Source organism: Dendropsophus ebraccatus, chromosome 10 (assembly GCF_027789765.1).
Source record: "Dendropsophus ebraccatus isolate aDenEbr1 chromosome 10, aDenEbr1.pat, whole genome shotgun sequence".
In the NCBI taxonomy this organism is placed as follows: domain Eukaryota; kingdom Metazoa; phylum Chordata; class Amphibia; order Anura; family Hylidae; genus Dendropsophus; species Dendropsophus ebraccatus.
The window spans coordinates 82,577,410-82,649,498 of record NC_091463.1 but is presented as its reverse complement, the minus strand read 5'-3'; the positions used below and the strand labels follow the sequence as shown (position 1 = coordinate 82,649,498).

At 41.7% G+C, this 72,089-nt stretch overlaps 1 protein-coding gene and 1 long non-coding RNA gene across 2 annotated transcripts; one reads left to right on the top strand and one right to left on the bottom strand.

The window, feature by feature from the left end:
- Positions 1-18,854: 18,854 nt before the first annotated feature.
- On the bottom strand, positions 18,855-39,668 carry CYSLTR1 (cysteinyl leukotriene receptor 1). Its single transcript, XM_069986893.1, has 3 exons — positions 39,560-39,668; positions 23,929-24,058; positions 18,855-20,223 (listed from the first exon to the last, which is right to left on the bottom strand). The coding sequence occupies exons 2-3, from the start codon at positions 23,947-23,949 to the stop codon at positions 19,186-19,188; spliced, it is 1,059 nt and encodes a 352-aa protein (XP_069842994.1). The 5' UTR covers positions 23,950-24,058; positions 39,560-39,668; the 3' UTR covers positions 18,855-19,185.
- LOC138803062 (uncharacterized) lies at positions 30,643-64,930 on the top strand. The gene is made up of 3 exons (XR_011364853.1): positions 30,643-30,784; positions 37,773-37,874; positions 64,848-64,930. It is a non-coding gene; the product is annotated as an uncharacterized lncRNA (long non-coding RNA).
- Positions 64,931-72,089: the final 7,159 nt, after the last annotated feature.

Here is a 72,089-nt window from a genome sequence, read left to right as displayed (position 1 = left end):
CTGGGTTAAATCACCTGTCTAGAGACCAGCACCAGTTTGTTTTCTTTGGTTTGAATCCCCTAATGGAAATGAAATATTGTTATTTACTAACTACTACTAAACTAAACTTATTTGGATTTGATTGGGAATTCTTTGCACTTTTAAAGATGATTCAATAATGTGAAAAGAGAAAAATAAATAACTATTTTTCATTTCTATCAGAGAATGCAAACCAAAGAAAACAAACTGGTGCTGGTCTCTAGACAGATAAATTAATCCCTAGATCACAGCTCTAACACAGGCTGAGAAATTCAACTATATCTGATTGCAGGTCAGTCCTCTGTTGGCAGATACTGGCTGACAATGGAACGAGCAGGAGTCCAGGCAGCACTGATTATTCATGAAGGAAAGGGAGGAGGAAGGAGTGGTGAGGAGTGCACAAATTCTGAGTCACAACTCCTCTTTGACTCTTCATTACAGTAGGAGACCTGAGATTGTGCATAATACACCACACTGACAAATCACCAAAAGCAACCATGCTAAAAAGGGGACTGCCAGCTACAGCACACTCTCAGCCCGGGTGCTGACAGTATACCTTTAAAATAATGGTCATTCTGGGTCCCTTGCATGCCCAACATTGACAGCACCCATCGGACATAATTAACTATAATAGGGTATGCAGGTTTTCAGTATTTTTCCATGCAAAACTAAGCAGTATGCTACTACTATTTTGTCCAGAATTTTTGGTATAATCTACCTTTGGCTCAGATGTGAAGCTAGCTTTACACTAGTTTTACTCCCCACATTTGCATGCTACAAAAAACAAAAGGTAGTTTTTCTTCTTTAAACAGCAGCCTATTTTCAAATGTCTGTTTGGATGAAGAATTATAATACAGAAAATACATATAATATTGTACATGTCTCTAAGCAAAATCTACTTAGTATAGTCATTTATACCATAATGAAATGTAACAACATAAACCTCCCATTTGCCTATTCCATTTTCTGGACCACTTTTTCCAATATATTACCTCTCTGCCAGATTTATGTCTTTGGATATACTGTATATAGATTTCAACCAGTAGATGTCAGCACCAAACTGAAAATATAAATGTGGTTGGCAAATGGGAAAATCTTAGCTTCTCCTCTCAGACAGATGAGATGAGTGGCAGGAGCGCGGGCATAGCTGTGATCCAAACATGTTACCTATTATACAGCAAAAATATGTAGATAGAAAAAAACTGAGCTTATATATAATAGATGCTCTACATGCTACACACACTCATGTCACCTGTTTGGTTCACATATTCCAGCTGAGGGGCTGCATTCTGCATGGAAGAGAACTGTGCAGCAAAACCTCACATGGTTACCGTGAACTGGTTATTCTGCCTTGACCCTTGACATGGTAAACCACATAAGGGTTTGCTGCACTGTCCTCAGCTGGGCTTCACATGACCGTGGCCGCAATGTGTGAACCCATCCTTACTGGATTTACTCCCTTTGCAGAGGCAGGCTATGTTCACACTACGTAAGTACCATAGTAATCACAGGCGTTGTTGCCGTTTCGCAACAATGGCAGTAATTACTACGGTACTTACGTAGTGCTGCACCTGAGGGAATCCCGGCTGGAGTGTAAACACATATTATGTACTCCGGCCGGAATCCCTAGTGGCGCCGTAGAAAACTGACATGCCAGTGTTCTGCGGCCGCTATTCATTGAATAGCGGCCACAGATAACCTGTCAGTGCACACAAATTCTTTTTGTTAGAATGTTCAGGAATATTATATCTTACTGGTAAAAGCTTTTCATCTATAGGCTAGATTCACGATGTAAAAATGACGGCCGTCTTTCATAACAATGGCCGTCATTGCGCTAATAATTTTCGTTATTTTTGCAATAATTAACTTTATTTACACTATGGCGGCCGTTGTTATGATCAACGGATGTCATTTTTACATATTGTAAACCTAGCCATATACTGGAAATGAATCTTAGGTATTTAGCTGAGATTTTCACCTGCCTTCATGAGTGAGAACATTTTATTTATTCCTCCTCACTGTTCCCACCCTGGCGAGGAAGAGATGGCACCAGGATGCATTATGGGAAGAAGACAAGGCAGCGGGATGCTCTGTGTATTGTTCTGCTAAGAAACCTTGGGTTTTGGCATTGTGTGGATGTTACTGTGATTGACTACCTAAATGCGATACAGACCAAGTAGACCCCAGAAGGCAGTGATATTCCCTAAGGCAAAGACCTCCTCCAGCAGCACAATGTCCTGGTCACACTGCAGACAGTGTTCAGAAATAGGGAAGATCTAGGTGGTGCCTCGGCCTTCAGATTCCCTAGATTTGTGGTAGGTGCTAAAACCAGTGGGATCCATGAAGGCTGCACCCCACACCTTAGGGTCCTATTCCAAGGGTCGATGGGGGCCCGATCAATAATGTAAACAATCGCCGATCTGCTAGATCTGCTCGTTTACTCGGCCTATTCCATGGCCCGATAATTGTTTAGCGATGTCCTTGCAGCCCTTGTTTCAAACACCATACTTACCTAAACAGGGCTTCTCCTGCGCTCCTTCTTCCTCCTGGTCCTGCATGCAGCAGCAGCTTCGAAGCGCCTTGCCTGAGCTGACAGACCGCTCAGCCAATCACTGGCTGCGGCAGTCCTTGCCAGTGATTGGCTGAGCGGTCTGTCAGCTAAGATAGGCCGCTCCAAAGCTGCTGCTGCGCATAGGACTAGAAGGAGCACAGGAGAAGCCCTGAAACATCCTGGCCAGTGATTGGCTGAGTGGTCTGTCAGCTAAGATAGGCTGCTCCGAAGCTGTTGCTGTGCGCAGGACTAGAAGGAGCACAGGAGAAGCCCTGCAACATGCAACATGGTACTTTTGAGATCATCGGACACCGACAGCGCATGCATGGTCGGTGCCCGATGATTTTAGCTTTGAACCTAAATAAACAATCAGCCGATGACACGATCATCGGCTGATCGTTGTCTCTATTCCACGGAGCGATAATCAGCCGAATCGGGCTGATTCGGCCGATTATCGCTCCATGGAATAGGCCCCTTACAGGACTTTCAGCATCGGCTGCTAATATCTTGTCAGGTACCACAAAACGCATCAGAAGTCTTGTGGAGTCCACGTCTCTACGGGTCAGAGCTGGTCCAGCCTGAGGAGATGGACCTACACAGGAATAGGCAAGTAGTTTTAAAATATACCAGTCACCATGGCCCAATACCACATCAGCGACGGGATCCTCTGTTAATTTGGTTTGGGTCACCATGGATACAGAGATACAATGAGACCATAATGCGTGCAAATCCTTGGATACAATGGGGGTCGCATGCATTATGGTATCCATGGAGACCCAAACTTTTGGAATAACAGAGGATCCCATCACTGATCTGGAATAAAAGCTGCCGTGACATGTTTCATGTTACGGCTCCATGATGTATACGAGCAAAGTATTGTATTTAGGGTTAATGATTAGTGTTTCATAACTGTGTTACTTCCTGCTGGAGGTTTATTTAAGAGGTGTAAGCACTTTATTAGTATGTGTACGTGATGACTGACCGCACAATAGAATGACAATGCTCTGAGAAAGTTTTTTGAAAAAAATCTTGTTATCCTTCTATTACTACCAAGAGAAGTGTATATGGGGATATCAATTTTATATGGGCTGAAACAGGAATCTGAATGTCAGGTTGATCAAAGTCAAGGTAAAAGGGACTTTTTTTTTTTTTAACTATCTTTGTTGTCGAATTTTTAAAGTTTTATATTAAAGGGGTATTCCAGGGAAAAATAACGTTTCCCCTTTGCACAGGATAGGGGAAAAATAGGAGATTGTGGGGGTCCGACCTCTGTATATTAAAATGGGCACACAAACAATACAGTGGTTATTCATTAATTGTGCCTTCTGAAGTCAGTGCAAACAAGTGCCAGTCTCACTTGTGTCCATGCACGGCCCCATATTATACATGGGCCAACAGGCTGCAGCAAGCAAGCCCCAATCTCTGTGATCGGCACTTATTTGCTTTGATCAATTATGCAGCCGGTCCACATGAACAATTGCTGGATTGTTTGGGCAGCCCATTCAATGCACCATTGTTGGTCAGACAAAACCTGTTTATAGAGGGCGATCACAACCAACAATTATGCCTTGAATGGGCCGCACAAAAGATCTAGTTGATAAACGAGTATTTTCTAGACATTTTCAGTAACTTTTGGCTGTACGTTCAGTTGGCCTACAATTGTCTTGAACTGTATACATGAACATTTATTCTCTATGACGGGGAAGGGGGGAGGGGCGGAATTAGGCACACCCACCACAGTCTGACAGCTCTTTGGTGCCAGCCCTCAGAGAACAATAGGATTGAGCTTTAAAAATCCATTACACCAAACCTTCTTTTTACTGTACATCAACCGTCGGGGGAATCGGTGGGGCTACCATACACCTTAGAGAGTTGACCAAGTGGTGGCTTTGGCCCGTTTTAATATAAGTTGTATTGCCACCTTTAGTACATTACTATAGAAAAAGATGTTGTGTGAAGCCAGGATCAGGGATTCTGCGCCACCTGAGGTGAGATACTCAACTCTCCTCATAGCAGATACAACCCTGTCCGGATATTCCAGATGCAATCATGGCTGCTTCCACTATGGTTCCTATAGCTACACCACTTTCTGGCTTGCAGCTTATTCCCATATCTCCAGGAAGATGGTTGTTATGTGAACTGAATGCATTTGAGAGGTGTGCATTGGCAATGGATAGAGTAGTACCTTGGCTAGAACACACACTAAATTTAGCATACTTACTTTATAGTGAAGGTTTGCAGTAGTAGTAAGATCAGTGAGGATGGTGTGTATATGAATAATAATATATTATTAATCCTTTTAATTGTTAGCATATACAGCTTTATTACAGAGTCATATAATTCACATATGTCATTTGCCATGATAAATGTAATCTCATCTGTCAGTACCATAGAATAGGCAGAAACAATATGGCGTGTAGAGACTAAGTCATTCTTCACCAGGGAGAAAAATATGCAAATTAGCTTTCAGGAAGGAAAAACGCTGCTCTTTGGTGACACCTATTGAAGGTATTTTTTACTGCATGTCAATACCTGACCCCTTTAAGAGCCTTGAAACATGACTGGGGAATAGTAGGTAAGCCAGAATCTTCTCTGAATGGGTGTGGTGGTTGCAGACACTGTTCCAGTTCTCACATGAGGAGCCCAGAAAACTGTGTTACTCCTCTGACTAGACTCCTGTGAGCATATCTGCTGTATTGTCAGGAGTACTTATTCTTTACCAGTATACGAAGTTGGCAAAAATTCGCTTTGTTAACTAAGCAAGTTTTTGCAAGCTTGGTTTTGTTCATTCAAGATGGCGGCCACACAAAAAAACAAAACAAAAACAAAAATAGTATACTCACATGTCAATACTCCCCTAGTGTCTTCCTCTGTGTCTCTGGTGTCTCCAGGTGTCTCCAGCCTGTTCAGCCAATTACTGACTGAGACAGGACAAGAGTGACAGCCTGCTCAGCCAATCACTGGCTGTGGTGCTGTTTCCTTCTTAATCAGTCACTGATTGGCTGAGCTGGCTGTAACTCTCATTTCTGAAGTGATATCGTACTCAACCAATCACTGACTGTCTGAGACAGGATGACACCAGGGTCAGTGATTGGCTAAGCAGGCTATCACTCTTGTGTTTCCAGAGTTTCAGCCCATTCTGCCAATCACTGTCCCTCAGTCAGTGATTGGCTGAGTAGGGTTTTGGCTGCAGAGAATATCGGAGAGGGGGAGGGGGAGTGCGGACAGGTAAGTATTAATAAGCAAACAGCTGAAAAGCACCAAATATTTCCAAACCTTTTGAAAAGTTTGCTCATCTCTAATAAAGACATTGGACATATACAGAAATGGAAATGTAATGTCACATGGGCACAGACTTTTTCGCCCATTTATTTGCCAAAATACAGTCGTACTTTGGCACATATTTTGGCCATGTAATTACATCTTGTCTGAAAATAGACATTTGGCCATTGAAGTTAATCTGTCAGCTGCAATTTAGGTTCCAAACTGCTGACCCTGTTAGATGCTGTTGGAACAAGGAGACACATGGTACCTTTCATATATCTGTCTGTGCTTCCAGAATGTAGAAAAAAGTTTTTATTCTTTGGTGAAAAGAAGAAAAAGCTTTTCTAAAGCTCCCCCTCCCATCTCTACTTCTGCTTAGGGCTCAGCTTCCAGCTGTCCAATCAGCAGGGTCAGGAATGGGAGGGGGAGCGAGGAGGCATTACAGTCCTCAGCTCCTCAGGAGCTCGGGAAAGCCTCTTCGACATATTGCACCAGAGAGTAAAAGCATTTTTCTATTTTCTGGAAGCACAGACAAATTCATGAAAGGTACCATGTGTCTCCTTGACCTAACAGTGTTAGCAGTTTGGAACCTTTTGAATTTAACTTAATTTAATAGATTCTTTTTGTACCCTAAGTTTATCACTGAAAATATATAAACGAAACAATTTAATTCTTTCATGTATTTTAAGGCCCCTCATATGGAACATCTACAATATATCACTATATAGAGCTGTCACATCATTTGCCATTGAGATAAACACTTACATAATAACGTTACACAGGTTTTCCTTTATTACATTAACAATCGACTCTCTGAATGACTAGTTTAATATCTTTATAACAAAAACTTACAAAAATAACAACTCAATGATGTTGTGCAATACAAAACTCATAAATTAAGATCACAATATATTTCCTACAGACAAAAAGTAATTGCTATAAAACACAAATATGCATGCAGTATATCACAAAAATATGACAACCCACAACATCGATTCAAGCAATCCTGTTCAGAAATGGGGTAAAACAAAGGAATACAAGATGGCAGTTCGGTCTTGGCAGGATCTCGGCATGGTCTAGACATTTATTATGATAGGCCTATAAAGTTGGGAGGAGTATCTATCTTTTCCATCTTTCCCAATGGCAGCCTGTCGAGGTGCCTTCCCAAAGAAGGCCTACTGTTGTTGGCTGTCTCCTAATTAAGTTGGAGAATGGGTCCGGATCCCCTCTCCCACACCATGCACTTAGAATGAAGACACAGACAACGTATCTTGCAAACAAGTCTGGTGTAAATGGGCCAGTTTTATTATGGTGATCACATTTTATAGACAGATAAAATATAGGGTGGTAACAAATGCTAATAAGACATAGATGAGGCGGTGCTAGTGATTTAGATATTCAGTCATGCGCAATAGCATCTATATTAGTATCCATTATTATTATTCAAAAAGGTTAGAATAACACATTCTGTGCAATGATACTTTCACATTATTCCCACTGTAACAGACAGGCAACTTTCCTCTGAGAATGTCCTTGAACACTGATAAACATGTCTCTGAGGGAAATAGTTCTTGAGACAAAACATTCTTTCTAGTGTCATATCAGAAGTTTTCCAAGGTAAGCAATGTTCCAACTATCTCTGAGAACCCACCTTTGTTTATACAGAAAAAAACCAATGGATATGAATGTAAAATGCAAAGTCATACACTATATACGTCGTCAACTTCAAAAAACTAATAACTACGGATATATTTTGACAGATATGGTATTAAATGTTCAATTAAAATTGTTTACATAAGGATGTTGATACATACATAAGGATGCTAAAAAACATTTGTTATCTGCTTATGAGAATTATAGAATAACATTTATTATCTGCTGGGAACAGGTTCAGTCACATAGGAGAGTTCCATAATCTCGAGACCAGCTGTATATCCTTGAACAAGTTCAGTGAAAGTTCCATGAGAAAAAGTCTTATTGTTTCTTTCAAACTTTGGATGGAAAAGGATTTATTTTTCTTTCAAACTTTGGATGGATTAACTCATTCCTCTCAGTGTCCCCCCTTTTTGGCGATGATGAAGAAATCTGGGTCCTGGACAGGATTAAATCCCAGTATGCACCCTAAACACTCTCTGACCGGCGAGGGTTGTCAGGGTGCGGATGCTTCTGGGTCCAACACCATCACCTAGAGCCACATGGGCATATCCTCCTCCAAGAAATTTCCTCATCATAACGCCAATCTAGAAGGAAAAGAAACAAACATCATTACTTATAGAGTATAAGATTTAGTCTTTGTAACTTTCTGACAACAACAGCATAATCCTTTGATTATACAATAGACCAATAAAAGAAACAACATGATCTGAAAAACTGTTTGTAGTATTCCCATGAACCATCCTCCTATACCATTGAACCAATTTGCAGGATTTAAGCTAGCTAATGCCCCTGACCACCATTTATCCTGGTCTGACAGAATCATCTCATCATGTTTTTTCCTTAGTTGTGCAATTTTATCCAGTCCTGCTGTGATTTGCACTATTCCCTGATCATTTACATAATGACAACATGTAGGGCCAACTACCTGACACATCCCCCCTTGAGCAGCAGTCAGAAAATCAAGCACCACAGTGTGCTGGTTAGTAACTACCATAAGTTGCCTCTGTACTGCTACTGAGGTGTTAAGTATATCCAGTATGTCAAATATCTGATCATCTAAATAGTCTGTGGCTCCAACTAATTTGTCCCAAGTTTGCATCACCATAAGATACAGAAATAAAGTACTAAAAAATTTGTTGAGAGTTATAGATGGCGGAACAAACTTACAGCAGATGAGATAGGTAGGTCTGCAATAACCGAAAGAAAATACTAAACAATGGGTGAGTCTGTACAGTATACATAAATATACAGCTTAGTTACAACAAAACAAATAAAAGCTTATTATCAATACCCAAACTAATATATGTATGTGACAAATACCTCCCTGGATTTTGTCAAAATAACCAAACCTTATTGTCTCATCACTCCTGTCCCTAAGATTTGTCCCTAACCTTGACTACAGATGTAGCCCCCTTCTCTGGGTCCCTTTACCGTAGGACTGCTTTAAAGGTAAGACAATCCTCCGTCCCGAACCTAACCTAGTCTCCTGTCACTCCTACGTCTCCCTGTGACACTGAGTGATCAGACAATAAGTTCTTTATTGTATATAACAGACGTGACTCTATCACAAGGACTCTACCACTTTGGTATCATGTGGGTATTGGAAAGTCACAAAAACTAACTTTAAAAAGTTTCTGAAAAAGGAAAGTTTAGATGTGAGCAAATCTTATCTCATGGCAAAATTAAAATAAAAAGTTGATTGACACATAAACTAAAAACAGCACAACAGGTAAATGCAATAAAATCTCCACAATGTGACCTACTATGTAACCACTAGATTCACTTATAATAACCAGATAGTGAATTCACAATCTTCAGTATGGGATTCTCAAAATTTCCACTTCTTTTTAGTCTTTTTACTTTATTTTGTACCTAGAAAACGTCTTTATGATTAGATCACACAGGACTAATGACTGGTCGCATGGTCACATCTCTTCCTGTACATAATCATATAGTATAATACATACACCAATAATATGAAGTGACTGGGCGCTTATTACCGATATAATATTTGGATCCTACTGAATTGTCTCTTGTCTGACTGAGATCATCATATATTACACATAAAATAACCACCATAGAAATAAAAGCAAAGTGTAAATGATACATCACCTAAGGTTTCAAAGCCTTTTTAGAATAATATATCATATGATCCTTTTTGTAATAGTAGCATTGGTATGGATCCTTTATCCTTAAACCCATCTTTTGACTGACAGGCCTCTTTACAGACACTTGGACTCTTGGCCTCAGTTATATCGCTTCTTTTAAGGCCACTAGTATCACCTCAGACATTGGCTTTGTTGTCTCCCATAGTTTTGGCTGACCTGTAAAGAAGACACCAATACAAACAAGGACATACCTGTATAGGCCACCTGTGGCAGGTGGATGACGTCCACTTACATTCCCTGAAACAGGCAGGAAGATGACAGACTATGCAGACAGGCACTTTACCGTGTTACTTACAGTAGGTTATGGCAGGTGTAGACGATACAGCCGTACACAACCCTCTCTGCTATATTTGTTGTCCCCTGGGCCGCCCAATGTGAGGATACTACACCACATTACACATGGCTTCCTTCTGCTGGTTTTGTCAGACAACTTACAGTGGGATACAAGGCAGGCGGCAAACACAGTTACTTACTTACTGTCTGACTGCCATCTTTACCCTGTACCTCCTCTCCATCCGCTGGTCTCACAGCTTGTTGCTGATTGTTTCTGGAAAAGACTTAAAAACAAACAGATCCACATCTCCCCCTCCACCTGTACACTATGTACGGTTACCTCAGGAAGAGACTGGAAACATCTCCCCATTCTCTTGTACGCTTTGTACGCTGTTACCTTGGGAAGAGCACAGAAACCACCGCATCACCAGCTTCATCCATCACCCTTTGTGGCATCAGGGTTTGTCTGCGTGAACGTTGCGTCAGCCACTCTATGGCAGCTTTTTTTCAAGTGCTTTTGGTAAGCCCAGGGACCAAACAAATCTCTAATTTGCCAATTAACCCATAATGGTGGGCTTCATATAGACATCTGCACAGTTACCTTCAACCATCCTACATGTCTTAGTGATTGTCCTCACCTCCAGCTTATGGCAGGAGCGGTTTCTGCAGTGGAACGTCACTCTGCATGGCGGTAACATATATCCTTGCGTCTTGTGTCATCCATCTTGAAAAGTCTGAGATAATCTACAATGAAAACTTTTAAACTTTCATTAATATTTGGGCTTTCAATTACATTTTCATCTTTCACAATTTAAAATATCAAAATTGGCTACTCCATCAAAATGGGCTGCTATATATATTGGGGGGCATAAGGAGTGCAGACTGGAGCCATGGATATGGGTTTGGCTTTACTAGGGATAAAACAATACATATATATTACAGTAGTAAGTTACTACTCCTTAGAAATATCATACGTTGGGGACACACACTTAAAGAAAATCTGCTTACAATATACCTTTGTCTAACTTTCTTCTCCATCAGGTAATAATATTCATTAATAAATGTGCAAAACAGTTGTTAGACTCTATCGGAGAATCCTGTGCCCGCCCCCTCAGTGACACTAAGCAGTATGGGCGGTGGACAGAAATGCCAGGAGTTAAAATGGCCACCGGACTAGATAACCGGATATAGGGGTGTTGGCTTAGGGCATGGTTTTGAGACGTCACAATTATAATACAGACGTGGATGATATGTGGGAGTGGTTGGCTTTCAGTCGCCATCTTTGAGGGCTGATTACAAAAAAGTGGCGTAGCTAAATAAACAAATGTTCCACGGTCGGGACAACAGAAAATGATCAACATTTTGTAACACGTAACATACTTCCAAAGCGGAACACCAGCTTAGTAAGACTGGCTGAAATACGACAGTATATAATGTAGGAGCGTACATTACATTACACTAACAGCTCTGATTCTTTTTCCTAATGCTGCTTGCATGTGATCTGCAGCCCTCAGAGCTGGTTGATGGCCTTGTACAAAACATAACAAATAACACACAAAAAAAAACTTTGTATGCTGCTTCACTACGCAGCATTAATTAACCTATTCAGCTCTCTCAGTACTGTATCTAGCAATGAGCTGGACTGTTCTCCTTGTCTGAGTACGTGGCTTTGTACTTAGACACTTACATGGCACTATACACTATTTGAGGTTAGGCTTCCCACCTCCACAAAGGCATTGGTCTTACTATCAGGTAAGGGGCACTTTAAATCAAAGTAACTACTTCAACAGCTGACCAAAGGGAAGATTCCTGCAGAACAAAGGGTCGATACGCCACCATTGGAGGTAGGTTGGCTTTTCGCAGGATCTGGAGTTTGTATACAGATATAAACTGGGTACAATGGTGTAACATAATGATGTGGCTTGGGTCTGCCACACACACTACAATATTCTGTCTTATCTAGATATTGCTGGTCACCGGCACATGACATGTCCACCCATTATCAATTATTAATCCTCCCCTTGTTTCTTGGACTTTAGTCCAAGTATTGGGGTTAAAAACAGCATCGTGTTGGATGTTAAAATATTTCAACATTGCTTTTGCCCTTTTTGCTTGTTCTTTGCCATATCGGCAGGTCACTATGTGGGTTGCAGAAACCCCTTTTGATTCTGTGTGTCCCATTTTATATTACTTCGTGATCGTATAACAGGAGGCACCCAGAATGATCAACTGATGATTTTCTTTCTTGTGTCCTGTACACTTGTGACCACGGATCACTACCAAAAGCTGGGACTTAGAATATTCCACGGTTCAGGGCTTCCTTCTCTTATGTTGAAATACACTCTTGCTGCTATGTAGATTGCAAAACAAGTTACCCCAAGTATACAGAGGACAGTAATTAGCATATTACAGATCTTTCCCTTGGAAACAACCAGACCACTGTCCAGCGTCCTTGTATAGTTAGGCTACTAGGCTCATTCCAAGGTGGTTTTAGCACTGGCACTGTTCCCACTGCACAACGCTCCGTGTTTATGAGGATCTGTGTGACAACCACGGCCGGGCCCTGAGTAACAGTTTTAGCCTGAATGAGCAATTCTTCGCCTACTATATACTATCCCTCACAGGTTAGGACAAACAGACATAAAACAGCCAACAAGAGGAGAACAAAGTTCAAATTAACACGCCTATCGTGAGTTCACTTTTGATAACTTACTCTGCAGAGGTAGGTAAGAAAGATGTGAAGGAGGAGAGCACAGAAAAGAGCAAACAAATTTTTACTCTTACCTGGCCAGGTTTTGTGGTCTCCTTGTTCACCCCTCTCTCTCCTGGTACAGCAGTGCAGGTCATCCGATCTCCCGATGTAATGGGCGTGTCCCTGTTCAAAGGGCGCCAATAATGTCGAGGTGCCTTCCCAAAGAAGGCCTACTGTTGTTGGCTGTCTCCTAATTAAGTTGGAGAATGGGTCCGGATCCCCTCTCCCACACCATGCACTTAGAATGAAGACACAGACAACGTATCTTGCAAACAAGTCTGGTGTAAATGGGCCAGTTTTATTATGGTGATCACATTTTATAGACAGATAAAATATAGGGTGGTAACAAATGCTAATAAGACATAGATGAGGCGGTGCTAGTGATTTAGATATTCAGTCATGCGCAATAGCATCTATATTAGTATCCATTATTATTATTCAAAAAGGTTAGAATAACACATTCTGTGCAATGATACTTTCACATTATTCCCACTGTAACAGACAGGCAACTTTCCTCTGAGAATGTCCTTGAACACTGATAAACATGTCTCTGAGGGAAATAGTTCTTGAGACAAAACATTCTTTCTAGTGTCATATCAGAAGTTTTCCAAGGTAAGCAATGTTCCAACTATCTCTGAGAACCCACCTTTGTTTATACAGAAAAAAACCAATGGATATGAATGTAAAATGCAAAGTCATACACTATATACGTCGTCAACTTCAAAAAACTAATAACTACGGATATATTTTGACAGATATGGTATTAAATGTTCAATTAAAATTGTTTACATAAGGATGTTGATACATACATAAGGATGCTAAAAAACATTTGTTATCTGCTTATGAGAATTATAGAATAACATTTATTATCTGCTGGGAACAGGTTCAGTCACATAGGAGAGTTCCATAATCTCGAGACCAGCTGTATATCCTTGAACAAGTTCAGTGAAAGTTCCATGAGAAAAAGTCTTATTGTTTCTTTCAAACTTTGGATGGAAAAGGATTTATTTTTCTTTCAAACTTTGGATGGATTAACTCATTCCTCTCACAGCCAATGCATAAGGCCCTAGTACACAAAGCCATTATCGGCCGTATATGGCCAATTATAGTCCATTGCAGACGATAATCACTTTGTGTAATAAAAGGCAACGATCAGCCGAGATGCACAATGTCGACTGATCATTGTCTTGTAGTGTCTTTCAACATGTTGAAAGACGACAGACAACGATAGCAATGATCTGTCGCTGTCGCTTGGCTTAAAAGACCGGCGGTATCTCCTATAAGCTCCCCGGACAATCTAAGGATCGTCTGGAGGGCCCTCCTGCAGCTCTCCCCCCCCTCCGCACTTACCTGCTTGCTGTAATTATTATTATTATTTTTTATTATAGGGGCTTTAGTTCCAATGCAGCCAATCTTGGTGATTGGTACTCACAATCACTTGTGTGGCCGGGCTGCACCAACGATCACTGGATCGGCAGTTCGGACCATTGAATTCAACACTTGTTTACACAGGATGATGTGCGATAGTTAATCATAATTTAAATGGTGCCAATGGGCCCATTGTACAATGTATGGCGCTGTCTGCTACTGGCTCTGTATATCTTTGTATGCCAAAACACTCGCCCAAGGAAACAGCTCCCTCTCTAACAGACTGAAAAGTATGAACATTTTCTGTGACTATACGGAAGGTAGTCTTGGGTGCAGACAAAGCACAGTTCCTCCTAACTTCTCCAGTGTGTTGCATAAAAGCATTGCCTAATGTGTTCTTTTAACTTTATATGGCTGCTATATTGTAAGACTGAAAATACAAGGAACTGACTATTTTAAAAAGTGACTCATGATGTTGGTGGCCGATGAATGTCCCCATCTCTGTCCGCATCTCTGTCTATGTTTAATAAGAAAAAGCTTATTATCATGACTACTTCTCTCTATATACCCTATAGGAGTTGTTGAAGGGGGGGTCCTCTGAATTTCGTCTATTGACATCTATTTAACAGGCCCAGAAACAAAAGCGATGATCCTAAAGTGAACAGAACCTAGAACCTAGGGCCAATTATAAACAGACATACTACATCTGCATTGTAACCCTTTGGCTATGTTCATTGCAGTACCGGCCGCATGATCTTTAGCGCCGCAGAGTTCTCATGCGGGCACATCCGTGCGTGCCTGCATCAGAACTCTCCACTGCACACAATGGAGTGTGCGGCTGGAGCCGCACGCTCCATAGTTTGCACTGACAGGGTTTTCTGCAGCCACTATTCATTGAATAGAGGCCACAGAAAACTGACATATCAGTTTCGAGCGGTGCCGCTAGGGATCCCAGCCGGGGTGTATAACATGTGTATACATTCCGGACGGGATTCCCTCAGCCTGCAGCACAACGTAAGTACCACAGAAATCACTGTGGAACTTACGTTGTGTGAACATAGCCTTATATTGTATGGCAGTTGACCAATAGTAAGGGCCAAGATGTGAACTTCTCGGAGACCATGGGGGTAGGGAGTAAGGGCCCTGTTACCTGGGACGATTAAAACAATTGTTATATCATTCAGATTTAAACAATAATCGTTTTGTGTAATTACGGGCAACGAATAGACGACTAACGTGAACTCATTAATCGCTTGTTAAGGCCTGGACCTAAAATCATCGTTGCTTGTTTGCAGACTATTCATAAATCGTTCGGTGTAATAACACGTTGTTCGGTCGTTCCCATAGATACAGTCAGGACCGGACAACCACAAGAACGATCGCAAGTAACGATAATCGTTCCGTGTAAATGGGTGAACGATTTTCACTTGAAATTGTTTATCGCTAACCGTCCAAAAAATTGCTTTGTCTAATAGGACCCTAAGACTTCTGTACCAATCTCTGGGCATTGTCATTAGAAAAACAAACAAATACACAGTAGGCTATAAGCTGCTATTTTTCAAAACAATGGGGGAGATTTATTTTTTGGTGTAAAGCAGTGATTTTCAACCTTTTTTGAGCCGCGGCACACTTTTTATACTTAAAAAATCCCGGGGCACACCACCAACCAAAATGGCACAAAATTTCACTAAAACAGTACATATTATACATATAGTTAATAATATAGATTCTAAATGTATTTATACTCACTCAGTGTGAAACCTGGGCCTGTTTTCTTCTCCCCCCTGTGCTTCTCTCCTGTTCTTCTCTCCACCATACTTCTCCCCCCTACTTCTCTCCTGTGCTTCTCTCCTGTTCTTCTCTCCACCATACTTCTCCCCCCTGCTTCTCTCCAGTGCTTCTCTCCACCATACTTCTCCCCCCTACTTCTCTCCTGTGCTTCTCTCCACCATACTTCTCCCCCCTGCTTCTCTCCTTTGCTTCTCTCCTTTGCTTCTCTCCTGTGCTTCTCTCCCCCATACTTCTCCCCCCTGCTTCTCTCCAGTACTTCTCTCCACCATACTTCTCCCCCCTACTTCTCTCCTGTGCTTCTCTCCCCCATACTTCTCCCCCCTGCTTCTCTCCTATGCTTCTCTCCTGTGCTTCTCTCTCCCATGCTTCTCTCCTGTGCTTCTCTCCACCATACTTCTCTCCCCCCTGCTTCTCTCCACCAAACTTCTCTCCCCCCTGCTTCTCTCCACTGTTTCTCTCCCCCATCCCCATATGTCTCTCCCCCCTGCTTCTCTCCCCTGTTTCTCCCCCATCCCCAGGTTTCTCTCCCCCATTGTTTTCTCCTGTTTCACAGGGGCACCATAGTTTGGGGAACTTTCCCCGCGGCACACCCGACCATGTGTCGCGGCACACTAGTGTGCCACGGCACACTGGTTGAAAATCACTGGTGTAAAGTGAAACTGGCTCAGTTGCCCCTAGCAACCAATCAGATTCCATCTTTCATTCCTCACAGGCTCTTTGGAAAATGAAAGGTAGAATCTGATTGGTTGCTAGGGGCAACTGAGCCAGTTTCACTTTACACCAGGTTTGATAAATCTCCTCCATAGGGCGCTACTATAGAACCTTAAAGGGTCATTACAAGTCAATGGGGTTTGTTGAGTATTAAGTGTCTGTCCTATCTATGATGAATCAGGAACTGATTCACTGTAAATGGAACCCCATAGGCAGATATGAATACAGCTGTAGAGCACATGCACACACACACACACACACACACACACACACACACACGCACACCCCAATACAGCAATTTAATAAAAGCAAGACTGCTCTTGAATGAGAACCAAGTAGTCAAAATTGGTCAAAAATAAAAAATGAAAATATTTTGAAACCATATTCTCTTTCTACTGTATTTTTTTTATGTACGTGCTCCAGTGTGAAGACTGGTCTTGCTGTTGTGAAATTTCCTGTTTTGGGAATGGATTACGGCTTTTTGTGATATAATTATTTTTTTTTCATTTACAAAAGGAGAAAAAACAAAAACAATTATCCTTTGTTACTTATTTGATCACATTTACAGTAGTAATGGAACCAGTTACGTACGTGACAGTTGGTTGGTACTTTTCTTTTTAAATCCACTTTTTTTTTAACTTTATTTTTCAATATTTCTAAAAACATCTTGAGGCTACATTAGGACCTAAAAACTGTTCATAAGACCCCCAGCGATCATGAGAACAGGAATCCCCTATCGCCAAAGTGAATAGAGCAGCAGTGTACATGGCTCCAGTCATTCACTATGGGACTGCTAAAGATAGCCAAGTGCCATTCTTAGGACTTACATCGGACAATATTTCGGCCATTAACGATAAACGGTCTCAAACGACCTCTATTACAAATGATCTTAAATCGTTCACCCTATTACACAGGAGGATGATTGTTACTTACGGTCGTTCCTATACTCGTCCTTTCCTGGCTGATAGACCAGGGGACGACCGAACGACCTGTTATTACACCAAGCCATGCTCGAACGATTTGTGAACAATCAACGATGAATATAGGTCCTGATTCTGTAAATCAATGATTTCTCTGTCCTCGTGATCAGTGGGGGACACAAATCCAATACTTACACAGCCGAACACCTGTCCAGCACTCGGACTATAACGAGAAAGGAATAGGACAAAGTTGCCTCTGTTCCCTGTGTAGTGGTAGCACCAGGGTACTCAAGCCTTGTCTCGAATTGAGGTGAATAAAGATGAGGCTGCAGTACACCATCATGGAACAAAGCCAACTGCATCAATTATTTTATCCTGGACAACCCCTTTAACTTCCTCTACAGCACCAACAAGGGAAATTAATTATTACATGAAATTAATGGGGTGTGCAATAAATGTGTGGGCAGTAGTGATGAGCGAATACTGTTCGATCAAATAGATATTCGATCGAATAGTGAGATATTCGAATATTCGATATCCGTACGAATATCCCGCGGATATTCGATAAATATTCGATAAGCGTTTAAATCCCCCAGGTTCCAGTTTTACCCTCCAAATGGTCAAATAGATATTTTTTACTAATCGAATACTTGTTCCCATAGACTTTAATGGGATCAAATATTCGATCAAATATTCGAATATTCGCGGGATATTCATACGAACATCGAATATTCGAATATTTTACTATTCGCTCATCACTAGTGGGCAGCCCGATCCCGATATGGTCCTGTGATAGTGGCTGTAAATAGGGGACCACTTCCTACCGATTGCTCAGAAATCCTTAATGTGCGTTATAAGTTGACTCAACCAGACTATGACATTACAGTCAGTGCTATCAGATTTAGTTTGGTCCATATTTATGATTTTAAAACCTTGTTGATGTCCTTGTAAGAGCTTTAAGAACTAATTTCACAGCTAGAGAGTAGTACTGTAATTACATTGACAGATATGTGAACCAGATTTGTTTCTCAAAGCAATAAACTGAGCTTGTGTAGAACGGCCACAATATGTAAATATTTACCATGTTCTTCATTTCCATTATAAACATAAGAAATAGAACCAACAATACGAGAGACTTTCAACATTTTCTCACAGTCAATGTTTCTTTGAAGTACGTTGACGAATTCAGTGGTGCTTTACGGAGAAACATCCCATAGGAAAGGCACTGCTACTTACACCAAATGTCTCCGCCAAACACGTGTAAAACGGTGCTGTATGGTCTTACAATTGGTCCAGTGGTCAATTATAGCTACTTTGTATAGTGCAACATCTGTATGTTGTACCTGAGTAAAGGTTTATTATGGAACCTTAAAAAAAAAAAAAAAGTCAACGATGCTCTTTAGCAACAAAACATTCATTGTGGAAGTTAGTGGCGTACATTATCCACAAAAATAGCATTGAGCTTATCCATAGGGTACTAGTCTACCAAGAAATGCTTATGTTCTTCAACAAGAAGATAATCTATAGCATACATGTAGAAAAGCTTGAAGCAAAGAAGGTTCCTTCGTCTCTTGGCCAAAAACACTCCAGTCTTCTCGTGGATGACACTTTGGGCATGACCTCTAATAAATGCATGCACCACAAGCCCATCTAGCTCAGTTGCAGCATTGACATGGGTCGTCAGACCTTCCAATCTATACCTGACCATAGAACCTAACTTTCATCACTGTCTTGCTTCTCTAAATTAGCAAAGACTTCAGACTTGTCATGTAAGCTCCCGGACTTTTTCCTTCGTTTCTCCGGTACCATGCTCGAGACAGAGTGCTTCCTGAAGGTCGAGAGTCTCCTTCGAAAGTTTTCGCCAGAGAAAAAGTAGAGCATAGGGTCAAAGCAGCAATTTGCGGCTGCAAGAGCCAAGGTTATCACTACCTTCTTCTGCTCCCATAAGGTTTCTTCACTACAGTGCTTACTTTGGTGGAGGTGAATGGCTCGTTGGATATGATACGGCATAAAGCTTAGGAAGAACACAGCCATAACAATGATGATCATTCGAATGGCCTTCCTTCTTGAAGACTGCTGTTTTGTCACAGAACTCTTCAGCAATGTCCTTATGATCATGGTGTAGCACACCAATATTATGATGAAAGGAATTAGGAAGCCAATGACAAAGGAGATGTAGTTGAGAGTGAGCACCATTTTTTTTGTACCCGCAGATGGTGGCGGCTCAAAACACTTGGGAATTTTGGTTTGGGCGTCGTAATATGACCCACTCATTAGAAATGGTGAGCTTGTCAAAGTAACAAAGAGCCATATTCCTACACAAGCCCACTTTGCTCTTCTTATGGACACCAACTTTAGATTCTTAACCGGGAACACTATTGCCAGAAAGCGGGTGACGCTCATAGCTGTCAAAATGAAAATGCTGCAATACAAGTTCACGTAGAAGACAAATGAACTGATCCGACAAAGAAAATCACCAAAGTACCAGTGCCCTTTGCTGACGTAGTAGACCACTCTCAGTGGGAGGGTGCAGATGAAGAGCAGATCGGAGATGGCGAGGTTGAGCATGTAGATGTGGAAAGCTGTCCTCTGGCTGTAGGTCTTTATCAGGACAACTAAAGCAAAGATATTACCGATAAGACCGAATACTGTGAACATTGAGTAGGCAGTGGAGTAGACCTTGTTCCGGAAATCATCGATGCTGCAGGAGGCATTATAATAGGGGCTTGTAGTATTCAACAGGGCAGGCATCTAGAAAAGTAATGAAATGTCTTACAAATTGCAAGAATATAACATTTCATATCTATGTTTTACTGTTAAACATTGGATTACATCTACACGATGTAGCAACAAATGTAGAAGCTCAAACCAACTAACTAATACAGGTGCACGGAAGGTTTAAGTCCAGAAACCATCAAATACAGTGATGAGGATCCAGCACCGAATGAAGTAGAAAAAACGACATATGTTGTGAGCAAGGAGAATAGCCAAAACCCGTAAACTTTTATTTCAGTATGAAGTTCTGAATTAAGACAAAAGTTTTTTCTACTCCAATCGGTGCTGGATCATCTTTGCTGGATTGGATTACAACCGATTGAATTACCTGTTTCTACTTATCTCTGCAGAATATTGCTCTTGTAGACTACAATGGGACTACAGAAATCAATAGTCCAGGCGATTTTAAGAAACTTTGTAATTGGGTTTATTAGGCAAATATGCCATTATCTGCATTCAAAAAGACTTTCCCCAGGTCCCCTCTTCCTCCTCTCTCTCATTCACTGCTCATTATCAGGAAATCTCAACTCATTTCCCTCAGTCTAGCCCTGTGTAATCTATGAAAAGGGGAGGGGGAGGAGGGAGATTAGCCGGCAGCAGAGAGCAGAAAACAAAGGATTACACGGCCGGACCTGTGTGAAAGCCGGTTCAGAGGTCAGAGAGGTCACTGCTGACTTCAGAGGAGATAGCCCGGTAATGTAGCTGTAAATTAACTCTTTGTTGTCCTGTTTTGGTGCCTCATCTCCCCCAACCCCTCCCCTCTCCATAAGCGAACCATAAAGACAGGGGGGAGAGCTTCAAACTGCTCGTTCATGATAAAAATGTATTTTTCGGCTAATAAACCCAATTACAAAGTTTCTTAAAATCTCCTGTACTATTGATTTCTGCAAAAAAAATTATAATTAAACAACAGTGACACTTTAAGTAGGGATGGTCCAAACTTGCCGAGGTTCGGGTTCGTATGAACCCGAACGCTCGGCATCAAATTCCCGCTGTCTGCCCGCTCCGTGCAGCGGGTGGATACAGCGAGAGGACCGCCTGGAAAACTGGGATACAGCCTATGGTTATGGCTGTATCCCAGTTTTCCAGGCGGTCCTCCCGCTGTATCCACCCCCTCCACGGAGAGGGCAGACAGCGGGAATCATTTCCGAGGGTTCGGGTTCGTACAAACCCGACCCGAACCAGGTTCGGACCATCCCTAACTTTAAGGTCAGAAAGCTTGATTAATTTACACTAGGTTTTTGCATTACATTTTTTTTTTTCATTTGCAAAAAACGGATGGAAAAACATATGCATTTGCATGCACCCGTTTTGATTCGTTTTTCAATTGACTTCCATTATAAAAAAAAATGGATCAAAGCGTATCCTTTTGTTTAACGCACACAAAATAAGGTCAGCTACGTTTTTGTGTATGTTAAAAAAAAAAAAGAAGATGCGTTTTAATCCATTTTTTATATCGGAAGTCAATGGAAAAACAAATCAAAACGGATGCATGCAAAGGCGGGTGAAAAAACGTATTGCAAAAAGGTAGTGTGAACCCAGCCTTATAAGATGATAGAGGTATCAGGTAATTTTTCAGGGTCACAAATCTGGCCCTAGGACTTTACAGAAGCAACCTTTAACCATTGTTATCTGGTAACTGAATTAAAGTGAGATGTGTGATGTATTATGTGGGCTCTTTAACCCCTTTCTCACATTGGTTTAATATTAGTCTGATCCAGCTTACAGCAGCCTCTTAATTTTGTTGTGAGATCTGGGAATTATTGCCTCTTCTGCCCCCATGCTACATGTTTTTAGTAATAGTGTTTGCTTATAGAATATTTGTCCAGATAGGACCACCCATTTGAAGGAAGTTTCTGTATAAAAAAAGACACAACTTCCCTACTTTCGACAACTTACTGTCTTGAAAGTATAGTCTCTGAGATAAAAGGGGGGGGGGGGGCAGGCCAATTTTATGACCATTGCATGTGGGCAAATCTTCAATAGCTACCTGACATTACCGCAACATTGGGAAGCTATTAAACATGGCATGTGGGCCTAGTTTCACCTGTACGTGATGCTTACAACTAGCACCCTTACCCCCCCCCAGTATCTTAGAACAGGGGTGTCAAACTACAAATACACAGTGTCACGGCCAACCTTGTCGCGGGCCAACCTTGATATTTAATGAAGATTGTATGCTGTGTTTCCGGCACTTTTAGAGCAGTGTGCGGCGTTCCTGGCACTGCCTATCCTAATGTAATTGTCCCCACATGGTAGTTACCTATTATATCCCTCAAGCAGTAGGTAATTCCATAATTGTGCCCCATGTAGTAGCCCCCCTCTCAATAGTGCCCCACATACTAGCCAGGCCTTCCATTAGAGCCCCACATAGTAGCCAGTCCTAATGATAGTGACCCATATAGTAGCCAGCAAACCTAATAGTGCCCAATATAGTAGCCAGCCCCCCTGATAGTGTGCCATAGAGTAGCCAGTCCCCAATAGTGTCTTACATAGTTGCCAGCCCTCCCAATAGTGTCTGATATAGTAGCCAGCCCTTCCAATAGTGTTCAATATAGTAGCCAGTCCTCCCTATAGTATCTTATAGAGTAGCCAGCCCTCCCAATAATGTCTTATATAGTAGCCAGTCCTCTTCCATAGTCTCTTATATAGTAGCCAGCCCTCTCCCATAGTCTCTTATTCAGTAGCCAGCCCTCTCCCATAGTCTTTTATATAGTAGCCAGTCCTCCCAATAGTATCTTATAGAGTAGCCAGCCCTCCCAATAATGTCTTATATAGTAGCCAGCCCTCTCCCATAGTCTTTTATATAGTAGCCAGCCCTCTCCCATAGTCTCTTATATAGTAGCCAGCCCTCTCCCATAGTCTTTTATATAGTAGCCAGCCCTCTCCCATAGTCTCTTATATAGTAGCCAGCCCTCCCCCATAGTCTCTTATATAGTAGCCAGCCCTCTCCCATAGTCTCTTATATAGTGGCCAGCCCTCTCCCATAGTCTCTTATATAGTAGCCAGCCCTCTCCCATAGTCTCTTATATAGTAGCCAGCCCTCCAAATAGTCTCTTTATAGTAGCCAGCCCTCCCCCATAGTCTCTTATATAGTAGCCAGCCCTCCCCCATAGTCTCTTATATAGTAGCCAGCCCTCTCCCATAGTCTCTTATATAGTAGCCAGCCCTCTCCCATAGTCTCTTATATAGTAGCCAGCCCTCTCCCATAGTCTCTTATATAGTAGCCAGCCCTCTCCCAAAGTCTCTTATATAGTAGCCAGCCCTCCCAATAGTCTCTTATGTAGAAGCCAGTCCCTAAAATAGTCTCTTATATGGTAGCAAGCCCTCCCCAATAGTTTTATATAGTGGCCAGTCCTCCCCAATAGTGTCTTATACAGAAGCCAGTCCCTAAAATATTCTCCTATATAGTAGCCTGCGGCCTATAAGATTATAATATGGGCGGTCTGAGTGGCCATCTGGACCACCTATATTATAATCTGCTGCAATGTCAGGAGGGCCAGATTTAACACAGCAATGGAAAAGCATGGGGGGGCAAAAATAATGGCACCCGTGGGCCAGAGTTTGACATGACTGTCTTAGAAGGTACCCTTCCAAGATGACCACAGGGAGCAATTTTATTTTATTTTTTTTATTGTACAACCACCAGAACTGCTTATGGGTAGAAATGGCCTGATGTACCTGACTGGTGAGCTGCAGCATTGTAATCCTTATAGAAGGTGCTCTGGAATAGCTGGGAGTTCTCGTGAAGTGTATGTTCTGTTCTTCCTGGGATCTTCTTATGTCTAGACTCCCGACATGCTTGACAATCCTAAAACGAAAAGTAACATGGTTAGAATTTGTATTCTCCTTAGAGATGCACTGTGCCCAAGAGTCTAGTTTGGAAGCGTTGCCTTATTTAGTTTTTGGCTTCACATATACAAACGAAAAAACGATATTTACGGGCCTGGTATTCAATCAGACGTTCCTTTATATATGTAGGTTGCCAAAAATCTCTGCTTAAGAAATGAACTTATGTGATATCACTAAACCCAGGAAAGCCAGGAGATCAGAAACAATGTCAATCTGAGATACATGCTACCTAGAGACACATATAATAATTTCCTTTGCTTTGTTGCATCCTAAAGAAATATAGGAAGGAAGTTTGCGAATAGTTTGGATTTAAAAGCGTCCAATTGTCTTTTTTATAGTTTCCTCTGTTTTACAATAAAATCTATATATAGATAACACAGGTTTAAATCACTGAAAATAGATGATGACAATAGATTTCCTCACCTTTCCCCCTATACTGTAACCTTTTTAATGGTTGCAGAACATGCCCTACCAATCTGTCTTACTACAATATAAATGCTCCAACCACAAAAGTGACATATAAAATGAACACCAGAAATGGGATAATACTACAACAAAACCAACCAACAATAAATAAATTAAATATATCAGAAAGTCTCAACATGTTTTCCTTAAAAATTGTGGTTCATCAAAAGACCAAAAGAAGGCCCTCTAAGATATAAGATCATAGAAAAAACCCTAATTAATCTACATATTAATGACATTAAGTTTTTCCATAGAACAATTATTCTCCACACTTCAATGGTCAGATAAAACATTGTAAAATACTGGCAGCGTTCTTCATACATCTCATAAATCAGTTATTATGGGAATATTCTTAAATTCTGGGAGGAATATTCACTTTAAGATTTTTAAATAGAAGTTTTTTTTACAAATCTGTATAACTTTTTGGCACCAGTTGTTCTGAATCTTTCTTTTTCTTTTTCTGGAGAACCCCTTTAAAGCAGAAGTCCGGTGAATATTTTTATTAAAGCAGAGGATGATGGCAGGGTGGTGCTCAGTGTCCCCCTGCCATCATCCTCTCCAGCAGCCACAGCCCGCACAGCTCTGGGAGTCGGGTCGTGACATCACCATTTTATCCAGGATGTGACATCACCATGTTATCCAGGAAGTGACATCACCATGTTATCCAGGAAGTGACATCACCATTTTATCCAGGAGGTGACATCACCATGCTATCCAGGAAGTGAAGCTTTGATGCAGTAGTGAGTGCAGGAAAAAAAAAACTTTATAAGCATTTCCCGTAATAAGTGTATATTGGTGATTTGTATAACTTTTGGGAGGGCAATACAATACTTTAATAAAAAAATTTGCCGGACTTCTCCTTTAACCCCTAGATGACCCTGGGCGTACCTGTACCAGCGGTCCCGGGTGCCGCTTGTCCGCTAATTAAGTATTCAGATGCAGCTGTCAAAGTTGACAGCTGCATCTGAATACTACGTTCCTGGACCTGTCGATCCGGATACAGCCTGACCATACATTAGCTACCGAGTGTTTAGGAAAGAGACAGCCACAAACACCCTGCTACACTGGGAAAGCTGTCATCCTACCCCCCTCAAAAGAGGGATACCGACAGGTCAGTATCTCAGAGTAAGGCGCAATTGCTTGAGTCTGGGGGACTTCAAAGCACAGGCCAATGTAATAAGTATTTCGTACTGGACCGCATGGAAATCCACGGCCGTGAGTTTCAACATTTCTGTCCTCAAACAATGGTCTTGTTCATTTTTCACGGCGCCGTATACGATCCGGCCGTAAGCTCATACGTAGTGTGCATTGTGTGGGCGTATATCGTATACTTCCAAGCGAACGCATCAACCTCAAAACTATGTGCGTATATTCACGGTTCGCACTACGGACGGATTCATACGCAGTGTGAACATAGCCTTAGGTGGTATGGGTGCAAGGTAGCTTCTTGTGAGTCTGTCTTTTAGGCGTCTACCTTTCCTGTATGTTACGCTGGGTTTCTCCGTAATGATGGTGGCTAAGTCTGGGTCCTTGGTGAGTATATGCCAGTACCTAGCAATGATGTTTCTGACTTCTGTGGAGTGTCCGTCAAATGTCCCAATGATTCTACTGGTACTCTCCCCTGTGTCTCTATTCTTGGGGACAAGTAATTCCTGTCTGTCTGTGGTCAATGCCCTTTGGTAGGCCTGTCTAAGGGTTTTGTTGGGGTACCCTGTTTTGCCCCCCAAGGGGAATAACCCTAACCCCAGGGGGGAATAACCCTAACCCCAGGGGGAATAACCCTAACCCCAGGGGGGCTTCTAGTATAAGTGAAAAAAAGGTGTTATTAATAAAAAGCCCCCTCCCCTAATAAAAGTGTGAATCACCCCCCTTTTCCCATGTTAAAAAAATAAATAAATAAACATATTTGGTATCGCCGCGCACGTAATATTAATTAATCACATTCCTGATCTCGCACGGTAAATGGCGTAAGGGAAAAAAAATCCCAAAGTGCAAAATTGCACATTTTTGGTCGCATCAAATCCAGAAAAATTGTAATAAAAAGTGATCAAAAAGTTGTATATGCGCAATCAAGGTACCGATAGAGAGAACGCATCATGGCGCAAAAAATGACATCTCGCACAGACCCATAGACCAAAGGATAAAAGCGCTATAAGCCTGGGAATGGAGCGATTTTAAGGAACGTATATTTGTTAACAACGGTTTGAATTTTTTACAGGCCATCAGATACAATAAAAGTTATATGTTACATGTTACATATCGTTGTAATCGTAACAACTTGAGGAACATATATAACAAGTCAGTTTTACCCCAGGGCGAACGGCGTAAAAACTAAAACCCTCCAAATAAAAATTTTTTTTTTTTTTTTCAATTTCACCACATATTTAATTTTTTCCTGCTTTTGCAGTGTACTTTACGAACAAATTCAGCCTGTCATTGTAAAGTACAATTAGTGGCCTAAAAAATAAGGGCTCATGTGGGTTTTTAGGTGAAAAATAAAAATTGGCCCGGTCCTCTAAGGGTTAAATAAAGTGCATGACATAACTCTTAATGTCATAAATATAGATCCTTAGCTGCTTAACTGTCCCACTTGTTATTATGTCAATAACTATCACTATGATGATAATGATAGTTACACTTTCTCATGGGAATCGCTGTTTCTTCTAGTACCTACAACTTTTAGGCTGGGTTCACACGACGTATATTTCAGTCAGTATATTTCAGTCAGTATTGCAACCAAAACCAGTAGTGGATTAAAAACACAGAAAGGATCTGATCACACAATGGTGAAATTGAGTGGATGGCCGCCATATAATGGCAAATATTTGCTGTTATTTTAGAACAACGGCTGTTATATTGAAATAATGGCCGTTATTTACTGTTATATGGCGGCCATCCACTCAATTTCACCATTGTGTGAACAGAGCCTTTCTGTGTTTTCAATCCACTCCTGGTTTTGGTTGCAATATGAGGACCACAATACTGACTGATATACTGTATACGTAGTGTGAACCCAGCCTAAAACATATTTTTTTTCTAACTTGTTCACTTTAATGAACCTCTGATTCCTTACCCAGTATTCACTATGCTATTTATGATACAGCCTATGTGTTACGCAGGTCACTGCATCTGACGTTATGTAAATGTGTCCTGGGACTCAGTGATTGATGAAAAGGGATCAGGACGGAGCGAAACACATTCCATGTTACTGCATAGTTATGTGCGTACAAAAGCAAAAGGAACGTCCGCTGCTCGGATTCCTTCCTCACATTGTGACACAGGGATTTCTCCTGCCTCGTTGGTATTTCTACATATGTAACATTAAGAACACGATTTCCTTTACTTTTAGAAATTTACAAATCCTTCCTCCTCTCAGAAGTGTTTGAATAAATTGACAACTGGGCGTTATCAATCCCCCCCTATAGTTGGATAATATCAGCACTGATTGAACAATGTCACACTGTGTAAGGAGCCACTAAATCCAGTAACACCCAGTTTTATTTAGGAATAAAAGAGAAATGATAATCATTTATTAAGACAGACCTGTAACGCTGCACTGTACATGTACAGCCCACAAGGAGTGGAGCGATATACAATGAGCCTATGTGTGTCATACTTGGTGAGTATGGGCTTCTACCTGCAGTCAGCACTCACCGCTAATGACTGATATGAGTGATCACGCTGATGTCGGTCATTTAACCACTATGCATAATTTATTTACTATTGCCAATTTATAAGCCATTCTGTGACCCGGCCGTTTATACCTCCTTCAACCATCTCCAGGGCTGCAAAAAAAAGGTCCGTGGAGCCTCAGCCTTCTCTGGGGGGATATCTGGCCAAGGTGTGCCTCCCAGTGGGGAGTTCACCAAACCACCCTGATAGGTAACCCCTTAAGTCCCACTCGGTTGCAAGAATTGGAACATAAATACGGAAATACCAGGGTGGCCCCTTTTGCGTCAGAGTCTAACTCTGTGGCGAGTATTGCGACATGACAAGGGTACCAAGGTTAGCCATCCATCCACAGACAGCTGTTTCAGGGTATTTGCCCCTCGTCAGTGTGGAGCAGGATTCTGGCTACCAGGGGCAATGAAAAATCAGCCAACAAAACACACCAATCACTGAACTCAAGGAGATCAGCAGCCAAAAAATTCAATGGAGTACTCACTCAAGAGTCTCCACTGAGAATGGACTTAATGGATCGAGCCTCCTTACCCTGTTTTTTTCCTACGTTATGATCTGTGACCACAAAAGTTAGGTCTGTTAGGATATGTAGCTCTGTATCTCTGAGACAGGACGTGATGTCATTTCATTGACACATTCAAATAGGAGGACATGATGCCTGCAATCCTATTACATGATATTTTGTAATTGGTGGGGGATGGTAATGTTTATCATGGCTTCAAGTGTTAGTTGTCATATTTATCTGCCTTTATTTGGACATAGATCCTTATTACTTCTGCAGCCAGTGCATCTGAACATTGTCATTACCGTTTTCTTACGATAAAGTTGACATTTCCTGTATAAGCTTTAGATGTTTTGACACCTAATGTACTTAGTATATTCTATATATCACTCTTAAGTCAAATAAACTCTAAGCACAATGTACAGTACACCCACTTAAAGTATGTCCAGATTATGAAACACTGCAAGGACCTAAGGTACCATGTAAAGACTTCCTCTAGCCGCACTGCAGGAACTGTATGTGACTCTAGACAGGCTTTGCTCTCGGTTCTAATGCGTACATGCCTAGGAATGCTTCTCTCTCCGCATACTAGCTTCCATTTCTGCCCCCACCCTTTCCCTTCATTCCTAAAAAACTGCTTTCTGGGAAAAAATTTACTTTTGTTCTATGTATCGGACCCCGCCAGCTCTGTTATGAATAGAGCCCTGTGTCGGCACGTGACCTGCATCCCAATTCATTCCTATGAAGCGACGGAAAGAGCCGAGAACGTTAGAAGAGCGCTGTACTCTGCTCTTTCTGTTGCTCCATAGGAATGAATACAGCCGCAGGTTGTGCGCCGACCCAGGGCTCTATTCATAACAGAACCAAGGGGGGTCCAATACAGAGATTGCCAGTGGGGTTCAGGGGTCAGACTTCCCCCTTCCCCATGATCTCCTGTTTTGAAAAGTTAATTTGTCCCTGAATACCCCATTAAATCTATCTTGAAATGAATCACCTCACTGAGGGATCAGATTACAGCTGCTTATACAAGTCTATGGAAAAAGGGGTAAAAAAAAAAGAAAGAGCTTGGGAGAAGTAAAAGCAGAGAGACATGGTTACAGGTTGATGTTTTTTTCATAACTCCAATTTTTGATGCACAGCTTATATTGTTCTGTCCTACCATGTCTTATTTGCTGCTGCTTCTAAAAGTCCTTTCATACATGAAGATTTGTCGGGCCAGGAGGGCCGCAAACGAGCGCTGGTCAGTGAGATTGGCGCTCGTTTACAGTGCCTTTACACAACATGATTCGGCATCCTGTTCCTCCAGCTCTCCCGTTCAGCCGATGTATCTTCAGGCCCCACCTACTCCAGCTGTCAATCATTCTGGAAGAGGCGGGGCCTGAAGACACAGTGGATGGGCGAGAAAGTCGGAGAAGAGGATGGTGGATCACAAGCAGGATCAGGGAGCAGGATCTCCTCTATGAGAAACATATAGACAAAGACTTACACAAGGTTCTCCAAAGAAAGACTAAGACAATGGCTGTTTGTCTGATTTATGAAAGTAAAATCCACGATATCAATACCCCGGTGTAGAGAGCTAAGTCAGAAAGTAGATGGACAGTATATACGGTATTTGGCTGGTTTTTGAACCTGACTGATAAGATACAGCAGAAGAGGGACTGGACAAAGTCAAACGTTCCTTGTACAAAGTGATATAAACAGAGGACTCTCAGCCCTCATTATCTTGTATCATTGCAGCCGAGGAAATAAGCGCCCTCCAACAACTTCATCATTTATTAGGTGCTAAAATGATTAGGAAGAATTATGGCTTCGCTTTACTTTATTACATGAGATATAACCATGCGGCGTCTGACTCAGCTTCAGGGCTTTTTTTCCTTTATAGGAAGTTTGTTGTCAGTAAAAAAAAGTTTTGTAATATACATGGCGGCGAGTGAAGAATATCTTGCAAAAGAAAGTGGTCACAAGCCTAAAGCCCTGATTACACGGAGCGACTGGAGGAGCTGCCGACGCTCGTTTACTCCCTGCGCCAGTGAGCAGGTGAGTCTGGGGGCGGTCACGGGGAGCTGCAGGGGGGCTGCCCTGGTGATCCCTAGATTGTCCAGGCAGCCCATAGCAGATAGCAGCGGTCTGCTGCCTCTGCTCCTATTCCACACAAGGCGCCGAGGATGAAGGTATGTCTCGTTCAGTTTTAAAGGGAGCTAGCAGGAGATAAGGTTTGTCTAACCTGCTGATCATTCCCCTTTAACATTGTAAAGTGTAATTTATAAAGCTAAAAAATGTTGGGCTTTCCTACACACACTGAGGTTAGGACGCGTGCAACAGAATTATTAAGATATAAATCTTTAATTCTATGAAGGATCAGCAGTTTTATTGTGTATTCTGGAACTGATCTATAAAGGTTATTAAGGCGCAAAATAAAGCAGCGCACCCATGAAATGCATCGTTCTCTATGTAGGACAGCATTATATTCACTATATAGGACAGCATTGTATATTCTCTATATAGGACAGCATTGTATATTCCCTATATAGGACAGCATTATACTCACTATATAGGACAGCATTGTATATTCTCTTTATAGAACAGCATTGTATATTCCCTATATAGGACAGCATTATACTCACTATATAGAACAGCATTGTATATTCTCTATATAGGACAGCATTGTATATTCTCTATATAGGACAGCATTGTATATTCTCTATATAGGACAGCATTGTATATTCTCTATATAGGACAGCATTGTATATTCTCTATATAGGACAGCATTGTATATTCTCTATATACTAAACATACCACCCTGCACCTACCTTCCTGGCTCCAGCGCAGGGGTCCGATGTCTCCTGCTCTGATTCCCGGTTCCCCGGCTGGTTCCTGGTCTAAGCAGGAACCAGGGACATGAAGTGTCAGGATCGCTCAGCCAGTCAGCGGCCGATGCGGGAGCCCACTACGGCCGTTGACTGGCTAAGCGGAAATGACATGTCACAACCCAGGCTTCCACTGAGACCAAGAAGTGGCCGGGGGACTTGGAGGTAGGGAGGTAGGTGCATGTTATGTTCAGCCACCTCCTTCCCCACTCCTTTGAAAACAATGTCCGACCCCGTCCAGACTCCCCTTTCTTACCTCTGCATTCGCTACCTATAGACATAGCTGCATGAGGGCTTGTTTTTGTGGGACAGGTTGTATCTATGAACATTGTAAAGTATTAAATTACATTAAAATATTAAGGTGGATGGGACTGGATAAAAAAATTGTATTCTATTTCGATTTTTGATTTTTTTACAACTTTTTAAGTGTCCATAGAGGACTTTTATATACAATTATTTGATTGCTTATACAGCTTGATGTGATTCAATTACCCTACATTGATCTATAAAATTTGTAGAGTTTACATGGGAGCCATAGAGAACTTTAGAAAGGCTTCCAGTTGCCATGTTAACCAATTGGCACCCCAGAGATGAAAGCTATAGCAGGGTGGGCACCTGTCAGACAACAATCTAAATGCCATGATCGCTGTTGATTACAGCATTTAGGGGGTGCAATGACCGTCATCCAGGAGATCGCTGATGTCGGTCATTATCAGGTTTCCTGCAGTAAGCCTATTCCATTAGAAAAAAGGTCTGCAGTAGTAGACACCATCTCGGGCAACCCCCTATAACTAAGCAATATACAAATCCTAAATGTTAAAGTAGATTTGTAATGTTCATCAGATGTGCAAAAATTAGTCCAAAGTCAACCCGCTGTGTGGTCTAACTTCTGCAAAAGACCAGAGATCCCATGACCATTGTGTACAAAAGCTTCATACATGCTTGATACTACTGCTGTTCATGAGGATTGCCAACCCTCCTCCTACACATCTGGTTATCGGACCTCTGAAGTCTGAAGTTTCCTCTTTGTACGATTCTTTAGATTTCTATGATGGATAAAGTCCTGGTGAAATGTTGATTCTGGTCCTAACAAAATCAGTCTATATCTCATTATTGGCTAAATGAACATTGTTTGTTGTAACATAGATTGTAACATTGTTTGCTGAACACAGATTGTTGTAACACACTGAGGTGTTCAGTGTTCATGTTTTTTTAACCCCTTCAAGACAGAGCCCTTTGATGCACAAAAGTGCAGGTCAAATTAATGCAATGTTCCTCCCCGCCTTCTAAGAGCCATAGCGCTTTTATTTTTCCACCTACAGAGCTGGTTGCGGTGTAAGATCTCTAGTTTTTATTAATATCATATTGATGTAACAGAAAAATTTTGATCGCTTTTTATGAATTTTTTTGTGATATATAAATTTAATAAAATCAGCAATCCTGGTGCGTTTTTTAGTTTTTTCCGTTTACAACCGTGCGGGAACAATAATGTTCCATTTTAATAGATCGGACAATTCCGCACGCTACAATATGTATTATGTTTATTTATTTATATTTTTATTTTTATAATGGGCAAGGGGGTCTTTTAAACTTTTATTGGGAGGGAGTTTACAAGGTTTTTTTTGAAAATACATTTATAACACTTTTTTTTACACTTTTTTTAATACTTTTTTTCACTGTAAAACATGCAATCATTAGATTGCATATACTGATCTATGCTATGCCATAGCATAGCATAGATCAGTGTTATCGGCGATCTATGTATAGAGCATGCCTAAAAGCAGGACGGAGGTAAGAAGCTTGCCCCCGCCTGTCGGCAGATGAAATCACTCAGTGACAGATGCTTGATCTGTCACTGAGCACCTTAAATGCCGTGATTGCTGTAGATTGCGGCGTTTAAGGAGTTAATGAGAGTCGGCTGCGGGATCACAGCCGACTCTCATTACCTGTCCTGCGGCCCCGGACTTAGTGATGCAAGCCGCAGCGCTCCCTCTGCAGCGCTCCCGCTCAGATCAAGAACCCTGTCAGTCAGGAACGTATATATAAATGTTACTGACGTGAAGGGGTTAAATAAACCCTTTTAGTAGGTTTATGCTGTCCTGTCTCAGGGTGGTATAAACTAGTGACAGAGAAGCTAAACAGAATGATGTATCACTTAGATTGTCCTGTGCAGCTGTTCCAGAGATATCCTGCTGAATAACATGGACAGTAAGTAAGTAAGTGCATGAGCCCAGTAGTCCTGGATATTCATGAGTAGCAGAAAACTCCACCCACCAGCTGCTGATCCATGCTGTGTATAGACAGTCAACTGTCAGTCAGCAGCTGGAGGGCGGGGGGAGGGGTGTGGCAAGAATCCTATTCTCCTGCATATTAGGAGAACGGCTGAACAGAGTGATGTAAGTAATACAAAGACAGCACCACAGCCTAAACCCTAATGATGTCAGCGATAGATCAGACTACTAATAAAAAATATACCTTACAGACAGCATTGGAGATAAGATGTAGCAAGGAAACATCCCCCCCACCTATGATACAATAACTGTATACTCCCTTATTGTGCATTGCTGCTGGAGCCGTTTCAACAATTCCTTTGAATTTGAAGGAGTTATCAGAGCTGAGATGTATAGGAAATAGGAGCCGTATACTGTGCTTCTGGTGACCGCTGTCCTTACAGGAAACAATCGCAAGCATCACAAAGAAACTAATTATAACCTTAGAACATCCGCCCCACAGTATGCGGCTGTGCTTCCATGTATAAAGTTACCTTACATTTGCTGGGATATTGTGTGTTGCATTTTGGGATCTGCCAAGAAGCATCTAACTTCCATAAGAAACACTAAATAAGTTTTAGTTTTTAATCCATAATGTCGCAAACTATCAAAATATCCCAAAACCATAGTGATGCAAATGAAAAAAAATTACAGTGAAGACTCTTTACAGGGGAATTTACTAAAACAGATGTTTAGTGCAAACTAAGGGGGAGATTTATCAAACAGGGTGCAAAGTGAAACTGGCTCAGTTGCCCCTAGCAACCAATCAGATTCCACCTTTCATTCCTCACAGACTCTTTGGAAAATAGAAGGTGGAATCTGAATGGTTGCTAGGGGCAACTGGGCCAGTTTCACTTTACACCATGTTTGATAAATCTCCCCCTTCAAGTCTCCAAATGCACTGGATTTAACTAGTGGGTCATGTTTCTGATACATCTGGTTCATGTCTAGTCTATAATATCACAATAATAAAAAAAAAATTATAATAATAATAACACCACCACCATATAGTATGAATACATATTAAAACTTTGCATGGATTGACTGGTAAATTATTCCAAAGTTCTGATGGACATCTCTATCAGGACAACCCTGGGCAGTCACCCTCTAGGTTACAATTTAATGTTCTGTGGTTTCCGTACGCTGTGCTATGATTTCATTCCTGAACACTGACCAGAGCTCCCTGGGAATGTGACGTGGGGTTCATCCATGGAGACACATACTGTACATACAGTAAAGCCGTGACATACCAGTATGAATGTGAGGAATGTGGATGAGAATTTCCCTTGATGTCATTGCCCTGGTCTTCCTTTCTCAGTATATTAGTATGGCATGTATAGAAGAAGCTGTTAATTCAACCCTTTAAAGTAAACACATTCATCTAATGGATTCCAGACGAAGATGACTCCAGAGATGGCAACGGTTTGGTATTCTGCCAAGTCTCCATGCCCCTACTTCACCTCAACGTCATGCCAGCCCTGTGCTAAAATCCCCCATCATGTCAGACCAACTGGTTGTTAGGGCGATGCTGCCGGACAAAGAGTAATGGTGCGTTTACACAGAGAGATTTATCTGACAGATTTTTGAAGCCAAAGCCAGGAACAGACTATAAACAGGGTGCAGGTCATAAAGGAAAGACTGAGATTCCCTGTCTTTTCAAGTCCATTCCTGACTTTGGCTTCCAAAATTGGTCAGATAAATCTGCCTGTGTAAACGCACCATTATAGTATTTGATAGCGTATCCATAGCAACCTGTCTGTCCAAAATCACTGGAAAGCAAAGCCGTGCCATTCCGCATTTAAGTTTAGGATGAATGATGGCCGCTTACACCCCCCTTTGGGTGTGGCTATTATTTATGGTCCATTGAATTGAAAGGACAGCCCTAAAAATTATGTGTGTGAACTGCATAGAGTAACAGATGTCATTGCCAAGACGTCCGCAATTAAAGGGCATTCAATAAGTAAAATCCACCAGGTCAAAAGATGTCTGGTATTCAATACACTATGGGGGACATTTACTATTGTTGCGCCCCTGGTATACACCAGAGAGAAGACACTGATTTGCCCCTTCTTCCTGGCATACGCCATCCGTATCCTCAGCTCACCTGATGGGCAAAGCAAGGTGTGGCCTCCTCCTGCACTTGATTTATCATGATTTATACCTGCCCCAGGAGCACATCATGTCAGAAATCTACACCTGCTCAGGAGCAGGTGTAGACCTCTGCACCCACCATACAGTGGGGCAATTGGGGGCAGGGCCTAACTTCATAAATTCCCCCAAATTATTTTAGTGACCATCTTTTTTTTTTTTATATATAGTGTGAACATAGCCTTAAACCGATTTTTCTAAAATGATCTCATTGGTTCAACTTTGTTTAAATATATGTAAAACATCCCATGCAGTGAGATATTAAGTGAGACATCAGGTGAGTTTCATGCACTCAGCACTTCTTCCAGACGGAAAAAAGGGTTATTTGGGGTAATGCAACTTGGCTGTGTTCACTTCAGTAGAAGTGAGCTGTAATACCATACACAAACTGAGGACAGGTGTGGCGCTATGTTTTTCTAATCCTGGACAACCCCTTTAACATATGTCCTGTTTCTTACATAATGCCACCATATTCAGTATGATGTAGATTAGTCCTCATTAAGACTCACAATCTAATTTCCTGATCCTAAACAAACACACATGCCGAATCCCTACTACTTCCGATGGCTGAAGAAGTAGGATGGAGCCTTAGGGATACAGCCTATGGCCTAAGGATTCCTAGGGCGGCATCCAACTTCTTCAGCCACCAGGAGTCAAATGCTCAGCATTCAGGATCGAGCGAACCGGAGCTTACTGTAATTTTGTTCATCTCTAGTGCTGATCACAGAGACATTGTGCTGTTCATACTTTACTGACTTTTACTAATATAATAATGAACAATGCATTAGATCCACCTGACGGTTAAAGGATTGCCGCTGAAGTTACTAAGAATCACTAGAAATAGCAATGAGGTCAGATGTCACCTCTGAGCTTCCATAGAACATGCAGAATTATCACGAAACACTTGGGCATGGTCCAGTTTTTCGACATATTTTCATCATGTTAAGTTTCTTCTTTTAGCATATATTTAGATTGTGTAGAGTGAACCCTGCTGTGCAGCACGAATGGAGTTCTGTGGTTTGATACAACACCTATAGAACATATAGGGGGAGATTTATCAAACATGGTGTAAAGTGAAACTGGCTCTGTTGCCCCTAGCAACCAATCAGATTCCATCTTTCATTTTCCAAAGAGTTTGTGAGGAATGAAAGGTGGAATCTGATTGGTTGCTAGGGGCAACTGAGCCAGTTTCACTTTACACCATGTTTGATAAATCTCCCCCATAGTGCTCATGTATCCTAATGCACAATACTAAAAATGAGCTTGTTAGGGACAGTATAGATCATGAGGGAAGGATTCTTAATATGATACCTTAAAACATTTCAAATAGTCAACAAAGGGTATAGCTGGAGGGAGTAATAGCGGCACATGCTGAGTGCCTAGGAGAACTGCAATCATTTTGCCTTGGACTAGGGCAGGGGTCCAAGCATGATGGGAACTGTAGTCTTGTAAGAGCTGGAGGGCCTGAGTTTGACACCTATGGACTGAGGTATTTATATACAGGGCTAGGGCAGCAAACTGAACCTTGACCTCAGTTTAAAGGAAGCAATTGCTCCCACTTCTAGTAATACAAAATATGGAAGAATCCCAAATAATGATTAAAAAAAACCTTCTGAATGTGCTCAGGGTGTCAGGACAAAAAAAAAGGGAATACTGTACTCACCTGCCCCGGTCCCCCACTGATGCCACCCTGACACTGCAGATTCTGCTTCTTATAGTTTCCTGTTCTGTTTCCTGCAGGAAATACCTTTTCAGCCAATCACTGGTGGAAGCAATGACCCACCACAGCCATTTCCTGCAGGTGAGGACAGAGACTGGCACCAGTAAGGGGAGAGGAAGCAGGTGAGTACATGTTCTTGCCACACCAAGGTACAGTATCCCATTATTTCTCTAGACTTCCCCTCTAATTTGCATTCATTTTTGTTTTTCCATATGCACCAATGTTTTTGATACAATAATGATAATGGACAAGGTACTTCTGCAGTTAGCCATCAGAATGGCGCTTTTCTAGGAAGAATATTTAACAAGGATGGAGGCTGACAAAAAGGACTGTTCTATCAAAGATAAGATTTAGGGACATGGTTACACAGTAATTTGTGTCCTATATATTGGATATGTCCTTAAATCTTCTATAGGTCACCATACTCAACTATAAGTATCTATAATGTATCAGATGCATATACATAACATTCCTTAGCAAACCTATTCAGTAGTTGTTTTTTTTTTATTGTAGAAGTGGGGTAGAAACAACGGCAATGGGAACAGAAACAACGTCCAACATGCTGCCCACATGCCCCAGGGGCATGTAAATCCATAAGCCTCCTGTAGCCACAGTAACCAGGTTTAAAATAGTCACATGCGTCACCATATTAAGAGTTTTCATTGATTAGGGTCAGACTGGGATCAATAAGGAAAACAAGTTGAGAGTGTGTGCTTAGTGAATGAGACGGCCACTTAATGTAACTCTATGGGGCTTTCTTGCTCACACAGACACGTGTCTCTCCTTGTTTGTTCTCCTTATTGGTCACGGTCTGTCCAAAAAAATTTTTGGTGACATGTACAGTATGTTCCAAGGGTACGTTCACAAGCTTTGATGCAGAAACACAGCATTATCTGCAGCAAATCTACAGCTTGTGTACAGGCTGGGATCACACTACGTTTTTGCAATCCTTTTTTTCATCTTTTTTTTTGCAAAAAACAGATGAAATAAACCGATGCAATTGACTTCCATTTTTTTTAACGGACACAAAAATGAGGTTGAGTATGTTTTTGTGTACGTTAAAAAAAATTGATCCGTTTTGATCTGTTTTTTTTTTTTTTTTTTACAATGGAAAAACGGATCAAAATGGATGCACAGAATTGCATCTGTTTTTTGAAAAAAACGGATTGCAAAAAAGTAGTGTGAATCCAACCTTAGGCTTTGTTCACACAACGTGAACACCCGGACGTTCCGTGACCCCGAAACACAGTGACCCCGGCGCATCAGCGCGCGCCCGAATCAGAGCTTCCCATAGCCCACAGTGAAGCAACCGGCTGGAGCCGCTTGCTTCACTGTGTGAACTGACAGGTTTTTCTGCGCCAGAATTCACTGAATTCCGGCTGCAGAAAACTGACATGTCAGTTTTTTCCGGCGCCGCATGGGATCCTGGAGCGCATACAATGTGTGTACGCTCCGGCGGGGATCCCATTGAAAATAAGGCTATGTTCCACCCCTTAAACTACAGTAGTTTTACGTAGTGTGAACATAGCCTTAGGCTGGGATCGCTCGTAGTATTTTGGGCAGTCATGAGTGGGTCCAAAACACAAAAAAAGGGCAAACTTTTCCATTATAGTTTTTATCAGTGTCAATTCCACTAAAAATACTGTGCAAATACAGAACCCTGTGTAAAGCTCCACCTAAGTATCACACTATAACACATGTCATCAATGCAAACAATAATAAAAGGGCGGCACAGGGGAGATCACATTGCTTATTGCAGTCAACAAGCTTTGACCCCCTCTTCTTCTGGATAATCACATTGACTTACCTATCGGATTGGTGCAGTACGGCTCCTAATATGGTCACAGCTTAGCAGAGACTGCAGGAGAGAAATGCTGAATGAGAAGTGGAAGTTACACAAGCAGACACCAACATCTGTGCTGAGCAGGAGAGAAGTGATGTGAGCTACCAGGGCTGGAGACTAAATATTGTGCCTCCCCCTATAACACACCCACAAGATCACTGGAAATTGCACTTACAGTAGAAGCCCGGTAATCTGGAGCCAATAAGCTCTTACTCTTAAAGGAAAAGTACGCATGATATGGAACGTATCTGTATTAGTGATGAGTGAATACTATTCGATTGAATAGGTATTCGATCGAATAGTACGCTATTCGAGCTATTTAAATGCGTTCGAATATTTGAAAGCCAACGCAGTAAAAGGCTGTTCACCAGGGAGAGAAAGCTTTTAGGTGAAGTTAGGTAGGAAGAGACCCCCAAAAGCCCTTGTTAGGGCTGAAAGTATAAAACCCAGAGATTTAGAAGCTGTGAGACAGGCAGTGTGTTTAGACGTCTAGTGATACTGTAGGCTATGTTCACACTACGTAAAAGTACATCCGTTGTTGCCATTGGCAACAATGGCCATACTTTATGCAGTGTGGAACATTGCCTACATTTCTATGGGATCCCGGACGGAGTGTATACACATCGTAGACATACACATAGACATGTCAGTTTTCTGAGGCTGCAATTCAATGAATTGCGGCCATAGGAAACCCTGTCAGTTCACACAATGAAGCGAGCGGCTCCGGCCGCTTGCTTCATTGTGTGCTGTGGGAGGTTCTGATGCGGGCACGCGTTGATGCGCACGCATCAGAACCCTGCGGCCGGAAAGATTATCCGGATGATCCGGGCAGAGACCGGCTGTTCCGTGACACGGCCGGGTCACGGAACAGCTGGTCTCTTCTGGTCTGAACATGGCCGTATACTGTAAGTGCGGGATAATAGCTGTTATATTGCTGCTACTGATTTGCGTAGTCTGCGTCCTGTAAAGGCGTTGACCAGCTCTTTAATTTTATTGTGTTAAAAAAACAACTATATATCTGGTATACAGCTGTATACTGTGATTGCGGGATAATACCTGTTATCTTGCTACTGCTGATTTGTAGTTATCCTTAATTTTCGTTATTACGTATTTTACACTGCACCTGACCTGATACGTACACAAGTGTGTACTTCTAGATGGAAATTTACGGTTCTACTTTACGTTCATAATTTGTTCGTGAATCTTCGGCTTACACTTGGTAAAATTGGGATGTTGGCTCATCACTAGTGTTAGATGCAGCCAGGCATGCTTCCCCTGCTGTCCTATATGCATTCGAGAGGTGTTGGCATTATTTTCTGAGGTGTCATTGGGCACTTGGTGACCTCCTGGTGGTTAAATATTGATTTCCAGGTCCAGAGTATTTTTCTCCCATAGACTATAATGGGATTCGATATTTGTTCGAATATATAAATATCGGGACCTATTTGAATCAAATTTCGAATTATCGAATATTTCACTATTCGCTCATCTCTAATCTGTATCTGTTTCCCATATATGCATAAAGCGAATGATAATAGGTTATTTATAAATATATGGTAAAAATGCCTAAATATTAGTAAAACATACCGATGTAGCAGATTGTGAATACAGAGTTGCTTTAAAGGAGAGGCCCCCCCAAAGAAAAAAATGTCAGGCAAGTAGGTGGATGCAGTAACGTATAAAGAAAAAAGTATACTTACCCATCCCTGTGCCTCTACATCGTTTGACTTCGCGCTTGACTTACTCATGCCAGCCTCCAGTGTGCTGCAGCTCCTCCAGCTGCAATGTTACGTACCCCACTGATGGATAGCCTGCTCAGCCAATCAGTGACTGGGATGGGACACCTTTGCAGTTACTGACTGGCTAAGTGGGCTTTCCATCAGTGGGGTACTTGACATTGCAGCTGGAGGAGTCGAGTATGTGACGTACCTAGATGCCAGTTGAGAATAACATTTGGTGGCTGACATCAGTGGGTAAGAGCAGCGTGACAGGGGCACGTGGATAGGTAAGTATGCTTTCTTTATTTTGTCCCCACAGACCCTTGCGTGTCAGAATTTTTTTTTACTTTGCTGCGAATTCTCCTTTAACTTCTTCCCAGAAGGGTATAGAAGGACCCTAAAAATGTGAGGGCAAGGAGTACAGACAAAGGGTATCCAGGCAAGATGGGGCTTATAATTTTGCAATAGCTGGAGAGCCAAAGTTTCCCCACCTCTGCATTAGAGGGACCTTTTACTACTTTCATGTATAATCCGCTGGTGCTGGGTCCATATGGGATTCCATGACCTTTTTGTTATAAGTCAGCAATGTTATCCACTGTTCTATTATATATATTATTTTTTGCCCAAAACGAAGTTGGACATCTGTTATATATTATATATTAATAAATAAATATTTTACTAGTTGTAAAGAAAGAAACATTTACAGTACATTAGTAGTTTTAAAAACTGGTCAGAGCAAATAGGACCCCTAAAAATGGTGACAGGGAGTTACTGGGGTCAAGAGAAAGCCTAGTTACTGAATGGGTTCTACAGCTCTGTATATACAAAAGAAGAGGATAAAGCCGAGGTGGGCGGGGTCAGTGCTAAGGTAGGTGGGACCAGTGCTGATGTAGGCGGGGCCAGTGCTGCTAACACTTGTAATGTACTGAGCTGGCTTACTATAGATATGTGTCATGTCCCACCACGGGTGTTACTGGTTTATACACCCCTCGCAAAAGCCTGTACTCTAGGTTAACGTGGAAATGGAATAGTACCTAAGTTTTACCACTAGATGTCACTATTATTTGTATATGCACTTTTGTATTGCACAGCTGTAGTTAACAAGGGTTATTGTTTGTTGTAATCTGTGCACCAATAAGAGCTGTTTTCCCTTCTCCACCTATCTCTGTCTCTTTTCTTCTCCACCACTCACAGGGGACATTACACCTCCTGTAGGAAGTTGTTACATGGGGAGAAGAAGTACACGCCCACACTTAGTCAGTCCAGTTTAACCTTGTCTGTAGTGTGGTAGTGGACAGACGCATATGAGAGACGCAAACACCAGTTTCTTGAAAGCAGCACTTCTACTCACTATGCAGTGTTAAGCCACTCAATAGAGGACATGTCGGAGATCACCCCAACCCATGCCATGAACATTTCAAAAAGAGCAGGACAGTATCCTATAGCAGAGGAACTGATCCGGATAGAGCAAAGTTGCTACAAACCTATGTACTCTATCTCACAGCATGGGTGTAACCAGAAAATCTTGTCCACTCTGCTCAACTCAAGTAAAAATGTCTGGGCTTTGTGTCACCCTAATAGGACGGGTCACCCGACACTGTAGGGCAACATGTGGTTCAACGACAACAAAGGTCGAAACACAGGCACAAGTAGTCTTCTATTCTCAAGTTATCAGTATTCTACTTTTTCTTCTAAAGTTCTGGCGGAGCACACTTCTACTCGGATTTTTGGCACAAACTCCTCTCCACTACTCTGAACCTGCTGCACAAACTCCTCTCTACTACTCTAAACTGACTCTACTTCTCAGCACACAGCCAAGTCAGCACAGCTCTTCTGCTCCTAAAGCGCTTAAAGAGGACCTGTCACCCCCCGTGCCGGGGTGACAGGCTCCCGACCCCTGTTACAGCCCCCTATACTCACCTGATCCCGCCGGGTCCCGCTTCCTGATCCGGTCGGGTCACAGAGATATGAACGCCCGAAGCCCGGCGCGCACGCTCACAGGAGAGTCCGATGCCCATAGAGAGTGACGGAGCATTGGACTCCCCATTCATTCTCTATGAGTGTGGGACTCTCCTGTGAGCGCGCGCGCCGGGCTTCAGGCGCTCATATCTCCGTGACCCGACCAGATCAGGAATCGGGACCCGGCGGGATCAGATAGGGGGCTTTAACGGGGGGTCGGGAGCCTGTCACCCCTGCACGAGGGTGACAGGTCTCCTTTAATGCAGATTGTGCCCAGTCAAACCAGAAGTCTATGATCAACTACTGTACAAAGTATCCTCACAAGTAAAGAAGGTTATATTTATGATAACAGGACTCAGTGATTATTGTTCCGGCACCTACACAGTAGATACCTCATGCTTGGGTCATCTCCCCTTTCTGTGGGAGGTGGTACCGATAGTCCGGGTGGGTCACAACTCTACAAAGCTACATAGGCTAGCAGAGACTCCTTTTATTTTGACAGGAGTCCCTGCTATTGTATACTGAGCGGCAGGGTATTTGCCAAATTTCTCTTCTTTGGCTGCTCCTGCAATGCAGAATAGCTCATTACTTGAGATTCACTGCTCGTCATGTGACCAGCAATGAATCCTTTGTAGGGCAGCTATGCTTGGAGGAGCCAGATACACAGTTCATGACTGTTTATTGCCCAAAGGAGATATGTAATGATTCGATATATTATCTTTCATTATAATCACTGGGACTTTGCACCAGACCCAGCAAATGTAGGTTCTAGTGTGAATTGACTAGCGAATGTGAATCAAATTTGATTTGAAATGAATTTTTAAGAGTGTTACCATGGATACAGTAGTACGCAGAAGTAGGATAGAATAAATAGCTATGAATAAAGATCTATTGTCCTAAGGATTTATTCTTGTATTCATTTCCTTTCTGGCGAAATATTGCTGTAATATCAGGAACCTCACCTTAGAAGCTATTCCTCAGAAAGGCTGAGCGGTTATACCGGGGCAGACTACATAACATACCCAGATTGGTATAAATCACAGAGTAAGACAATAATTTGACGGAATAGAAACAATAAACAAAACATAAATGTGGTTTTCTTTGTTTTTATTATGGTCTGAACAATAGACGAAAGTAAACAGACTTAAAGGACAACTCCGGCAAAAAATTTTTTTGGCTTATTTAACACACATTACAAAGTTATATAACTTTGTAATGTACTTAAATACCCGGTCTGGCCCCCTTCCCCCACTTTCCGACCCCCGACCCCGGAAGTTAAAGAATATATACATTACCTATTACGGTCGTCACGGTCCTCTTCTCTGGTGTCGGGTGATGTCAGAGCTGGGGGCGGTCCGGGTCTTCTTCCTCCTCGGCGTCTTCATTGAGAGTGAATGGGAGAGAAAAGGCTGCTGGTGCACATGCGCACCAGCAGCCTTTTCATTGGCTGGAGCGCATCACATGGCTTCCAGCTTGCTCAGCCCTGATTGGCTGAGCTTGCTGGAAGCCATGTGATGCGCTCCAGCCAATGAAAAGGCTGCCGGTGCGCAAGCGCGCTGGCAGCCTTTTCTCTCTCATGGACCCGGAAGAAGGAGACATCGCTGGACGGCGGACGCAGGTGACGGTGAGGCGGACGGCGGGCGAATGGAGTGGCGATCGTCACCGGAGGGATGGTGAGTATGGTGTCTGTGTGTGTCTTTGTTTTTTTTTTTTGGGGGGGTCCCGCCGGAGTTGTCCTTTAATCCTGCATTTGGGATCTTAGATGTTCTTGTATAAACTTACAATGACTAAATTGTAGTAGTGTACAATCCCACTAAACTTTTTATGTAAGGCTGGGTTCACACTACGTTTAAAAAAAAAAAAAAAACGGATGGAAAAAACAGATGCGTGTGTGCATCCATTTTGATCTGTTTTTCCATTGACTTCCATTATAAAAAAAAAAACGTATCAAAACTAATCATTTTTTTGACAGACACAAAAATGAGGTCGACCACGTTTTGTGTCCGCCCAAAAAAAAACTTATCCGTTTTGATCCCTTTTTTTTTTAATAATGGAAGTCAATGGAAAAACAGATCAAAATGGATGCACACAGTTGCATCCGTTTTTTTCATCAGTTTTTCATCTGTTTTTTTTTTTTGCAAAAAATGGATTAAAAAAACAGATTGCAAAAACATTGTGTGAACCCAGCCTAACATGCAAGTAAGAAAAAAAAATTCTCAACATTTTTTGTTGGTCAGGGTCCAAGTGTTGAGATGCCAACTGCATCTTAGAACAAGAAGGGAGAGATGCTCCTCGCCCTGGTCTGTCTCTGTGAGACCTGGACGGCCCCATAGACTTGCATTGGGAATCTGACCAGGTCATGTGACCCAGAGCCAGAAGAGAATGTGCTAAATGCCGACTTCCTCTGTCTCGTTATCAGGATTTTTATGATTTATGAAAAGTTTTAATTAATGACAATTACGCTGCAATGCAAGTTTATTCAATAATGTTTGCATATCAAAGTCTATCATAGTTTATCACAGTCTGTGCCCAGCCAGTCTGCCCCCTGCTCACCTAGTGGATGGCAAGGCCTCTGGGACATCTGTACAAGGGCACATAAAGTACATAGCAGGCCTGGGAGCCTTCACAGAGCCCCACAGATCCCTTACTATCATGACAGACAGCAACCTAGCCTCATAGTGACCCCCATGAAAACTTTTATCCCCTTACTAAGGGGTTAAATTATGAAGCTGTTGGCTGTTTGCTATTTCAGATTTGACATGGAATGTTCCCTGGTTTACGGCTTCTGGATTATTGCCGTCCTGACCTGGAATATTTTAAGTGTTGTATGATATCTGGCAGGCTTGAGCTTTTAGATGTATACAGTATAGTATATGCACATGATTACTCCTTACTCTATACTCCCATAAGGAAACATGAGAAATCTTTCCTATGGTTCTTGTGCCGTGGCCCGGGTTGCTGGGACTGATGTTGGGCCTGCTGGTGGGTTCTGGTGTTTTGGAGGCTACTTGTCATGGTGGCCGGGAGCAGTAACATTCACCCCCGGACACACGGCAACCGAACCTTGGTTCGGACTAAGGTGAGATCCGAGGTATAGGTGCAAGTCCGGCAGCAGAGATTACAGTCCCACTTTAAACAACTTTCAAACTTTACTTATCAAAAATAGGTCAAAAATAGTCACAACCAGTGCTCAAGTATTTTGTGCAAAACAGTGACAACCAATGCTCAGGTACTTAGTGCAAAACAGTGACAACCAGTGCTCAGGTACTTGCCAATGTGCAAAAGAAATCAGCAATAATACTCCAACAGGTAGATAGGTGAGTTGATAGAAGAAGTAAGTTAACAAGTGTCAGAGACTGGATGGGCCCTTGCCTAATGTACTATGTACTCTGCTGGGATGTTGTAAAGTGTCTCTAAAGTGTTGAAAAAGTCCTCATACTCACATATGGATGAGTCTTAGTTATCTCAACTAACCGCCTTCTGCCCCACTGTGTCGGGTTTCCGTCCTAATAGGGTAGTACAAGTCCCGGGGTCTCTGCTCTGGGTGTAGCTGACTTGTAGAACCCTTCCTACAAAGATGAACGTCATGTCAGTAGAGAGCAACTTGCTGGCACTGTGCTCTACTTCAGGTCCAGTCTTTAATAATCCATCCTAAGGTGGTGGACTGTCCTGTTTTGTCAAGTAAATCCACGGTGTAGGGAAGGAAGAAGACTCCCTTGTATCCAGCTTACCTAGGGGTCTGGTCTAGCAACCCATGAAGGTTGGGTAACTAGTTGCACGAACAACTATATAGACATTCTGCCTGGCCTGTAGCCAGGCACTAACTCCTGAAAAGCTAAAGGGAAGTTTTTACTATAAAGGAAGTGTATGTGTAGCTGGATCTAGCGTGAACTGCAGCTGTGCTGTATGAGAGTGACATCTAGTGGTTGGAGTAAGGTACAGCAGTCTCCTGCCCTAACCTGTGAGGCTAGAGTGAGATACTTTTACCAAGGTGTAAGAAGAAAAGAAAAAAAACACGTAGTGGGGCACTACACTTGTATTCATCTTAGCATGAAGTGTTTTTTTGGTGTTTTATGTGGTTTCTTTGCCACATTTCATGGTGTTCTCTTTCCACCATATCCTGAAAAGTTTTAGACTATTCTAGGAGTAGCAAAATTTTTAGTTGTGGAAGTAAAAAAAAAAAATGTTAGAGTAGGAGAAAAAAAAAATCCCTGCATAATTTCAGCAAAAGCACTTTGCACAATATTTTCCACCTAAAGTCAATGGTGCCCAATATGTTTTTTTTTTTTAATTTTCCTCAAAATCAAAGCTGTATTTGCCCCTGATTTTCTGTTGTACGAGCATACCTTTACATTTTTATAGTAACAGCCTCAAATACACACTCAACCTAAGTTTTTTTTTTTTTTTAGCCAAAGCTAAAAATGTATCCGACAAGACAGAAAAGTAAAAGGTCCTTCTTTATATTTTCCATTATTTAAAATACATTCCTATTTTTGGCTCAAATAAAACACTCAAATGTAATAATAATAATAATAATAATAATAATAATTAGTAGACTGTGAGTGAGTGGCTATAGCATCTTACTTGCTGAAAAATAAAAACACATTCAAGACAAGACAGAGAAAATCCCAAGTTCTGTCTGTGTAAAACCGCTATAACACAGGATGCATAGAAACATAAAGCAAACACAAAACATGTTAGGTGTTGAAACTGTTTATACAGCAAAATACAGAATGATCATTTTGTGCTGCTGGGAAACGCTATATACTCAAAGCTGAAACGAGTAGTGAAAATCTTATGTTTATTTATAGCTACTTACATGAATTGCAAAATGCAAAAATTGTGTAACATAGCGTAGATGTCAATGCTAAATACATAGATATAGATAAAGATATAGATATAGATATATTGAGCCTAAAAAGTCATATACGAGTAGTTTCTAGACTTCATATCTCTTATCACATATCTCTTACATAATCTCTTATCTCATGTCACCACGTTACAGAGTATACCATGTCACCACATTACATAGTGTACCATGTTACCACATTACATAGTGTACCATGTTACCACATTACAGAGTGTACCATGTTACCACGTTACAGAGTGTACCATGTCACCACGTTACAGAGTGTACCATGTCACCACGTTACAGAGTGTACCATGTCACCACGTTACAGAGTGTACCATGTCACCACGTTACAGAGTGTACCATGTCACCACGTTACAGAGTGTACCATGTCACCACGTTACAGAGTGTACCATGTCACCACGTTACAGAGTGTACCATGTCACCACGTTAAAGAGTGTACAATGTCACCATGTTATAGAGTGTACCATGTCACCACATTACAGAGTGTACCATGTCACCACGTTACAGAGTATACCATGTCACCACGTTACAGAGTGTACCATGTCACCACGTTACAGAGTGTACCATGTCACCACGTTACAGAGTGTACCATGTCACCACGTTACAGAGTGTACCATGTCACCACGTTACAGAGTGTACAATGTCACCATGTTATAGAGTGTACCATGTCACCAACGTTAAGGTGTCCTCAGAGACATGGTTCCTACTCTAGCATTTTCACACTAGTAATGGCCTCTCCTGGGCTGAATAAGCCTACAACTGGGAAGATAGGAGCCAAATTATCTCTTTTATAGCACCCTTAAATACAGACAAAAAACCCGAAGGTGCAACAGCAACCCACAGGTGCAAGGGCTTACCGTATATACTCCCCCCGGTGTACACACGATAAACACCTGCCCTGTAGATATTAAAAAGTGAGGAAAAGTGAGCAAACTATTTGATTAAACGTGTATACCACCAACGTTAAGGTGTTCTCAAAGACATGGTCCCTACTCCAGGTGTTTATTGTGCGCACACTAGGAAGAGTATATACGGTAAGCCCTTGCACCTGTAGGTTGCTGTTGCACCTTCTGTTTTTTTGTCTCTACTTAAAGAGGATGTACCACCAGGTACATCCTCTTTAAGCTGAACCCACGGATCGAACGGCACCATCATGGAGAAGCCGGTGCCGCGGTCCATTTTTCAGACCGCGGCCCGGTTCCCGTGCACGGCGCCGTTGTATCCACCGTGACGGCGCTGTTTGATCCATGATCCATCCATTCAGCTTAAAGAGGATGTATCTGGTGGTACATCCTCTTTAAGCCACAAGCAGCATGGTACACTCTGTAATGTGGTGACATGGTACACTCTGTAACATGGTGACATGGTACACTTTGTAACGTGGTGACATGCTACACTCTGTAATGTGGTGACATGGTACACTCTGTAACGTGGTTACATGGTACACTCTGTAACGTAGTGACATGGTACACTCTGTAACGTGGTGACATGGTACACTTTGTAACGTGGTGACGTGGTACACTCTGTAATGTGGTGACATGTTACACTCTAACGTGGTGACATGGTACACTCTGTAATGTGGTGACATGGTACACTCTGTAATGTGGTGACATGGTACACTCTGTAACGTGGTGACATGGTACACTCTGTAATGTGGTGTTATGGTACACTCTGTAACGTGGTGACATGGTACACTCTGTAATGTGGTGTTATGGTACACTCTGTAACGTGGTGACATGGTACACTCTGTAACGTGGTGACATGGTACACTCTGATCAAATAGTTTGCTAAGATCCTCACTTTTTAATATCTACAGAGCAGGTGTTTATCGAGTGTTCACTGGGAGGAGTATATGCACCTTCAGTTTTTTTGTCTGTTATCACAGGTTTATCCACACCTTTCTATGGCTGCATTGTTTTTAATTCATTGACCAAGGATTGTTGGCTTTGGCCAAGGTAAGAGACAGATTTTCCAACTACAGAAAGAAGAGACCCTATTTAGAACAACATTGAGTTTTCTGGTAGGCTGATCTAGATAAAGACTTAGGCTCCTATTACACGGGCCCAATAAATACTGTATGTGAGCACCGATCTGCTAGATTGGCGCTTGTTTACCAGGCCTATTACATGGCCTGATAATCGTTTAGCAAGGGCTGCATGGACATCATTACTGATGTCCTTGCAGCCCCTGCCCAAACAGTTTACTGTACATTACCCATACTCGCTTCCTCCCCTGTCCCGCATGCTGCAGCTTCACCGAGGCCCATCTGAGCTGACAGGCCGCTCAACCCATCACTGGCCAGGACTTCCCTGGCCATTGATTGGCTGAGCAGCCTATTAGCCCAGATGGGCCTCTCTGAAGCTGCAGCGCGTGGGACCAGGGAGGAAGTGAGGATGGGTAATTATACTGTTTGTAGAATCGTCAACCAGCATCCACGCATCACCATTACATGTAGCGATGCACGGTCGGCGCCCGATGATAGATCTTTGTCTCTATTACACTAAGCGATAATCAACCAAATCGGGCGGATTTGGCCAATTATCGCTCTTAAGGTCTCCATACACCTTGAGGCCAGGTTCAGACTATGTAACTGTGCGGCTGTATTTGCGGCTGTAATTGTGCGGCGGTATTTTTGGTGGTTCATGCGTACGCTGGAAAGTATAGGATATACGGCTGCACAGTGCACACTATGTATGAATCTACGGCCCGATCGTAAACGGACCCGTAAAAAATGAACAAGACCATTGTTTGCGGCTGGACATGCGGCCGAGGATTGACAGGCGGTCCGTAAGGAGTACTTCAAAAATAGCCGGCAATGATGCCGAATGCCGATGCCTCTAATAGTTAATATATTAAATTAATAAAACACATTCTCTTTGTAATAAAGTCCCTTTCGTTGGTCAATAATTTAATTCTAACGAATCCATCATTTTGCAATTAAAAATACTGTTAAAATAAATAGATATATAAATAAATGTATATTTATATATATATTTATTTTTTGACAGTATATTTATTGCACAATGATGGATTCGTTAGAATTAAATTATTGACCAACGAAACTGAATTTATTTCAACGAAATTGTGTTTTATTAATTAAATATTAATTAGTACAGGAAGCTCTATAAGCCGTTAATTCATATGCCGGCAATAGAGCATTCTGTACTAATCATCACTTTACTTTAATGAAAACATCAAATGTTTCTTCTAATTATGTTGTGACAATAGCATTATTAGAAGAAACATTTAGAATTATATGTGCGCTCAGCTGATTGGCTGATCGGCTCAGCGCACATATAATGAGCCGGTCCGCAGCACAGTGACTTCATTGTGCTGCGGACCAGCGAAGAGGACACATCGGGGTGAGTATAGAGCTCTCCCCACCCCCTCCCCGGCACTGCACCCCTCCCAGCAAGGAAGGGGGGTCACTTAACCTCTTCCTTGCTGGGATGGGTGCAGTCCGACATCAGTCTGGCCCCCAAGGGGTTAAGGGGGATGCAATACATCCTCCCTTAACCCCTTGGGGGCCAGACTGTAAGCAGCGATCAGTAAAGATGCTGCATACTGTAAGGAGCACAACACGGCTCACAATGATGGGTGTTGTGCTCCTGTTTGTGTGTTTTTTGTGTGTTTCTCCCTTTTTGTTTTTCAGATATCGGTATCCTGGGGATTACGTCGGATTCCGTGGACTACGTCGATGACCAGCGTTTTTTTAATGTTTTTTTTTAATAAAATGGTCAATGAGGGGTGTGGGGGTGTTTTTATTTGAATAAAAGAATTTTTTAACTTGTGTCTTGTCTTTATTTCTTTACTTTATAGACTTAGTAGTGGAAGCCGTCTAATAGACGGAATCCATTACTAAGTTGGGGCCTAGTGTTAGCCGGTATAAAATGGCTAACACTAACCCCCTATTATTACCCCAGTACCCAATGCCACCAGGGGTACTGGGAAGAGCCGGGTGCCAGTGGTCCCGGAGCGTCAAAATTGGCGCTCCTGGACCGGGCGGCAGCAGGCTGGTAAGATTTAGGCTGGGGAGGGCCTACACCAATGGCTCTTCCCACCCTGGTGTTACCAGGCTGCTGTCGTTTGGTTTTTAACCCGGCTGGTTATAAAAATAGGGGGGACCCTATGCGTTTTTTTAAAATTATTTATTTATTTAAAAAAAAAAAACCGCATAGGGTCCCCCTTATTTTTATAACCAGCCGGGTTAAAAACAATACGACAGCAGCCTGGTAACACCAGGGTGGGAAGAGCCATTGGTTTAGGCCCTCCCCAGCCTAAATCTTACCAGCCTGCTGCCGCCCGGTCCAGGAGCGCCAATTTTGACGCTCCGGGACCACTGGCACCCAGCTCTTCCCAGTACCCCTGGTGGCATTGGGTACTGGGGTAATAATAGGGGGTTAGTGTTAGCCATTTTATACCGGCTAACACTAGGCCCCAACTTAGTAATGGATTCCGTCTATTAGACGGCTTCCACTACTAAGTCTATAAAGTAAAGAAATAAAAAAAAGACACAAGTTAAAAATTTTTGTATTGCATCCCCCTTAACCCCTTGGGGGCCAGACTGATGTCAGACTGCACCCATCCCAGCAAGGAAGGGGTTAACTGACCCCCCCTTCCTTGCTGGGAGGGGAGCAGTACTGGGGAGGGGGTGGGGAGAGCTCTATACTCACCCCGATGTTGTCTCTTTGCTGGTCCGCAGCACAATGAAGTCACTGTGCAGAATGCTCTATTGCCGGCATATGAATTAACGGCTTATGGAGCTTCCTGTACTAATTAATATTTAATTAATAAAACACAATTTCGTTGAAATAAATTCAGTTTCGTTGGTCAATAATTTATTTCTAACGAATCCATCATTGTGCAATTAAATATACTGTCAAAAAATAAATATATATATAAATATACATTTATTTATATATCTATTTATTTTAACAGTATATTTAATTGCAAAATGAGGGATTAGTTTAAATTTAATTATTGAACAACGAAAGGGACTTTATTACAACGAAAATGTGTTTTATTATTTTAATAGATTAACCATGAGAGACATCGGCATTAGTGCAGAGGATCGCAAACCCCGGTAATAGCGATTCATGTAAACTGTGTTCCCTGCTTTCCCAGATGCATCCAGAGGTGTTTGCATCACTTTCTTAAGATTTTATTTGTTATTTTTAGTTGAACCAGATTTCAAAGTAAATGACCGTATGTTTTGAGCCGCATGTCTATTTTTTCCCACGGCCGTAGTTTCATCCGCACATTTACAGCCGCATAAAAAATACAGCCGCACAGTTACGTAGTGTGAACCTAGCCCCCAATAATTAAAGGCCAAACAATCGTATGTCCGTCAGTTATCTCTCCCGACCGGCCCCTGTTCTCTCCATATTCAGGGACGTTTGGCACAGCTGAGTGTTCCTGTGATCTCTATGGGGAACAAACACATTCTTCTGGTTCCCACAAAGCTTGAATATTTTTTTTATCTAGTTTTTATTAAAAATGTCACTGTTGTTATAACTTTCAAAATCCAAATCAACAGTAGATGTGATATAAAGCAAGTTTGCAATTTACATTCATTATTTATTTATTTTTAGTTATCATGGAGAACACTGCACTTCCTGTTTTCTGACTCTTTTTTTTCTCAAAAAAAAAGAAAACAGTCAGAAAACAGGAAGTCCAATGTATCCCAGACCATCTGAGCGCTCACAGAAAGAAAGCAGTCATGTGATTGATGGACACGTTGAGTGTACTGGCAGGAATACCTGTGTTGAGTCTGTTTTTTTTTTTTTTTTCAGAAAATCTGCCTTCAGGAGACTGGACCTGGATTTCTGGTAAGTACAGCTTTGTATTACAGCATGATAACAACAAAAACAATAATGAATGTATATTGCAAACTTGCTTTATATCGCATCTACTGTTGATTTAGATTTTGAAAGTGACACTTTAAGGATCAAAGACAAGAAGAGCATGGCACAGTATCAACATTACTAATGCAAAGACAAGAACATCTGCCGAGGACGACAGATCAATTATACAAAAGCAAGTAATATGGAGCGATTCCTCCGGGAACAGAAAGTTAATAACATAACATGACTCAGCAACAGAAAAGAAGCATACATGTCTGGAAACAGGCATCTAAACAATTCTGCAGTGAGGTCAGGGTAAGAGGCACTCAAGGACTTCCAGAGGGGACAAGTTAGGTTATAGCCTTAATAGATAGAGTTGTTAAAGCGACTCTGTACCCTCAATCTGCCCACCCCAAATCACTTGTACCTTCAGATAGCTGCTTTTAATCCAAGATCTGTCCTGAGATCCATTCGGCAGGTGATGCATTTATTGTCTTAAAAAACAACTTTTAAACTTGCAGCCCTGTGCCAAACGGCTGTGGCCTAGAGTGACTATGCATTAGGGTGGCACAACCTCTCTGTCCCTCCTCCCCGCCCTCCTCAACATTAGGAATGCTCCAGGCAGTTTTTCTCCTATACATCACCTGTGAGAGCACAGCACATGGGCTGGATCTTTAAGGCACCTGTGCAGTGTTCACAGCAGAGGAATAGGAAAGAGGGTGGGGAGGAGGGACGGAGGGGTGGTGCAAAGTTAGGGCACAGATACTCCAATCCACGGCCGTTTTGTACAGGGCTGCAAGTTTAAAAGTTGTTTTTTAGGACAATAACTGCATCAACTGCCGAACGGACCCCAGGACAGATCTTGGATTAAAAACAGCTATCCGAAGGTACAAGCGTTTTGGGGGGGACAAATTGTGGGTACAGAGTCGCTTTAAGGGCAATTAACACCAGGGGTCCCAGATCTTATAAAACTTATTAGGGCACTTTCTAGTGCAAAGGTCCTACTGGTGGTGGTAGTGGGGAGATCCGACAATCCCCCTAAGAGAGATATACTTCCTAGAACAATCTTCTGAGATATTCTCTATGTTCCTGGGTAAATTATTGATCCATCTACGAGTATATCTTCATGAGGCCGACCAGTTTCTTGTAGAAATTTATAAGATTGGTGCTATAGGGGTGGGATGGGTGTTGCCAACTTTGTGCCTCACATACAGTAAATGAAGAAATAGTTTCCGAACTCTTCTTTGTGGTTTCTATCTCAAACATTAGATTGTTTTTAAAGATCATAAACCCCTGACTGTACATAATATAGGGGGCCTCTGTAATGGGGTGGGACACTCAACTGTACCGATCAGAATCTTAATTTGGGTTGTTTACTTTATGTTTTTTAGTTTACACATTTTCCTTTATATTCTTCCCTTAACCCTTGCATACTAGAAGAGGTACAATAGGTGGAAATGTTATCGGGGAGCCGACGGGATAGGGTTCTGAACTTCACTTCCATAAACAGTTGAAGTTTTCTTCTTGGAAATTTCCAGGGATATCCAAATTTTAGGGCTTTTACTACTTCATTTTAAAGGAGTGAAATCTGTAGTTTACCAGCAGCAAAATCCGTATGGATTTGTGGAGAACTCCGTGGTGTCTTCTTTCCAGTCTGACACAGTGCTCTCTGCTGCCACCTCTGTCTGTTATAGGAACTGTCCAGAATAGGAGCAAACCCCCATAGAAAACCACTCCTGCTGTGGACAATTCCTGTACCTAACAGAGATGGCAGCAGAGAGCACTGTGTCAGACTGAAAATAATACACCACTTTCAGCAGGACATACAGCAGATGATAAGTACTGGAAGACTTGAGATTTTTAAAAAGAAGATTTACAAATATGTATAACTTTTTGTTAAAAAAAAAATATTTTTTCCGGAGTACCACTTTAATACAAACATGTTACAATAATATCTTAAAGGGAACCTGTCATCCCGGCGGCCAGGGTGAAGCCCACGCGACCCACCGGTGGAGCCCCTTATACTTACTCCTTCCTCGAATGAGGAATCCCCCTGATGAGAAATCCCTGTCGGAAGCCGCGCACGCTCACCAGAGATGAGTCCAATGCCCATAGAGAATGAATGCCAAGTCGCGCAAGGCTTCCGATGGGGATTTCTCAGTGGCGGGACGGGGTTCAGGACCGGGACTTCAAGGAAGGGGTAAATATAAGGGGCTCCACCGGGGGGTCGGGTGGGCTTCACCCCGACCGCCGGGCTGACAGGCTTCCTTTAAAACATATAGCATAAAGGTTACTATTACATAAAGCGATTTTTCGACAATAAATGAACTCAAACGACGGCTTTGGCGAACGACCTGAAATCATTCACCCAATTACACAGAGTGAATATGATTGTTCATATGAATATGAGTATATTGCGTTCGTCCTGTCGTCGCCACTGTATTCGCCGTTACTGTGAACGACCGAACGTCTTATTACATGCGGACGATTTGCGAACGATCAAAGATAAAAATAGGTCCAAATTCTATTGAACGACCAACGATTTCTCGTTGGTCGTTTAATCGCTGTCTGCTATTTCACAAAACTGTTATCGTTCAAATCCGATTTAACGATTTTTCGATCGATCGTTCTGTGTCATACCACCCTAAGGCTGAAGAACATTGTAAAGACAGTATCCCCCTTCTTATAATGTTTATTAATACACTGCCAACAAATTCTGCAGCACTGCAGAGCTCTGAGGCTACATTAACAATCAGATATTGTAGAAATACACAATAATAGAGAAGGGGTCCTAGCTGGAAGAGTTTACAAACTATTTATCACTAAGGGAAAGCTGTCTACAGCAGAGTGAGAGTGGGCTTACACTACCCATACAAGTCTATGGAAAGGGGAGGAGCCAAGGAATATGAGTGAGCATGAAGTGCTGAGAAAGAGTTACAGTGCTGCTCCTCATGTACATACACAGGACAGTGTACAGGAAATTAACTAAAAAAAATATTGCTGCCCCCCCTGTTTACCCTCGTGTAGCATTTTCTAGATGATCATGAAACCATCTTCTAGAAATGTAGCAAAAATCAGTGGTTAATCTGCTAATTTCTTTGATATTCAGCTGGTTTATGGGACTAAGTGAGGAAGGGGGGAGAGGGAGCTGAGCGTGGTCAGAGTGGACCCAGGATTTTAGACATCAAGAATGGAGAAGAATCAGAAAAAAACAGGGAAAGTTGCAAGATAGGTTATACATGTATATTAGACATAGGGTGGTATTCGGAAGGGGGATTATTTAGAATATTGTTTTTGTTACCCGGATAACCCCTTTAATTTTTTTGTTCTACTGCAAACAGGGCATTGAGGGCCGTGTACTGCTACAGCCACATATCAGGCAGACACTGGGCAGTACGGATGTGAAAGATTTCTATTATTTAATTCTTAGTTTAAAGTATAATATAAAACGTTATAGAATCAAAGGATTAGAGGCCATAAAGCGAGGAAGAGCTGGCATATGTTTTATGCATTTACTTTGTTTCGTGTTCCTTTAATCAGTGTGCCCGGAATTCTTCTAAACAATATGAATCATCAGGTTTCCTCTAATGACTTTGCAGATGGTCAAAAGGAGAATTTCTGCAAACAACTAAGGAATACGTTCTGCACAGTAACAGCGGAGAAGAATTTGCCACCCTCAAGCCACTGTATAGAAGTGGTAGTCATAGACGAAACACATAGGCGATGTCCGTTTTACGCTATGATCGCTTCATATTCCTATTTGTATCATCCCAACAAAACATATTTATATTTATGAAAAAATAGATTAGATTAGAACTTTCAACTGGTTTCAGAATATAGATTTGTAATTTACTTCTATTAAAAGATCTCCAGTCTTCCAGTACTTATCAGCTGCTGTATGTCCTGCAGGAAGTGGCGTATTCTTTTCAGTCTGGCACAATGCTCTCTGCTGCCACCTCTGTCCATCTCAGGAACTGTCCAGAGCAAATTCTCTAGACTGGAAATAATACATCACTTTCTGCAGGACATACAGCAGCTAAGTACTGTAAGACTTGATATATTTTTTTTTTAAATAGAAGCAAATTACAAATCTCTGCCACCAGTTGATTTGAAAGACTTTTTTGCTGGAGTACCCCTTTAACCTATATATGGCATTTTCTATCAGTTTTCTCTTCTGCAGGCTCCGTCCTTACATTTCAGTTTTCCCTGAATTAGTGGGTGGAGCTTAGCTGCTATGGGGTTTTCCATGCACTGCTAACAGACAGAAGAAGAAAACCTGCAGATTTCGAATGTGGATAGGGTTTTAACAAATCTCATCTACACACTATGGAGACTTTCCGGACAAACTTTAATCTGCGATGCCTTACTGCAACGAGACTGTTGTCTGTGATTGCTGAGCAATGATAGTACCTTATCAGATCTTATATGATGAATATACCTGCCATAGCTGCTCATGACTTTGTGGTTATTCTAGCACTTATAAATGTACTGATGACGGACTGTGATAGGAACAATGGAAATGAGAGACGTTACTTAGTGCGCAATGTCATAGTGGTGGAGGTAGAACGTGAAGAAACAAAGTAATATTGTTATCAAAGGAAGACCAGATATTTTATAACCAAACTGTTTGTCTTTTTGATTAAGTTGCACCATTACATGAACGTAAAACTGCTCATAAACAAGAAAATATAGACATTTCGGGGGACATTAATGAAGACACCCCTCCCCGATTGTCCCGCTGGAACATGCCTCTTAGTGAAACTGGCCTGACCTGCACCTGCCGTATGGCTGGCATACAAATCCTGCGACTGAACAGGTGTAGATCTCTGCCATTACTTTCGCCTGCGTGCACAACACAACACAAGAAGACCTGGCTACCAGGGAAGCTATATACATGGAGACCTGGCTACCAGGGAAACTATATACATGGAGACCTGGCTACCAGGGAAGCTATATACATGGAGACCTGGCTACCAGGGAAGCTATATACATGGAGGCCTGGCTACCAGGGAAACTATATACATGGAGACCTGGCTACCAGGGAAACTATAGACATGGAGACCTGGCTACCAGGGAAACTATATACATGGAGACCTGGCTACCAGGGAAGCTATATACATGGAGACCTGGCTACCAGGGAAACTATAGACATGGAGGCCTGGCTACCAGGGAAACTATATATATGGAGACCTGGCTACCAGGGAAACTATATACATGGAGACCTGGCTACCAGGGAAGCTATAGACATGGAGACCTGGCTACCAGGGAAACTATATACATGGAGACCTGGCTACCAGGGAAGCTATATACATGGAGACCTGGCTACCAGGGAAGCTATATACATGGAGGCCTGGCTACCAGGGAAACTATATACATGGAGACCTGGCTACCAGGGAAACTATATACATGGAGACCTGGCTACCATGGAAACTATATACATGGAGACCTGGCTACCAGAGAAACTATATACATGGAGACCTGGCTACCGAAGAAACTATATACATGGAGACCTGGCTACCGAAGAAACTATATACATGGAGACCTGGCTACCGAAGAAACTATATACATGGAGACCTGGCTGCCGGGGAAACTATATACATGGAGACCTTGCTACCGGGGAAACTATATACATGGAGACCTGGCTACCAGGGAAGCTATATACATGGAGACCTGGCTACCAGGGAAACTATATACATGGAGACCTGGCTACCAGGGAAACTATAGACATGGAGGCCTGGCTACGGGGGAAACTATATATATGGAGACCTGGCTACCAGGGAAACTATATATATGGAGACCTGGCTACCAGGGAAACTATATACATGGAGACCTGGCTACCATGGAAACTATATACATGGAGACCTGGCTACCAGGGAAACTATATACATGGAGACCTGGCTACCGAAGAAACTATATACATGGAGACCTGGCTACCATGGAAACTATATACATGGAGACCTGGCTACCAGGGAAACTATATACATGGAGACCTGGCTATCATGGAAACTATATACATGGAGACCTGGCTACCAGGGAAGCTATATACATGGAGACCTGGCTGCGGGGGAAACTATATACATGGAGACCTGGCTGCGGGGGAAACTATATACATGGAGACCTGGCTGCGGGGGAAACTATATACATGGAGACCTGGCTGCGGGGGAAACTATATACATGGAGACCTGGCTACCGGGGAAACTATATACATGGAGACCTGGCTGCCGGGGAAACTATATACATGGAGACCTGGCTACGGGGGAAACTATATACATGGAGACCTTGCTACCGGGGAAACTATATACATGGAGACCTGGCTGCCGGGGAAACTATATACATGGAGACCTGGCTGCCGGGGAAACTATATACATGGAGACCTGGCTACCAGGACAACTATATACATGGAGACCTGGCTACCGGGGAAACTATATACATGGAGACCTGGCTACCGGGGAAACTATATACATGGAGACCTTGCTACCGGGGAAACTATATACGTGGAGGCCTGGCTACCGGGAAAACTATATACGTGGAGGCCTGGCTACCGGGGAAACTATATACATAGCTGTTCATAGAATGTTTTGCAGGTTGGTAATGAGGAAACATTTTGCTTCACATTGGTTCCCCTTTTGGTTTTAGGTTAGGTTTCTAGGATCCCTTTTGCTTACATGAGTCTTGTGGCCTTTTTCTCCCCTGCTGTCACTAATTTGACATTAGAAAGCTTTCTGCATCTGCTGTGTGCTGCTTTATTTTCAAAACTGATATCAGTGACATCAGGATTCTTTTATGTCTACATATTGTTCATGGTCCCCTACACTAGGGCTCCATGGAAACTACATACTGATCATGCCTTAGAATGCTTAGCTAAGCAAGTATGGGTTAAAAGGGTACTCCAGTATGACCTTTTTTAAATAAAAGTCAAGGGAAAAACGGATCAAAACAGATTTTCGTCTTTTTTTTTGCAAAAAAATGGATTAGAAAAAACTGATTTAAAAAAGATAGTGTTAACCCAGCCTTACTGATACGATACCCTCATTGACCAGTTTATCATTTTTAATTGGTTTTCTTTTCTTAGTTTTTTTTTAAATTTATTTGTATCTTTTTTTATTATTATTGATTTCTAAACTAAACATTTTTTTTTTTCACCCTGAAGAAGCAGAATCACACTCTTTTTGCAAGCAGGAGTGAACCACTTTTGTCACGCAAATAGGGAACTTGAGAAACAGATCTTGAGAAATAATGATGCCTATTGTTCTTGCTTTTGTAGCTATAACCTCGGTTGTTGTCTTTTCCTTTTAAGGTGTGGTTAAAGATTTTATATTTTTCTGTGAACATTTAAATCAACAAAAATATAATAATTTTTTATAAGCCAAAGAAAAATCAGTCTGGGACAACGGTTTGTCACGTGGTCGGCCACAAACATGATAACAACATTGTTACTAGACACAAAGGGGGAAATATATCAAGGGCTTTGCGCCTATTTTTTGGTGAATAATTGGATTTTTCACCCATCTATGAACCAGTATTCGACGGGTGAATATTTTTCAGATGCGACTTTGTTTTAATCTGCCTGTATTCACCCAAAAGTTCCCATAATCCGGAATTAGAGCCCAATTTATCATTTGCGACTTTTTAATGTTCTACAAAATGTAATTCGGAGCCAGACACAAGATTTTAGATTTTTTTTTAGAACTTGGTCTTTTTTATGTAGCACAAGAAAAAACATGAAGGTAAGAGGTTTAGATTATGGAAGATGTCAATCTAAGATGACTAGAAGAGCTGAGGTCATGTGCTAGACAGAGATGAGGAATCAGATATAGGGAGGTGCAGCACTGTAAAGAGTTTTGTGGGTTGGTTTGAGGAGTTTAAAGTGTAAGGGCTGTATAATAAAGCCTGACATCCTGGGTAAGTGAGTACAGCAAAGCCTTATATACAGTTCAAATATCATGGAGCATTGTAAGCGAAGTCTGTGCAGCCCTTTATTAAGTGTAAAGAAAATAAAGATTATACTTACCTGTCCAGGCTCCCCTCGGGTCCTGTTTACTTGTTCCTGTGTTTCCCACTTACTGCAGCTGCCTTCGGCACTTCTAATCTGTAATTCTTGTCTGAATTGACAGGCTGCTAAGCCAATCACTGGCCGAGACGGGACAGCGGGGTGGTCAGTGATAGGTTGAGTGGCTTGTCACTTTACATACGGGTTTGAAAGTGTCGGAGGTGGCTGCCGTGAGTAGGGGACACAGGAACAAGGCAGCAGGACACCGGGGGAGCCTGGACAGGTAAGTATAATCTTCATTTTTTCTTTACCCTAGTATCAGCTGTCAGCCATGAATCACTATTACAGTGTTGTCGATGACTTTATGAGATGTTGGCTCCTCAGCTCATCATTGTTTTATCACAAGAAGCGATATCTGTCCGATTCTGCCTGATTGGGCTTTGTAATAAAGCACTTTGACATGTCATCAGACTTGATCGAACCGGCAATCGATCTATGATCTTTGAGGCAAAAAAATCAGATCGTCCGAGGACTGGAGCGCACTACAGCACATTCCCCCCAGATCTTGGGATCACAGAGGGTCTCAGGAATGAGACCCGCTGCGATCAGTAATTTTTGACATGCCTTAAATAGTGTTTTTAATTTATGATTCTGGTTTCATTTGTGCTTGGTAAGAGTGAAAATGATCCTGGTAAAATAAGGGTTAAATTCTGCGGCTTTGTCTTCTGAGAAGGAGAATACGTGTAATATAAGGCTAAAGTGACGCCACTTGCTAGAATATTTGTGCTTTGACTTGTGTAGAAATACACGGGTTTCAGGAAATTTGTAACACCACTTGAGTAAGAAATAAGATTACTAAGAGATAAGAAAAAGGTTTATAAGAACAAATACACAGAAGCCTTTAGACTATGGGGGAAGAAGATTTTAAATGGTCAGTATCATTTCAAATTCTCTATTATTGATAACGTAGGTGATTCCTAACATACTGCGGTGTGCAGGTGAGAGAGTACCTGGACTGTGTACCTGCAATCTATGAGTTTGTCTACCATCTCTAGACTATAAATCCAGGCTGTAGACTGTGATAAATCTGGCTCTATGAGTAGTCACAGAAGAGAAGCCTTGATTTACCTTTCAGGTACAGATGGTAGAAAAATAGATTGCAGGTATAGACAGTCACCTACACACAGCAGTATGTTGTAAATTATAGAGAATCTGAAATAACACTGACCATTTTAAATCTTCTTCCTCCATAGTCTGAAGACTTATGTCTATTTGTTCTCATAAACCTTTTTCTAATCTCTTAGTAATCTTATTTATTCCTCAAGTGGTGTTACATATTTCCTGAAACCTGTGTATTTCTACACAAGTCAAAGAACAAATATGCTAGTGAGTGGCATCCCTTTAGCCTTATGTTAGGCTAGGTTCACACTGCATTTTTGCAATCAGTTTTTTTTATCTGTTTTTCGCAAAAACGGATGAAAAAAACAGATGCATTTGGGTGCATCCGCTTTGATCCATTTTTCCATTGACTTCCATTGTAAAAAAAACCGGATCAAAACGGATGTTTTTTTTTTTTTTTAAGGACACAAAAACATAGCTGACACTACTTTTGTGTCTGTTAAAGAAAACTGACCTGTTTTGATCCGTTTTTTTTTTTTTTTTTTGGAAGTCAATGAAGAAACGGATCAAAACGGATGTACCCAAATGCATCAGTTTTTTTTCATCCGTTTTTGCAAAAAACGGATGAAAAAAACAGATTGGAGAATGCAGTGTGAACCTAACCTTACACGTAATCTCCTCAGAAGACAAACCTGCAGAATTTAACCCTTATTCTACCAGGATCAATGTAATTCTTACCAAGCACAAATTAAACCAGAATCATAAATTAAAAACGCTATAAATTACTGATTGCAGAATGTCTCTTTCCTGAGACCCACTGTGATACCAAGATAGATCCGGGAGGAATGTTCTGCAGTATGCTCCAGTCCCCGACTGAGCTGAATTTTTTGGCCTCATAGATTGTAATTTAGCAAAATAATTGGATTGGATTGATAGCCGGGCAGAGACATGCTGGTCTTGATGAATGTCCCCTATAGTGTTGTGAGCTGCTGTCCCTTGTGTTCCTACTACTGTACACAGAGCTGCCTCCTGAATCTATTCCTCCCTCCATTTTCTTGCTGATCACACCAGTGGCTTCCTTCTCTTTCCTATCTATATTAGCAGCCTACAAATAACCCCTTTGAATAGTGCCAGGGTGCTCAATCCGATGCACATTCCCCAACACTGTCATGACTGGCAGACAGGAGTAGGTGCTGTCCTGTGATTGGCCAGACAAGTATGGGAAAGGAAGTCCATATTCAGAGCATAATGCACTGAATAACAGTATGAAAATGCAATAAAAAAAAGTTGCATGGTTTTAATGGGTTGATTAGATGACATAAAAGTTCAACATCAAGATGTGGTATGTGATATGTGCCACCTTCCAAATTTTTATATTTTTATCTTATGCTAGATATTATGTATGCGGTTCAGGAAATGATAGTAATGATTCATATCTAAAGATTTTTAAGAACACTTTGCAAAAGGTGCAGAGTTGTACAAAAAGCTGCAGAACAGGTATTATAATCTGTATAATATCAATAAAAGTAAGTAAAGGTTTTCTATGGGGATTTGCTGCTGCTTTGGACAGTTCCTGACATGGACAGAGGTGGCAGCAGAGAGCGCTGTGTCAGACTGGAGAGAATACACCACTTCCTGCAGGACATTCAGGAGATCATAAGTTCTGGAATACTTTTTTTTATAGAGGTAATTATAAAATCTATAGAACTTTCTGACACCAGTTGATTTGAAAACTGTTTTTCTCTTCAAGGTACCCCTTTAAGAATGGACCCACCTGCATGCCACCTAATGGTTGGTGAATATAGAGGATGAAACAAAAGAGAATAGAAGGAGTTGGTATTAATATCCATTATCACTGTGTCTTTGCTACATAAAAAACAAACAAACACTTTTTTTAACGTTTCTTTTTTTAAGGTATTTTATGTCAGTTTAATTACATATAAAGCCCTGGACGCAGGTTACTTTCAGTTATTTCAGTTATAACACTGTTCTTATAGTCAGCTAGAAAACATCAGACTTTCTGTATCCTTATTTTAATGAATTTCTTAATATTACTATTGTATATAATGACTAGAGATGAGTGAACCTGGAGCATGCTCAAGCCCATCCGAGCCCGAATGTTCGGCATTTGATTAGCGGTGGCTGCTGAACTTGGATAAAGCCCTAAGGCTATGTGGAAAACATGGATATAGTCATTGGCTGTATCCATGTTTTCCAGACAACCTTAGAGCTTTATCCAAGTTCAGCAGCCCCAGCTAATCAAATACCGATCGTTCGGGTTCAGATGGACTCCAGCATGCTCGAGGTTCGCTCATCTCTAGTCTGTAGCCATGAACGTGACCTTCTAAGGAATATTGCTGCTCTACTCTAGTCAGTATAGATAACAAGTCCCTGAGAAAATAACAATTCCTGTGGTCTCATAGATCAGGGGTTTTCCAGCAAAAATATTTTTCTTTCAAATCAGCTAGTTTCAGAATATAGTAATTGTAATTTACTGCTATTTAAAAATATCAAGTCTTCTAGTACTTATCAGCTGCTGTATGTCCTGCAGGAAGTGGTGTTTTCTTTTCAGTCTGACACAGTGCTCTCTGCTGCCACCTCTGTACAAGACAGGAACTCTCCAGAGCAGCAGCAAATCCCCATAGAAATTCTCTCCTGCTCTGGACAGTTCCTGACTTGGACATAGGTGGCAACAGAGAGCACTGTGTCAGACTGGGAAGAATACATCACTTCCTGCAGAACATACAGCAGATGATAAGTATGGGAAGAAGTGAGATTTTTATATAGAAATAAATTACAAATCTATATAACTTTCTGAAACCAGATGATTTGAAAGAAAAAGATTTTCGCTGGATAATGATGCTATAAAAATTATCTGACAGTGCTCAGTATATAATTCCCAATGTAATATATATCTCCATACATAGCTGAACTAGTCCTATTAACATGTATCATGTTAGTCTTTATTGCTTGTGCACTTATTTTAGGCCGTGTATTGGGTTATCTTTGGGCTCCATCATATAAACCAAATCAGTGGTGGATGTGGGTTAGTATATACTGACGTTCATTTTGATGATCTCTTAAATCTACAGAAATAAATAGATGATGACCCACTTATATATTTCACACACTTCTGCAGAATTTGTAAAAGCTGAAGCCTTTTTTTTTAATTTAATTTCCACTTTGAACAAGTGCTATTTTTTATTGTAAATATTTATAAATTTATTTTAATAAAAAGTACAAAAAACAACAAAAAAAAGGAATCTAAATACAGTCAGCTTAAGCAAAGCAAAATCATTAAAAATTGCAATTGTAAACATTTTTTTTTAAATATATGATTTTTTGAGTTGTTCAGCTTACTTACAGAAAGCAGGAACTGAGCAGGTTCTCCCTGTCCCCATCAATTCAAAATATATGTTTTATAAAGAATCCATACACATTGGGCTGGGTTCACACCCCGTTTTTGCAATCTTTTTTCTTTCATCTGTTTTTGCAAAAAAATTGATGCATTTATGTGCACCCGTTTTGATCTGTTTTTCCATTGGCTTCCACTATAAAAAAAAAAAAACCAAAAAACCCCATCAAAACACATCCTTTTTTTTAACATACACAAAAATGTGTTTGGCTACATTTTTGTGTACGTTGAAAAAAAATGGATGCGTTTTGATTAGAAATGAGCGAACCTCGAGCATGCTGGAGTCGATCCGAACCCGAACGTTTAGCATTTGATTAGCGGGGGCTGCTGAACTTGGATAAAGCTCTAAGGTTGTCTGGAAAACATGGATATAGCCAATGACTATATCCATGATTTCCACATAGCCTTAGAGCTTTATCCAACTTCAGCAGCCACCGCTAATCAAATGCTAAACTTTCGGGTTCGGATGGACGGAGGTTCGCTCATCTCTAGTTTTGATCTGTTTTTTTTTTTTTTTAATAATGGCAGTCTATGGAAAAAAAGATCAGCATAAATGCATCCATTTTTCCATCAGTTTTTTGCAAAAAAGGATGAATAAAACGAACAAATTGCAAAACTTAGTGTGAACTCAGTCTTAGCTATCTGTGCTCTGCCTACCCTGCTCTTCTATAGATGCCAAAGATAGAGCACTGGGTATGGTATCCAGAAATCTATAGAATAGCAAAGAAGCAGAGATCAGAACTGGAAGAAGCGAATGCACAGTATTAACACACTACTGCCCGTACTGCTGAGTACGGGCGGCAGCAGGGAATAGCAGAGTGGCTCCTGCACTGCTCACCTCACCTTTTCCAGTCATATGTAAAGTTACATAGCACAAGGTACGGTTGGGTGAGCAGAACAGGAACCGCGCTGTTATTCAGCAGTAGGGTCTGCAGAGAATACCATAGACCAGTTGGCACTGCACGCAGCTTTTCTTGGTCCTGTTCTCTGCCTCTCTGCACTTCTATATCTGTAGAGATATTTTCTGGATGCCATACCTGGTTGTCAATCTCTGGCATCGGATATAGAAACCTATTTACAGATATAGAAGAGGAGAAAGGCAGAATGCTGACAGCTATGAAGAACACAGAAGACACAGAAGAGGACAGGTAAGTAATGCATCAAAACAGCTAAACTATTGTTAAGCTCCGTTACTGTTCTGTATGTTAAGGCTCAGTTCGCAAGTTTGAAAATTTTACACCAAAAATTTGTGATCCTGATGAACCAAATGAAAAAAAACATTTTTTTTGTTCATCTCTAGTCATAAAGTTTTTAACAGTTGGGGTCTGAATGTTCAGACTGTGACCAATCAGGAGAATAAGATGGGAGAAGTGTACGCTCAATGTGTGTCATATGACCTTGACAACAGCATAATGTAAGTCTACAAAGCCTTCCAGCTCACACAGGCACAAAGCAGGGAGAGGAGCGCACGCCAGTGCAGTTGTCTTTCACTGGTTCTCCTGGTCGGTAGCGGTCTGAGCACTCAGACCCCGACATGTCTCTCTCACATTTCAATTTTTTATTTTTTTTTTATTAGAGATTCTTCTTCTTCTTTTCTCTTCTTCTTCTCTCACATTTCAATTTTTTTTTAATTTTTATTAGAGATTCTTCTACTTCTTCTTCTCCTTCTCCCGAATTGCATACAAATTTCATTAAAAATATGATTCGATAGATTCGCTTCGCAAATTCTCTAAACATGGCGGCCACCATGTTTAGAGAATTTGCGAAGCAAATCTATCAAATTCGCAAATTGCAATGAGGCGAACTAAACGCACAATTCACTGTGAATCGGAATTCGTCAGATTCGCTTCGCTCATCTCATTATTATTATTATTATTTTTACATTTAAATTGTATTCTACTTTAAAAAAATTCCAAGGGCTTGTCTCCACAGCCAGTAAGTTAATTTACCTCTTTTTCCTCTAATGTATTGCTGAAGTGCATGATTCTATCTTCTATCTTTTACAGATTATTCTCACCTTTTAGCACATATTCAAACTTTTTAGTTTCAGAATTTCATCACAATTCAACTTAAGACTTGTGGGAGAAAACCACTAAAAAGCTGTGACATGCAAAGAAACTTTTCAAGAACAAAAGAGAATTGACTAGTCAGGCAACCTCGGGTCCTGTCTTTGACTACATCACTATAATTAGTTGTTGTTAAAATAAACAGTTCTATCTGTGCCTACATCATATACTGGGATAGGTAGGAAAGCAGTACTATCTATTCCTACATCATTTACATGGAGAGATGAGGAAGCAGCATTATCTGTGCCTACATGATATACAGGGATAGATAAGGAAGCAGTACTATCTGTGCCTACATCATATAAAGGGATAGATAAGAAAGCAGTACTATCTGTTCCTACATCATATACAGGGAGAGATAAGGAAGCAGTACTATCTGTTCCTACATCATTTACAGGGAGAGATTAGGAAGCAGCATTATCTGTGCCTACATCATATAAAGGGATAGATAAGGAGCAGTGCTATCTGTGCCTACGTCATATACAGGGATAGATAAGGAAGCAGTGCTATCTGTGCCTACGTCATATACAGGGATAGATAAGGAAGCAGGACTATCTCTGCCTACATTATATATAGGGATAGATTAGGAAACAGTACTATATGTGCCTATGTCATAAACAGGGATAGATAAGGAAGCAGTACTATCTGTGCCTACATCATATACAGGGAGAGATGAGGAATAAGTACTATCTGTGTCTACATCATATACAGGGAGAGATGAGAAGCAGTACTCTTTGCCTACATGATTTTCAGGGAGAGATAAGGAAGCAGTACTATCTGTGCCTACATCATACACAGGGATAGATAAGGAAGCAGTACTATCTGTGCCTACATCATACAGTATGCAGGGATAGATTAGAAAGCAGTACTATATGTGCCTACATCATATACAGGGAGAGATGAGGAAACAGTACTATGTGTGCCTAAATCATATACAGGGATAGATCAGGAAGCAGTACTATCTGTGTTTACATCATATACAGGGAGAGATGAGAAAGCAGTACTATCTGTGTTTACATCATATACAGGGAGAGATGAGAAAACAGTACTATCTGTGTCTACATCATATACAGGGAGAGATAAGGAATCATTACTATCTGTGTCTACATCATATACAGGGAGAGATAAGGAAACAGTACTATCTGTGTTTACATCATATACAGGGAGAGATAAGGAAGCAGTACTATATGTGTCTACATCATGTACAGGGAGAGATGAGAAAGCAGTACTATCTCTGTCTACATCATATACAGGGATAGTTTAGGAAGCAGTACTATCTGTGTCTACATCATATACAGGGAGAGATAAGGAATCATTACTATCTGTGTCTACATCATATACAGGGAGAGATAAGGAAACAGTACTATCTGTGTTTACATCATATACAGGGAGAGATAAGGAAGCAGTACTATCTGTGTCTACATCATGTACAGGGAGAGATGAGAAAGCAGTACTATCTCTGTCTACATCATATACAGGGATAGTTTAGGAAGCAGTACTATCTGTGTCTACATCATATACAGTGAGAGATAAGGAAGCAGTACTATCTGTTACCACATAATTATTCTGATAAAATAGGGACAATTACACAATACTATGTATCCTTACTTAACTTACAGGAGGATATATATACTGTGTTTCCATGAAAATAAGTGTTTAATAAATATTTACAGGGATAGATCAGGAAGCAGTACTTTTTGTCTACATCATATACAGGGATAGATTAGGAAGCAGTACTATCTGTGTCTCCGTCATATACAGGGATAAATCAGGAAGCAGTACTTTTTGTCTACATCATATACAGGGAGAGATTAGGAAGCAGTACTATCTGTGTCTACGTCATATACAGGGAGAGATTAGGAAGCAGTACTATCTGTGTCTACGTCATATACAGGGAGAGATTAGGAAGCAGTACTTTTTGTCTACATCATATACAGGGATAGATTAGGAAGCAGTACTATCTGTGTCTACGTCATATACAGGGAGAGATTAGGAAGCAGTACTTTTTGTCTACATCATATACAGGGAGAGATTAGGAAGCAGTACTATCTGTGTCTACATCATATACAGGGAGAGATTAGGAAGCAGTACTATCTGTGTCCTTTCCGGAGGGATATCTGGCTAGTCCTGTGTTTTGAGACTCTTTGATGGGGCTCCACAGGCTCTTCTTTTGCATATTAAAATAAAATAAGTGAAAATGAAAATAAGTGTTTTTTATATAATTTTTTGCTCCCAAAGCTGCCATATGTCTTATTTCCAGGAGATGTCTTATTTTACCACAAAGAAGAATTCACACTTTCCCTTCTGTCCTGTCTCTCCCCTCACTGTCCCATCAGTCCCGTCTCTCCTCTCACTGTCCCATCAGTCCCGTCTCTCCCCTCACTGTCCCATCAGTCCCGTCTCTCCCCTCACTGTCCCATCAGTCCTGTCTCTCTCCTCACTGTCCCATCAGTCCCGTCTCTCCCCTCACTGTCCCATCAGTCCCGTCTCTCCCCTCACTGTCCCATCAGTCCCGTCTCTCCCCTCACTGTCCCATTAGTCCTGTCTCTCCCCTCACTGTCCCATCAGTCCCGTCTCTCCCCTCACTGTCCCATCAGTCCCGTCTCTCCCCTCACATTCCCATTAGTCCTGTCTCTCCCCTCACAGTCCCATCAGTCCCTTCTCTCCTCTCACAGTCCCATCAGTCCCGTCTCTCCCCTCACTGTCCCATCAGTCCCGTCTCTCCTCTCACTGTCCCATTAGTCCCGTCTCTCCACTCACTGTCCCATCAGTCCCGTCTCTCCCCTCACTGTCCCATCAGTCCCGTCTCTCCCCTCACTGTCCCATTAGTCCTGTCTCTCCCCTCACAGTCCCATCAGTCCCGTCTCTCCCCTCACTGTCCCATAAGTCCTCACTCTCCCCTCACCGTCCCATCAGTCCTGTCTCTCTCCTCACTGTCCCATCACTACTGTCTCTCTCCTCACTGTCCCATCAGTCCTGTCTCTCTCCTCACTGTACCATCAGTCCCGTCCCTCCCCCCACTGTCCCATCAGTCCTGACTCTCCCCTCACTGTCCCATCAGTCCTGTCTCTCCCCTCACTGTCCCATCAGTCCTGACTCTCCTCTCACTGTCCCATCAGTCCCTTCACTGTCCCATCAGTCCGGTCTCTCCCCTTACTGTCCCATCACTACTGTCTCTCTCCTCACTGTCCCATCAGTCCCCGTCTCTCCCCTCACTGTCTGGTCCCACTCAGGACTGGTCCATGTACCTCTGCCGGGTCCTGGTAACAACATTGTGGTGTAGAGACAAGTGTGAGACCACTGTGGTAGCCAGGGCCGGCTCCAGGTTTTTGTGGGCCCTTGGGTGACAGAGGCTCAGCGGGCCCCTTTGTGGAGCAAATCATGTGGCGACACTAAAACAGCAGGTATAGTTAGACCCCCTCAGTGCCCCATATAGTAAATAGACATTCTCTGGCATACTTGAGAAGGGCTCTAAGTAGTAGTTAAAATGTTGCGCTTTTGGACTTTTGGA

Excerpts from the sequence above, each read along its gene's own strand:
- CYSLTR1 (XM_069986893.1), bottom strand. The coding sequence starts at position 23,949 with ATGCTGCAGCTCACCAGTCAG. Across the intron at positions 20,224-23,928 it reads TGCTGCAGCTCACCAGTCAG|ATGCCTGCCCTGTTGAATAC; the intron begins GTACATCAGGCC and ends TTACTTTTCTAG.